Raw genomic sequence first — 72,089 nt, forward strand, 5'->3', positions numbered from 1 at the left:
TATCATGCGCTCGATCACAAATAGAATTTAATCAAAATAATATTGGAGGTTGCACGCTGCTTTTACAGTGTTGGGCATGGGAACGCCTAACATGCATTTCTCCACAACTTCAACCATTGACCGATGAAGAAGTTCAACTAGGAGTTGGTTTCCCACTCGGGAAAAGGTATGCTATTTTTGTATTAATTTTCAAGATAAGAAAACAAAGTTCTTAATATTCCTTTGCTTACGTTAGGTGGACTCGGAGGATGCATAGGACGCACATAGGAGAAACCACTGTTCCACAAATATGAGCAATGTTTGATGGCATTAAAGCTAAAGAGATTGTGACCAATATATAAACTAACATATCATTTTAACTGAATATTTCATATTACTGATGTTTCAAACATTTATTTACAGTTTCTTTGGACTCCATATCGAGTGGATTATGTTAGGCGCTTGATCACTATTGAGGTTTCCCCAACTGCACGGGTTGTAGTTCCTCTCATATGTTTTGCAACTGTTGAATTTCATCAGGTTGATAGGGTTATGCGTCAATTTGGATTTCGACAAAGTATTCCAAGTGACCCATTCAACCTTGATCAACTTCATAAAGAGGATATGAGAGGACGAACTGATCGATACTGGCCACAATATCATTCGCATGGATAGCTATGTGGAATGACTGTCATAATCATCTAATTCACGAAAATCAGTTTAACAGAAATGGCCATTTGCATGACAACTCAACATACATGCAATGGTACATCAACCATACTATTCGCTACATCACGCCTATACAGTCATCGTCCGATGACGACGTAAGTTCAATTACAAAATTATTTATTATTCTTCATTCACTCATCCAAAATTAACACATATTTTCAAAACAGTATGATATGCCACAAGAGACTACACAACCTCACTATCAACATCATGTCGGGTCTTCTTCTCTAGTTCAATCATTTGAACAACAATCTTTTCGTCCACCAGGTGTTCAACCGACTCAGTTGTTCGGATATAGGGATCAATCTTGTTGAACCAAGTGGTGTTCAAGCTTTGAAGAATCCAAACCCTTTTAAGGATGTTGAAGCCTTGGCTGTGCTGGTTTAGCTTAGTTCTGGGGTAGTTTGAATGTTGTAATCCACCCTTTGTTTAAATCTAAAGCATAGGCATTCTCAATCTTTGTGAAAGTAAAATGTTTTCAAACTAAGTTAAAACAATTGATTGTTTTGTCGAAACAACTGATTGGTTATACTTAGGTGTTTTGAGAAAAAAATTGAAAATTGTTTTTAAAATGGTTGAACTGTTAAGAACCAAAACAACCGATTGATTCGAGGAAACAACCGATTGTTTGTTTTGGGACCATAACAGAAAAACTGTTTTAGCTTTGACTGAGCTTTAAATGTTTTAACTGCTTACGCTCCAGTCATTAAATGTTTTGACCAATCTTTTAATGCAATTTAAGAGTTTGTTAAGATTTGATAACAAATTACATCTTTGAATAAATTCAGAAAAACAGATTTGACAATTAATCTTTGACAAGTTTTTGCTAAGAGTTTTTGAGTTTTTCAAAGAGCTGAGATTGCTAAGAGTTTGTGATTGATCAAAGTTTGTGGAATAGGATTCTGCTTGTATTGATTTCAGATTATCTTCTGTAACAAGTGTAATCCTTGTACTCTGTGAAACAAGTTTCGTTTCTGTGTTTGCTAAGATTGGTTGTGTGTTCTTGAGGGGATCAAGATCAACAATCTTGGTGTAGGTGTGTTGACCAAGGAGAGTGTGTTTCTTGAGGTGTTCAAGGTCATTCTCTTGGTTGTTGTGTAAGTGATCAAGGTGTGATTGCTTAGTGGATTTCCTCAGGGTTTCTGAGAAGACTGGATGTAGCTCTGGGTTTGGAGTGAACCAGTATAAACATCTGTGTACAATCTCTCTATCTCTAACTCTTTAAATTCAGTTTTATTTGTTGTTTGTTGGTATAAACAACCAATTGTTTCTGTGAAACAACCGATTGTTTTTCTGGTTGTGATGTTTTTGTTTGCTGTTTTTGGTCAACTGAATTTCTTATCAATAGTTTCCCGAGATAAATTCATTCTTGTTTTAAAAGTTTACGAAAATTCTCTTTAAACAATTCACCCCCCCCCCCCCCCTCTAGTTTAAAGCCATCCATTCTAACAAATCTCACATGTCATTCCAATCATCATTCCATCAACCACCTTTCAACTACTCAACATTTCCATCTCAACAACAATTTTTTGTTGGCCTGTCAAATCCCTTTGCAACCTCTACCATGACTCCCCCATCTGCCTACAATCCAATGTCATTTATGCAATATTATCGACCAACAATGCCTTCACAAGTTTCTGCAAATCATAGTGATGATAATGGAATTGAAGGCACTGACGATGACATTCCACCTCCGCCCCCTCCTACCCTTCCATCCAAACAACAGCCACAAGGACAACCATGAAGACAACGAAGAAGACCGCCATGTGGCACAACTCCTCATAGATGACAACTTTTCATATTTCTATTTTCTAATCATGTATAATATCATTTTATAAATATTGTTTAAACGCTACCCTTTTTATTTATAATTGTATCAACTATAAACGTTATTTCACGAACATAATTTCAATTTTTTAAAAACAACAAAAATATTTTTAATTTTAATAATATTTAAAAAGTACTAAATATTTTACATTTATTACACAATCTATTTTAAATCTAACTTAATTTTAGGTAACTTTATTTCTTGTGAAAGCAAAATTTAGTTTAATTTTTTAATATTAATTATCTATAAAAATACAAATTTTCTCAATATTCTTATTCTTATTCACTTCATGTAATTTTAAATAATTTTAAATAATTTTAAAATTATTATTATATAGATATTTTAATTTTAAAAATTATTAATTATTTCAAAAAATCAACTAAACTTGCCAACAAAATTGGAAATTTCAATTGAGATAAAATATACCTGAGTTGTCAATCTAATGTACAATTTTATTTAAACTAAAGTTGTCAATCCGGTTGGAAACTCTAATTAAAAGAAGAAAAGTAGGGGAATTAATGAATTTAATTGATATTGATTACACCATTGACAACTTTGACTAAGAATTGCCCATTCTTGTAATTTTTTCTACTTTTGCCCATTTAGGTAAATCTAAAAAAAAAGTGCACCATTTTGGTAAAAAAACCTAGTTCTCACTTACCTCTAAGATGTTTAACGTATAATGTTTAACCTATAAGGGAATTCAAGCAAAAATAAAACATTGATAGAGAATGAAAAACATATCTCACACATGTTATAAACACAAATAAAAGACAAGAGTAAAACTAAACACAAATAAATGTCACACATACTTATTATAAACTCATTCAATTGACTTAAATGCATTAACACACTTATCTGTAAATGTATGTGTTGCCATCACATAAAACATTCGCTTATGAAGTACACTAGGAGTACATGAACCAAATCATATTAAAAGAATACCCTCTTAATCTACTCTCTAATGGAATGAAATCTAATTATAGCTAGTTAGGGATAGTATAGTTGTCCATGGTTGCCCCTAATCACACTCATAAACTAGATATTTCCTACTGGAAAATCCCTTAGGCCAAGACAACATAGAAGACCATGGATGATGGCAAATTTCATGAAGGTCTTCTTGAATCATGTAAGAAAATGGTGCGGAAGCTATGGAGATGTGTGTGCAAGATCCTCCTAAGAGTGATGTTGATCTTGAAGGTGCATGATAGGTATGAACATAGGGAGGTTCGGCCAGCCCAAGGAAAGGTGAAGGATGTGAAGTTTAGAGCCTAGAGTTCTAGGGAGAAGCAAAGCTTGGCACAAAATGGCAGCATAACTTTACTCACAATAAACTTGAAAATACAAGGTGTAGGCTCCTCTTTTTATAGGCTAAAGAGGACCATAATGCAACCCTAATGCTAATCAAAATGAAATGCAAATTTACATCACATGGAGCACATGGCCGTGTGGAGAATCCTTCTAGAAAGTGACCAAATCTTTAGCAAATCTAGGTCAAGTCTCATGGAATCAAGTTTATGCTATTTACACCACAACTAATATTAAGCTACCCCTAATGGGCTTTCATGTAGCATAAACAAATCTGCATGGATTCGCTTGGCCATGGGCTTAGCAATTTGGTCCTAGACGCTCCTTTCATTGGCCTAGACGCTCTCCACCTTGAGCTAGACGCTCCTCCCCTTTGGCCTAGACGCTCCTCCCTTAGCCCTAGACGCTCTTGGTTTGGCTTTGGATGCTCATGTCTTGGCTTTTGTCTTTCTTGTGAAGTTGTGCTTGGCCCTCTTCCATCAATGGAGACCCTCCTATATAGACTCATATCCCCCCTCAAGAAAATTTGAATAAAACATTTATACCAAATATGCATATTACCTGTTGTATACCTTAATGTTTATCTTAAGTGGTCAAGCATAACTTGGATTTTCACACTAATAAGCCGCAACTTAGACTTATCAAATGAATAAACATAACTTAGATATTTACATCGCTTGGTCACTCATTAAACTTCTCACAACACATAAAAAATAAGAACTTACATTTATATAATTCATATGCACCTTCAAACAAATTATAATAACACATAATACAACATCTAATAACTCATGACACATGTTAGCTCATCAACACAAATAAAACAAATATTAGCATAACACAACAGATCATCACAAATCTCAATATATACATTTTCATACATATACAATAGTCAATAATACTCTTTCACTATTAGCTTTTATTATTGATAAGGACCTCAATCTAGTAGTTTCTCTACCAGATTTTGTGTGTGTGTGTGTGATGGTTGTTATAAGCGGGGAGAGCAAGAAAAGAAGATTCCAGATGTTTCTCATTGAAGGCTATCTTCTATGGATTTTTCTAACACCTTCTATTCTCTCAATTGGATTACAATTCACTCAATGGTGTTTTCCTCTCAATCACTGACTGCTAGGGTTATGCCTCAATCATCAGATTTAACCTAATTTATGGGAAACTTACTTATGGATGGTAAACCATAAGTATTACCTACACAATTACATTTTCCATGAAAAAAAATTCATCACAAATTTACCTATGCATAGATTACATACAAAATTTATTTCATTAATAATCCCTATGTAACCAATGAATTTGTTTTGTTTCCTATGGATTTGTTTTTAAATAAATGTAATTTTGTTTTGTAATGTTACATTCTCTCTACTCACGTGTTCAGTTCATTATTTTTTTCTATAGTAAAACATAAAATCATTATTTATTCTCATTTCTCATCAGTTTCTTTTTTTTTCATTTCTAAAGGAAAAAAGAAAGTAAAACACAAGCTCATCACTTCTACCAATTTCTCACTATTTTTTTACCCATTTTAGAGTGAAATTTAGTTTCCCGGTATAGTATTTTTTATACATGAAATTGTATTATTTCTCATGCAAAAAGAATAATTTTTATCTGCAAAGAAAAGAAAGATTGCTTGACTATAAGAATTTGAATAGTTATATTTTATCTTTATTTTTAAGTTATGGCTTTTTTTTGTTTTAGTGACAATGATAATATACATATATATATATATATATATATATATTAATAAATATATATATATATTAATTTTGAGTATATAATATGTACTTCCTGTAACACCCCATAATTTACATGTAACTATTACAATAAAAGTTCTACCGGTTTCTATACAAACTTGGATTTTTTCAAAACATTCCATATACATTATTGGGATTTATAGAAATAAAAATATTTACATATCCATAGCTCAAAATAAAACTCTGAAACCTCTAAGGCTCTCCTGCACCTGTATGGTCATCTGCTCGTGTACATAGTACAGTCATCGCAGTTCAAACACAGCAAGAAAAGCAAGGGTAAGCTAATGCAAAGAAAATCCATAACATAATTCTTGGAAATAGAACCAATTTAGACTAATAATTTATAAACATTTCTTTAAATGATTTCATGTAAAAATTTCATTACCAATTTCATCATTCATATAGATCATACATGGATCTATTTTCAATCACAATCATTGGATTTCATTTCAATCCCACTTCGCCTTTCGGAAGACTCATTAAGTATGTCCCTACCAGAGACTAACATCAGGGTAAGTTCAAACATCCAATACCGAGTGTCTACAGTGGGACCCGGTGTGTATAAACTCCTTCTCAGCTTCTCACCACCTAATATCTTAGTCTACATGACTTAGATCATTAGTGAAGCCAGAGGATCTCCGTTAAACATAAGCTTTTCATACTTAACGTACCGTCAAACAACAACTCATACATTATCCCAAATGTATGACATCAATTTCATACAATTTACATCATTCATATATAATACATATCATTCAATCCCATAACATTTAAAAATTCATATCATTCCAGAACTTTTCCAACGTCAAAAACAATATTTAACTCTCAAACTATCAAAATATAATATTTATAAAGCTTAAATAATATATAAACAAACACACAATATATAAACAAATAACACCCCTGCAAGAGAAATTCAATATTGGGATCACGTCCCTTCCGCATTCAGATCTTCTATCCTAGGGTGCTATTAAAAATTAAATTTAGCTTCTCTTACCTTAATTGTTTGCTTTCCAAGCAACTTCTAGAATTTTATTTCCCAAGTCTGGATAAGCTTCAAGATTTACAGACCTAATGCATGTTATCCAAACAGAGCAAAAATTCAGTATATAGTAGAATAAGTTGAGAGAATTAAACTTCTCAACTGACCCTACCAAGATTGATGACTAAATCCTAAGGAAAAACATAGAACAAAGGATCTCTAGAGTAAAAAAGAACTTACTTTGTTTGAAAATCTGATCGGGTAGAAATGTTCCTTAACTTCTCAGCTACACCATGGTATGATCAGATTCTAAAATAGATGAGGTATGGAGTGAGAAATTAAGAGAGAAGGTAGAAGGGAGAGATGGAGGGAGAAAGAAGAAAGAAAAGAATGGTGCGTGCAGGGGGTGGGGTTCTGTTTCTTAAAAAAATAAAAGGCATTGTTACATTATCTCCAACTACAAAAAAATTTGTCCTCGAAAATGAACTTACCAAGAAAGAGATTAGGGTATGATGCTCGTATCTCCTCTTCAATTTCCCAAGTGGAATCTTCAGAGATGAGATCCCACAATACTTTCACCATGGGAATACTTCTTCCACAAAGTTGTTTCACTTGTGAATCTAAAATTCTGATTGGCTTCACTTCAAATGACAGATTTTCTTTCACCTGGATGGATTCAGACTCTAGAATGTGGCTAGGATCAGGTACATACTTTCTTAGTTGGGATACATGGAAAATATTGTGAATGTTAGCTAAAGGAGGAGGCAAAGCAATTTCATAAGCCACAGGGCCTATTTTCCTGAGAATTTGATAAGGTCCTATGAACTTAGGTGTCAATTTCTTGGATTTGAGTGCTCTTCCTACACCAGTGAATGATGTAACTCTCAAAAAGACATGCTCATCCGCAGAGAATTCTAAAGGTCTTCTTCTTTGATCTGCATAAGATTTTTTCCTACTGAGAGATGTTTTCAATCTTTCCTGAATCATTTTTAATTTCTCATTGGTTTGTTGTATTAATTCTGGTCCAATTAATACACTCTCACCATCTTGAAACCAGCACAGAGGTGTCCTGCACTTTCTTCAAAAGGAGTCATTCCTATGCTTGCTTGGTAACTATTATTGTAGGTGAACTCTACCAATGGTAGAATTTCATCCCAACTGCCCAAATGATCTAACACACAAGTCCTAAGCAAATCCTCTAAGGACTGGATAGTTATCTCTGATTGTCCATCAGTTTGAGGATGGTATGCTGAACTAAGTCTGAGTTTAGTCAATCTTCTTGAAGTGTTTGCCAGAATCTGTAGGTGAATCTGGGATCTCTATCTGAAACTATGATGGAGGGTACACCATGTAATCTAACTATTTCATCTATGTAAATCTGGGCCAACTTCCGCATAGAGATTCTCAAGTCTATAGGTAGGAAGTGTGTCGTCTTTGTCAACCTGTCCACTATGACCCAAACAGAGTCATGCTTCCTCAAAGTACGTGATAAGTGGGTAACAAAATCCATTGAGATACTGCCCCACTTCCACACTGGAATGTCTAACTGAGTTAACATGCCTCCAGGTCGTTGATGTTCAATCTTTGATTTCTGACAAGTCAAGCAAGCAGCTACAAACTTAGCTACATCATTCTTCATGCCATGCCACCAATAAGACTTCTTCAGATCTTGATACATCTTGGTCATCCCTGGATGTAAACTGAGTTTGCTTTTATGACCTTCAGATAACACTGTTTGCTTTAGTTCATTATCCTCTGGTATGCATATTCTATTTTTGAATCTTAAAATACCATCCACTCCTAAAGAGAAGTCTTTAGCTTTGTCAGTATTTAATAAGCCCATGATGTTCTTCAATTTTGAATCTTCCAACTGCTTTTCTTTCACCTTCTCCAGAAATTCATTAGTTATAACAAGTGTATTACAACTAATGCAATTTGAAGACATGGAAACATCCAAATTCATACTTCTGAAATCTTCAATCAATGTTAACTCTTTAATCATAAGTGACGACATTTGTATCTTTTTACGACTCAACGCATCTGCAACAACATTTGCCTTCCCAGGATGGTATATTAGCTGGAAATCATAGTCCTTTAGAAATTCAATCCACCTCCTCTGCCTCATATTAAGCTCGTTCTGATCAAACAAATAATTCAAGCTTTTATGGTCACTGAACACATTAAAACTAACTCCATAAAGAAAATGTCTCCATATTTTCAAAGCAAAGACAACTGCTGCCAATTCTAGATCATGAGTTGGATAATTTCTTTCATGCACCTTTAACTGACGAGAAGCGTAGGCAATAACTTTCTTATTATGCATCAGCACACAACCCAATCCTTGATAGGAAGCATCACAGAAAACTTCAAAAGATTGATTGGTATCAGGGATTGTCAATACAGGAGCATTAGTCAACCTTCTTTCAACTCTTCAAAGTTTCTCTCACATTGTTCAGTCCATGCAAAAGGATGATCCTTTCTAGTCAATTGGGTCAAAGGAGACACTATTTTAGAAAAGCCTTCTATAAATCTCCTGTAATATCCTGCTAACCCGACAAAGCTTCTAATTTTTGTAACTGTTTTAATACGTTCCCACTGAAGTTCAACCTCCACTTTAGAAGGATCTACTAATATTCCCTGTGCAGAGATGACATGTCCTAAAAATTGTATTTCTGACATCCATAACTCACATTTTGAAAGTTTAGCATATAATTGTTTTTCTCTCAAAATGTTCAGGACAATTCTAAGATGTTCTGCATGTTCTTCCCTTGTACGAGAATAGATCAATATATCATCTATGAACACTACCACAAACTTATCAAGAAAAGGTCTGAATATCCGATTCATATAATCCATGAAGATAGTTGGAGCATTGGTCACACCAAATGGCATGACCAGAAATTCATAATGACCATACCTTGATCTAAAAGCAGTCTTCTGAACATCTTCCGCTTTCACTAAAATTTGGTGATAACCTGAGCGCAGATCTATTTTAGAAAAGACAACTGCCCCATGCAACTGATCCATCAGATCGTCAATTCTAGGAAGAGGATATTTATTCTTTATTGTTAACTTGTTTAATTGTTTGTAATCTATACATAGACGTGACGAACCATCTTTTTTCTTCACTAATAGCACTGGAGCTCCCCATGGAGAAACACTAGGTCGAATAAATTGTTTCTCTAATAAGTCTTCTAGTTGTTTCTTCAATTTCACTAACTCTGCTGGTGCCATTCGGTATGGAGAAATTGACACGGGGCCTGCTCTGGGAATCAAGTCTATTGCAAACTCTATCTCTCTTTTAGGTGGAAGTCCAAGAATCTCATCAGGAAATACATCCATAAACTCCTAAACTACAAACATATCTTTTTGTACTTTATCAGTAACTATAGAACAAGCCAAGAGCATAAAACATTTTGCACCTTCTTGTATCTCTCTTTCAAACTGATGAGCTGAGATAACCTGTATTCCTTCCAATCCAAGGAAAATTAACTTTTTCCGACCACAATCTATAAGGATATGATTAGCAGACAACCAATCCATTCCCAAAATAACCTCCAAATCTTTTAGAGGTATACAAATCATGTTAATCTAGTATCTCTGCCCATCTATAATTACTGGACACTCAACACACATGGAAGAAGTTACTATAATACCTTATGTTGGTGTAGATACCACCAACTCAATTTCTAATTCTCGAACAGGAAAATTAAGTTTCTTAGCACAATCAAAAGATATAAAAGAATGAGTTGCCCCAGAATCAAACAATACAAATAATTGTGTTCCAAGGATAGAACAAATACCTCTAACAAGGCTATTGGACTGCGAAGCTTTAGCTCCACTAATGGCAAAAACTCTACCTATAGTTGTGGGTTTGTGATTATTATTCTGCCGCACTCCAGTAGTATTTGGGACTGGAAGTCTGGCACGACAGTCCTTCGTAGCGTGACCATATCTATGGCATCTATCACATGTAACGTTTGGCACTAGAAGAGGACAAAATTTAACTATGTGTTCCCCACCACATCTAAAACATTTGACGTTTGGTAGCAACTGAGAAGTAGGCTTTCCACTCCTGAAGGATTGAGGTCTAGAATAAGGCTTCTTTTTATCTTCATATTTGGGTGTGCTTTTAGAAGGTCCTCCCACTTGAGGCTTAGCAAGTCTGCTACTACTTTTCAAACTCTCCACTACTTTTGATTTCTCCACTAGAGCAGGGAAATCTCTAATGGACATAGGAATCACCACTTCTTTAAGCTCTTGCTTCAACCCAAACTCAAATTTTCTACATCTCCAAGCCTCAGTCATGGTCTGGGTGTAGAATCTAGCTAGGTGTTTGAACCTAGTAGCATATTCAGTTACTGGAAGATTTCCTTGTTCTAGCTGCATGAATTCAATTTCTTTTGCGTACCTGACACTATCAGGAAAATACTCCTCCATAAATATTACTTTGAAGTTCTCCCAAGTGGCATCTTCTCCTTTATCTTCCATCATTTGCTTCATGCCTACCCACCAAAACTCAGCTTCTTCAATAAGCATATAGATAGCATAAGATAACTTTCTCTCTTCAGGGCATTGAGTAGCTTCAAAGATTCTTTCTATGTCTCTTACCCACTGGTCTGCTTCATCTGGATTTACCTTTCCATTAAATTTGGGTGGATTATGTCTCAGAAAATCCTCCAGACTATAGGTATGGGGTTGTTGATGAAGCTTAGATGCTTTTGCTGCTAATCTAGTTGTTTCTAATTAATGATGGGCGGTCTGATGTTGTTGTACCATAGTAGCACTTTGTTGTTGCAAGGCTGTTGCCATCATCTCTATTGTCCGAGCTAAGTTGGGCATATCTACTGGTGGAGGAGGAGTAGGTGGTTTACGTGCCATCTACTAAGCACATAAAGAATTGGGTTAGAAATTACTAAAAATTTCCAACTACATCTTCAAGACAAATTAACTTAAAAGAAATAATCACACAAAATAGATACAAAACCAATCAAGACTTATCCCTAAAATGTACTCTAGCTACTTAGAATTAAGATAGAAAATAATCTTGATCTAGTCATGAGTGTGCACCCTCACCACTCTATCAAGATTCTTTTCATTCTTAATATTTTCATTTTTATTCATAATATCTACTTTGACTCAAGCACAAACAAGATTTCAAGAAAACAACGTTGTTAAACATCCTATTAGGCATTTTTAGCTAAGCCTTAAAGCTAGACTTAAACAAAACTTTACACGCCGGAGAAACACAATAAACCCACTACCCTCAGATTATCCTAAGGATGAACTGCTCTGATACCATTAAATGTAACACCCCATAATTTACATGTAACTATTCCAATAAAAGTTCTACGAGTTTCTATACAAACTTGGAGTTTTTCAAAACATTCCTAATACATTATTAGGATTTATAGAAATAAAAATATTTACATATCCATAGCTCAAAATAAAACTCTGAAACCTCTAAGGCTCTCCTGCACCTGTATGGTCATCTGCTCGTGTACATAATATAGTCATCGCAGTTCAAACATAGCAAGAAAAACAAGGGTAAGCTAATGCAAAGAAAATCCATAACATAATTCATGGAAATAGAACCAATTTAGACTAATAATTTATAAACCTTTCTTTAAATGATTTCATGTAAAATTTCATTACCAATTCCATCATTCATATAGATCACACATGGATCTATTTTCAATCACAATCATTGGATTTCCTTTCAATCCCACTTCGCCTTACGGAAGACTGATTAAGTATGCCCCTACCAGAGACTAACACCTAATTCAAAGATTACCAGCGAATCCAATAGGAAGAATCAGGGTAAGTTCAAACATCCAATACTGAGTGTCTACAGTGAGACCCGGTTTGTATGAACTCCCTCTCAGCTTCTCACCACCTAATATCTTAGTCTACATGACTTAGATCATTAGTGAAGCCAGAGGATCTCCGTTAAACATAGGCTTTTCATACTTAACGTATCGTCAAACAACAACTCATACATTATCCCAAATGTATGACATCAATTTCATACAATTTACATCATTCGTATATAATACATATCATTCAATCTCATAGCATTTAAAAATTCATATCATTCCATAACTTTTCCAACGTCAAAAACAATATTTAACTCTCAAACTATCAAAATATAATATTTATAAAGCTTAAACAATATATAAACAAATAACACCCCTGCAAGAGAAATTCAATATTGGGATCACGTCCCTTCCGCATTCATATCTTCTATCCTAGGGTGCTATTAAAAATTAAATTTAGCTTCTCTTACCTTAATTGTTTGCTTTCCAAGCAACTTCTAGAATTTTATTTCCCAAGTTTGGATAAGCTTCAAGATTTACGGACCTAATGCATGTTATCCAAACAGAGCAAAAATTCAGTATATAGTAGAATATGTTGAGAAGATTAAACTTCTCAACTGACCCTACCAAGATTGATGACTAAATCCTAAGGAAAAACATATAACAAAGGATTTCTAGATTAAAAAAGAACTTACTCTGTTTGAAAATCTGATCGGGTAGAAATGTTCCTTAACTTCTCAGCTACACCATGGTATGATCAGATTCTAAAATAGATGAGGTATGGAGTGAGAAATTGAGAGAGAAGGTAGAAGGGAGAGATTGAGGGAGAAAGAAGAAAGGAAAGAATGGTGCGTGCAGGGGGTGGGGTTCTGTTTCTTAAAAAAATAAAAGGCGTTGTTACACTTCCTAAAATTATTGGTCAAGAATTATCAAGAGCTAACATATGAATTTTTCAAAATATAAACAATAAAAAATATGAATTTTCTAAAATATAATATGTTATTCTCCAATCACATTTAGCTTCACTAAAATACTCGTTGAATATCATATAATTTTTTTTATAAAGCTTTCATGTTCGACATCACTATTTAACTTGATATCTCAGCTATACTAACACCTTAAGTAACAACAATCATTTGTCATCACACTAAAAAAGTATTATTAAAAATAAAATAAAAGAAAAGAAAATACAAAAAAATATATATATATATATGGGGAGAGCAGACCAAAACTCATGTGTTAAAAAAAATGGTACATAGGTAGACTATACCTATTCATAAAGAATTCTAAAAACAGACTAGAAGGAAGCCTATTATACTAATAAAATTATTCTCTATGAATAAATCCTAAATTAGTCAACTTATCAGCACACACATTCCCTTCACGAAAAATATAAGTAAACCTAAACTTGATTTTGCCACAGTAATTAAGAGAAATATGTCATTGATTACGAAACATTCATGGTACATTAGTTATAGTAGTAAATGCAGCACAAACCAAGGTAGAATCACATTCAAGCCATACACTAGTAAGCCTGATCTTCCTCCATAATATAACTCCATAAACCAAAGCAACCAAAGCAGTCTGAACGTCAAGAAACGCAAAGAACACACCAATAAACTCCCCCATACTCTCATGGAAAATACTTCCACAAGTAGCAAGACCAGGATATCCTCGAGTAGCTCCATCAATGTTAATTTTAACCTAGCCTGGTGAAGGGAACTCTCATCTAACTGGAAGAGGATGAAGAACTTTACCAGTATGAGTATTAATAGCAAAAAACTTAATGGCATTGAAATCCTCATATCATTCTTCATTGAAACTTTAGATGAATTTCCCACAAGACTAGTTAAATCTTTAATTGTCGAAATAGCCCTAGAAACATCAATTTATCCTGAAATCTAACGTAATTCCTCATACGCCATATCATCCAAATAGAAAAGGTTATCACAACAAGCTTAAACAATTTAATCAAAGGACTACCATCACTCTTAATAAAAGAAAAAAGATCATCTTTATTAGAGAATTGAGGAGTAAGAAAAATCTGGCGAACCCAACTCCAAATACGCACAACAGTAAAACATTCAAAAAATAAATGTTGAATAGATTTCCATGCTTTCCACAAAGCGTACACATATAACATATATGCAAACCTTTATAGTGAATATGTTGATCATGAAAAACTTTCCAGAGTACTAGAGTTTTGGAAGGCGGAATAGATGAAGACTAAATGAATTTACCCCAACAACAAGAAACTCGTGGTTCCAAAAAAAATGTCTTAGCCGATTTAAGAATGAAACGACCAGACTCATCTAGAATCCATTAAATATCACCATTATCAAACAAATTTATATTACGATTACATAATTAACAAATTTATGCGAAAGGGAAAGATTACTAACTTGTGTAAAAAAATAAATAGAAACGAGAATGAAAAGTCACGAGATACTTCTTGACCTAAAAAAGATGGTGTCAAAATGAAGAAAATAAAATAACACCTTACACAAATAAAAAAGAAAAAAACATACGTAGAGAACAAAGATAAATGAGGCACAAATAAAAAAAATTCAGATAATGACCATCATCATAAACTTTTGCATTATGTAGATAACCGTCATTAGAAAAGAGATATATGATGCCAATATAAAATAGCCTAGTTAAAAAAAATTAACTTATTTTAAAAATTGCTACTGTATTAATTTTGACGACAATTATTTAGGATCACAGTTAAAGATATTAATATTATATGTTTTTCTAATGTAAATAATTGAAGTCCTTGAAGTTAATATAAAAATTATAAATAATTATATTAAATTTCAGATAAGATATGAATCAATTTTATAAAACTAATATAAATCTAGAAGTTATTTTTACACAAAAAAAAAAGATAATATCAAGCAATTTAGTATTGGAATAATGATTTCAATGGATAGAATTTTAATACATATCTGTTCAAAAATTGATATGTGCGATGGGAAATAATTTATAGGAAAAAAATGTTTTGCTATGAAAACTTATACTTTGAACTTTTTATGTTTATGAATTTTCTAGTTAAAGACTATTATAATTAATTATTATGCTTTATACTAATAGTTACGAGAGTTACTGTGATAAGTTTAAATAGTATCTTATAAACGATGTAAAAATATACGAAAAAATGTATCACACACTACTACTATTAACTTGATATGTCATTACATGTTATATAAAATATGGCTATATGATAAAAAGAATTGAGAGTAGGAAAAATTAAAAAAATATTTCAGAAATCTAAACTAAAATAAATGTAAATAAACATTTTTTTCAAAATTTAAAAGTAAAATATTTAATCTATTAACTACATAATTTTTTAAGAAAAAATTTATTAAATACTAAAAATAAATAAAAGTATAATATATTGAAACCGAATCTTATCTAAGTATTTAAAGTAAGCTGTTCCCGAAAAGCAAAGTCATGAACCGTGCTTCCCCAGAATGCACACAAACCACCGTTTCGTAAGTTTCAAGATTGAATATTAAACGCCACTTTTTTTTAAGATATAAGCAAAATTCTCATTAATAGAATCAGTATTAATTAACTTTGAATCTCTAAATTGGATTAAGAGAATATTTTCTCAAATTTCTCTATAAATATTCTCAAAAGAGAAAACCAAAAAAAAAATATTATAAAATATAACAGAGATAAACAAAAAAGTAAAGAAAGAAGACAAATATCTCTAATATTATTCTGTTGAGATCAAAACAAATAATATGAATATATACTAGCACTACACTCATTTTAGGTCTAGCTAAAGAGAGAAATAATCAATCAAATAAATACTATAATCATATCAGACAAAACAAACTAAGGTAGTGTTTGGATTGGGGGTGGCACTGTAGCGAAGACGGATGGGAGTGTGCCACCCCGTTTGCTTCAATGGGTGCAAGAGAATGAGGGTGCGGGTGAAGAGAAAGTTGTAGGTTTTTGGGTTCCTTCATGCATTGAAGAGAAAGGAGAGAAAGTAACGTAGAAAGCCACGTAGGACGGTGTCAATTACAATACTGCCCATTACTTTTTCACTCTGAAGCATTGTGGCTACCCATTGATTAAAGTTGAACCATTGCACTGCGACAAAAATGGCACCAGCAAGCATGAGATTCTTGACTTTAGGTTTAGGGAATCTCATTGACCAATTTTTGAATTCGTAATGAATGTTCCAAGTTGAGTGGGTGAGGTGGGTAGGGTGCCTCATGTTATATAACATAATTATGCCAATTGAACTAAGCACTTCAAAGAAATCAAACTCTCCTTTTATACTTTGCATTGCGCTGAAATAGGGGCTTGTAGAGGGTCGTGAGTAAGCACAGAGGTGGTTCACTGAGTTTCATTGTTCATCTGTGAGCTGAGGTAAGGGTTCCAATTCATTTCGTTCCAATCATAATCGATTATGGGTGAAAAATAACAATGCACATAATCGATTATGCTATTTAAAATAGTTCATAATCGATTATGCTTAATACATAATCGATTATCTGTAAAAAAATTGGCAACTTAATCGATTATGTGGGCTATGCTTTTGTGCTGATAATCGATTATCCTACAACATAATCGATTATATTGATTTTTAAACTGCAAGCATAATCGATTATGCATGTTAAAACTTTGGATAATCGATTATGTTGCTTTTTGAACTGTGGCCATAATCGATTATGCATCTTAAATGTGTGGGTAATCGATTATGTGTTGTTTTAAACGGACCTCATAATCGGTTATGTTCATGTTTTTATTAGATTTTTCATTTTGTGATTTTTGTTTTAATTTTTTAATACATTTTTTTCAAGCACAGTGTGATATTGTTGAGAGTTGATTTCTATTGTGATTTTGTTATGCTTTCTTGAGATATGTGTGATTTTTTTAAATTGTGTTAGATGTTTATTGTTTTTGGAATTTTAGTTTTTTAAATTATTGTAAAGTAGTTATTGATGTTAATTAGTTTGTAATTTTAAATGAAAATGATTAGGAAAAATAAAATAATTATGATACTAAATTAATTATTGTCTTAAGTTGATTATTTATTTTTGTATTGTTATGTAAAAAAATTGTAATGTTTTAAATATTTGTTGTGTCATATGAATTGAAATATAGGTGTGAATCTGTTTTGTTTTGTTTTTTATATATATAACATAATATTTATTAAATAATCATTAATAATATTAAAATTACCTACAAACAAAAATTTAACTAATACAATTTTTTCAATTAATAAAAATTAAAAATAAGAAATCATATTTCATTTCTATATTCTATTTTTTTAATTTATTTCAATTTTAAATTATTTTTTAATTTATAATTGAAACTTATAATTATTTTAATTATCAAAATTATGTACAAAATTAATAATATTTTTTTATTTTTTTACACTGGACAAAAGTATACTTTATTATTATATATAACATAATGTAATAGAAATTAAATAATATAATACTAATTATTTTAATTAACTTAAATGTTCTTTAAATTAATTAATATTTCATTTTCCCATTTATTTATATACAAGGGTAAATTTGTAATCTTACCATTTATACTATTCAAAATATATTAAAATACTCTTCAAACTATCATATCATTCACGCATTCCAGTAAACTTTCTTCACACATCCACTCTAACATCCCTCAATCCAAACACCCTCAACTTTTTCCACACTTCCACTCCCCCACACCCTCAACTTTCCACTCCCCACACCCTCAACTTTCCACTCCCCCACAACCTCTCATCCAAACAAAGCATAAAGGTTATTCACCTTTACAAAGATAAACAACTAATAATTAGAAAAAACACTATTCTGGTATCCATATCCTTAATAAAAAAATAAAAAAAAATTAATAAATTAAAATTAGCATGTGAATAAAATCATATATATTTTAAATTTTAACCATTCAAATAAAATCTAATTATCGGTATTTATAATTCTTATCTACCATAATAAATATAAAAAACATTCTTCTTTAAATGCTTCCTACGTATTTAGAAGTATTGTAATTTGGATTGAAGCTCATTAGATTAATTATTAATTAACTCATATTATGTGTAATCATATAATAGTCAAAGTGTATAACACATTTGTGGTTTGGATGTTAATGGTGTCATTAGTTTAGCTTATCCATAATCTATATTTAATTGAAATGAAAATAAAATGTGTTTTTTGAAAGCACTTTTGTTTGAAAGTACATGAATCTGAAAGCGTGGCTAAGAACACTGCCAGCAAAGACAACGCAAAGTTATGGCCCCAAACACCTTGGCGGTTCAGAAGTTGCTGAAACTTATCGAGTTTCATTTCTTTTAACAATTCTTTCTTTTATATAAAATTTGAGATCATACTAAAAGCCATGATTATTTGTTAACTATGTTTAGAGGTTCAAAAATAAACTTTTACTATTCTCCAACTTCTCCATTAACAAGGAAAAATAATTTTTTAATTGAAAAAATATGTAAATTGAATGAATATTAGTATAAATATAAAAAAATATATATATATATTTTCTCATTACTATATCGTAAATTTTTTTTTAATTCAAACTTTAGATCAAATATTTATAGTTTAATTATGAAAATAATTTTTTTATTAGTATTTATTTTTATGTAACTTTAAATCTCGTAAATATTTATAGTAAAAAATTAAGAAAATAAATTTTATTTGTATTTTTTTTGTTATGACCAAATTTTTAGTATGGACTAAATTATAATATTATAATATTTACGTGATGAGTTAGTAACATTTTAATTTATCTTAATAATTTTATTATTATAAATCTCAATAATTTTTTTATTATAAATATATGGAAATCTAAAATTTAGACTAAAAAATAAAAAAGTAAATAAAAAAAACATATTTAATTTTTTAAAAAAATTAATTTATAAATTGATTTTATTATGTGTATAATGATATGTGTCTTCAATGTTAAGATGGTTGTATTATATAATATGTTTTTTCTCATAAACTTATAAAATGTGATTTTTAAGTATGGGTTTTTATAATTATAAATTTTGTGGAGTATAATTTTTTGAAAAATAGAGAGCATGGAAGAAGAAGCATTTCTCATTTGAGAATCTCCTTTTCCAATTTTTTCTCATATTAATGATTATGGAAAGAGTTTAAGATGGGAAGGGTTAGCACTTTTAGGACTGCCGACACTAAGCAAACTTTTTCTTCTTGAAAACAGAGAGAAGACAAATTTTTAAAAAAAGTTTATTTTTAGAATATATAATTTATAATAAAAATGAGTTGTAGGTTGAGAATGATAATATTTAATAAAGTGAAAAAAGTCATTGGTCGGTTAAGAGAAAGTGCATGTGTACCATTTCATCATTGATTTAAGAATGAATGATGAGGTTCCTTCCAATATTCTTGTCATAAGTAATAAAACACTAATCATTCAATAAATAATTGTTAAGTTTATAGCATTGTTTTACTTAACTCCAATTATCAAACAATTCCTTTTGTTTATAACCAAGGTGATCCACTTATTGGTTTGAGTAGAATTATGAATTAAGTAAATTTGAATTAATCAATATTTTTTTTCATAATTTAAATAAAACAAACTAAGAGATATCCCATTTTTGTGTCTTCTATTTTATTTATATAACTACTAATATCATCAACTATATAGTTGGGAAAACTTTGATGATACATATTTACTTCTCTAGAAAATTTCAGTATAGAACTAAAAGAAGAAAAGTCAGAAAATTAAACAAATAGAATTACACTAAAAAAAGACAAAGAAAAAACATTGATATAAAATTAATGACAATGTTTTAATTAATGTCAGCTGAAATATTTTATTAATTAAAATTATCTAAAACATTCTTGGTCAAGGTTAGGGATAAAAAAATTCATGTCCACATATATTCCTAACAACAATCCAAAATAATATAAAATAAGTATTTTAATGGATACTTGTGGCTAACATATATGAATATTTTAATCGCCATTTATTAATGGAATATGTACAAGTATCATGATATTCTACTCGTGAATATCTATTATTCACAATAAGTAAACTTTACTTGGATTTTGTATGAGTTAATTTTTAATAAGTAAAAAACTCATGTTGCCATCTTAAGTCAAAGTTAGATGAAAATTTTCTTAGTCAATGTTGATTTTTTTTAACAAATTGAAAACAAAAAATAATAGTGTTGTGAAAAATAGTCCTTATAAACCCTAAACATTCACTACTAAAAAAAGAATTTATATATATAGATATATAGATATAAATATATTTAGAGCTAATTACGTCACATAACAATTTACATAGATGTGAATGTAGAAGATACAAATTTACATTGAACATAATACTTGTAGTAGAATGTGCATTTTTACGTCAAAATAACTTGTAACAAATATAAATGTGTCTTAGATAAGAGTGATTTTATTAAGCGAACATTACGCCAGACTATGCAACATAAATTTAAATTGGCCAATTTTACAACAATGATAAAATAACTACTACTAACTTTAATAAAAAAAAATATTAATGACATCCATTGAAAATTGAACTTTGTTCTTATAAGACCTAGAAACAAATAACTTATTCTTCTTTGGACCGGTCAACTTCTCGGTCTTCTAACTCGGGTTTAGGCTTTCGGCTACATTGTTCACTAATTTGGGCTAGGACTTGGATATAAGTTATGGACTCTCACTTGCTGGACTGGATCAACTGGAACTCTCAGTCTCTGGTCTCAATATCAGCTCTCGGGTATTTGTGTATACCTGCAAGGGGCTCCGATAATAAAGTCAGAATCGATTTTAACTATTTATCAGATAAATTTACTTTACTTACCTCTTTGGTTGATCACCTATTTATATCCATTATTGGACTTTATACTCAGTTGAACTTTTACTCTTCATACTTTTATTAAACATATTGCACGTACTTAGGCCTATCTAATGGACTTTGCTACATTATTTTATTATTTAATTATTTATCCATTTTTTATTAGTTTCAAGTCTTATTGTCGACCTTTCAAACTTTCGGTCATTCGGCCTACCTCCTGGTTATTAGTTACTAGTTTTATATGTTTTTTGATTTGGCCTTTGTCCGCCATTAGTATAAAAGTTTTAGCATCATTATCTCATTCTTATGAATTTGTTCACTTTTCGACAATTCGACTTGGTATGATCAACTTTATATAAAAATGATATATATGTTTTAAACTTATATTTTAAACACAATATTCTTTCTAGATGTTTTCAATTTATGATAAAATAAATCATGTAAAAATGGTTAAATGACCATAAACCTTTTAACCTTTCGATCATTCAAGGTAGACAACACAATCTTGATGATATTTGTTGAAAAAACTCTAACAAAAGTTGATCAAGAATTAACCTTATCTTCATTCACCAAAACATAATCCTAATAACATCAACTAACAAATAATCCCTATCAATTTTGGATGAAAAACTGTAACTTACCTAAGACAAAAATAAGTCAATTGAATTGAAAATAATCCCTATCAATAAACCCTATCATTCAAATCAAAAAAAGTGTTTGACATTGATAAAAAAATCACCTTGTTGACTAAAAAATCTTTATTAATATCAATTGACAACTAATATTGACTTACATCAACAAAAATAAAATTTGATGATGTTTACTGAAAAATAATCATTATCAATTCTCTTAAAAGAATTTTTTCTCAATATCAATAAAAAACAATATGGAATCGATGATCTTCCGACGACCTCAATGGAGAAGATAATGTTACAATTAAAGTCAAGTTAAAAAGAGAGTATAAAGAGAGTAATTACAAAATTTTAAGATGAGAGAATATGAAGAGTCTTAAATTCTTAAATTTTAGGTAAACATTGAAATTTTCTAATTTTTAATAATCAAATTACTCTGATAAATTTTTATAATTCTTTTAAAATTTTCTACTAAAAATAAGTTACTCATTATTATTAGTTAATGTATACAAACTATTTTCCATTTTTAAAATTGATAAATCTATCACGATTTTATTTTTAAAATATATTCTAGAATTAAAAGATAAATAAATACATACATATATAAAGTTATTATTAACCTTAATTTCTAAGTTTTATACATATCAAAACAAGTAATCAATAAAGAACTAAGAAATAAAAATATCACTTTATAACTCTCCCTTTTGTCACGTATCCAAATACATTTTAAAAATAAAACCAAAATCATAATAAAATCATCAAATTTTAAAATAGATAATATTTCAAATGTAATAATAGATTTAAATATCAAAATAAAATCATACATTAACCACTTATTTGTCTGTGTAAAGTAAAAAAAGAAAGAAATTCAAAAAGAACATATAAAACAAAAAGTAACGTTAGATTGTATTACATATTTTATAAAGAAAATATTATATAAAAATATTTAAATTTAATGTGTATAAAATATGAAATCCGTTCAAGACTTACATACATACGAGAATTAATGTAAGGCTCTTGTTGGAGAAGTTAAAATACTCTCTCTTCTTTTGAAAGTAAAAGTATGGAAATTTTAGGTAATAAGTGTAATTTGTGAGTTATTATGGAAATGGGTAGATCTTTTTATTTATTTTGACGAGGATGAACTTGCGTGAGGGTGAGACGACTTTGATTACACATTGAAGTCATGTACAATAAAGACCGCTTTAATTAATATTTAATAGAAGTCATAGGAGAAAAAACGACTATGTGCATGGGTGATTGAAGAAGTCATGATAACACCACAAAACTTCAACTCAAAAATATTTATATTGATGTCATGGAGAGTATTCAGTTTTTTAAAAATAGTTTTATTTGTCAGTTTGTTTAGCTAACAGAGCTTATATATATATATATATATATATATATATATATATATATATATATTGTATTCTCTTTCAAATAATAAAATACTTTTCTTTCTTCTTCTCCATGTTGAACCAAGTGGTGTTCAAGCTTTGAAGAATCCAAAACCCTTTGAAGGATGTTGAAGGCTAGGTTGTGCTTGTTGTTGCTGAGCTGTCTTAGATAGGATCTGGGGTAGATTGTGTTTGTAATCCACTCTTGATTTCATCCAAAGCATAGGCATCCTCAATCTTTTTAAAAGAAAAGTGTTTTTCAAACTAAGTGAAAAACAAGTTGTTGTTTTGTCGAAACAACCGATTGTTTTATACTTAGGTGTTTTTAGAAAAGGTTGAAAACTGTTTTTATGGTTGACTTGCTGTCAAAACCAAAACAACCGATTGATTCGTGGAAACAACCGATTGTTTGTTTTGGTACCATAATAGGAAAAATGGTTTGTGCTTTGACTGAGCTTTAAATGATTTTCTAACTGTTTACGCTCCAATTTTTAATGCTTTGACCAATCTTTAAATGCAATTAATAGTTTGTTAAGATTTGATAACAAACAACATCTTTGAATATATACAGAAAAACAAATTTGAGTTTTTCACTAATTTTGCTTAATTGAAAAAGTTGAGATTGCTTAGACAAAGAGATTGATCAAAGAGTGTGAGATAGGATTTTCTGCTTGTATTGATTTCAGATTTGCTTCTGTAACAAGTGTAATCCTTGTATCTGTTGAAAGAACATTTGTGTGTTTACTGAGAAGTGTTGTGTGTTCTTGAGGGGATCAAAATCAGCATTCTTAGTGTTGGTGTGTTGACCAAGAGAAGTGTGTGTTTTGAGGGATCAAGGTCACTTTCTTGGTTGTGTTGTAAGTGATCTAGGTTTGATTGCTTAGTGGAATTCCTCAGTGGTTTCTGAGAAGACTGGATGTAGCTCTGGGTTTAGAGTGAACTAGTATAAATTTCTGTGTGCATTTTTCTCGATCCCTTAACTCTTTAAATTCAGTTTTTATATTTGTAAACTGGTATAAACAACCAATTGTTTTGCAAAACAACCGATTGTTTTTCTGGTGCTGTGCTTTTAGCTTTGTGTTTTAAAAAACTGATTTCTTAATCATGATATTCTCAAAGTAATTTCATTCAAGGCTTAAAAGTTTTCAAAATCCCTCTTTAAACCATTCACCCCCCCCCCTCCCCTCTAGTTTAAAGCCATACTTTCTAACACTCCACACTCTCTCTCTTTCCACCATATCATCTAATGCATGAAGAATGTATAGGGATGCTGCCATTTGTCTTAGAGTCTAACACACACAAGAAGATAGTGTTTTGCATCGTGGTGTTGCTCATGAATACCAAAATCCAATATGGTATCAGAGTTGGTTAAGTCTCGCTCTGCTTTCTCTGTATCTTATGTTCTTGTTTTTAGTTTCTTGTCCTTTCTCTATGTTTTCTTTTCTTCTTGTAATATTCATTATTCGTAATGGAAACAAACAATAACAGTTGTCAAGATCCCACTCAAAGTCTAAACAGTTCTTACTATCTGTACCCTGGAGAAAATCTAGAAACGGTTTTAATCAACCTTTAGCTTGATGGTAGCAATTATCATGCATGGAGTATGACTATGTGTCGTGCACTTATTTCAAAGAACAAACACAAGTTCATTAATGACACTCTTCCTGCTCTAAAACCAAGTACTTCTCTTTAAGAAACGTGGAAAATGTGCAATATGACGGTAATATCATGGGTAACATAAACTCTCAGTGCACAAATTGCGTAAAGCATGATTTACATAGAAGATGTGAGGGAACTATAGAAAGATTTATGTGAATGTTTATCAAAGGGATATCTTTTCAGAATTTCAGATCTTCTACAAGAGATATATTTCACAAGGCAAGGTGAACGAGCAATAATTGAATTCTACATTGATTTGAAGACCTTATGGGAAGAACTTGAAACACTGAGACCAACTCCTGATTGTGAGTGTAAGATCAAGTGCAATTGTGCATTGACTAAGCACATCCAGAGGTATAAAGAACCTGAGTACACTTTGTGTTTGTTAAAAGGTCTCAACGACACTTATATTACTATTAAGACACAAATCTTGCTAATGGAACCTTTACCCAGTATAAATCGTATTTTTGCCCTCATCATTCAACAAGAACAACAACTAGCAGGTAATGTGATGATGAATAACAAAGCTTTGTTTAATTCTTCAGATAATCAAGGAAATTGGAGGACATTTCATAGTGAAAGTAGTCAAGGAAGAGGAAAAAACCGGTATCACAACAATGGTAAACAATGCACATATTATTGAACCCCACAATAGACGAATGCTACTCCAAGTACGAGTTTCCTCCATGGTATAAACAAAAAGGTGAAAGAAATGAAAGAATTATAAATAGTGTTGTCATGGATAGGAATATTAAAAGTGAAGAAGAGCAAGAAGATAATCTAGACACACATAATGGGAATTAGTTTACACAAGATCAAGTATATCAAATCATGACACTGATAGTCTAAACATTATGGTAATGTCATTAATCCCATATCTACATATTTGGACTATGGTAATCTAACTACTAAGCACCTTAACTATGTTTTAGCTATATCATATAATGAAGAACCACCTAATTATAATGAAGCCATAAGGAAACCTGATGGTGTGAAGCCATGAAGAAGGAAATTAAAGCCTTGGAAGAAAATGAAACTTGGATTTTAACTAATCTTCCTCAAGGTAAGCAACCCATTGGATGTAAACAGGCGTATAAAATAAAATACAATGTGAAGGGTGACATAGAAAGTCACAAGGCCAGGCTTGTCACGAAAGGGTATACTCAGTTAGAAGAAGTAGATTACCTAGACTCTTTTCCCATGTGACCAAACTTACAATCGTAAGAATGCTCCTAGCCATTGCACCCACATAGAATTGGCACTTGAAACAGCTAAATGTGAACAATGTGTTTCTGCATAGAGAAATGAATGAGAAAGTTTACATATTACCTCCACCGGGAATTAAGGTTAAAATCAGACAGGTTTGCAAGCTAGTTAAATCCTTATATGAATTAAAATAAGCAAGTAGACAATGATTTGCTCAACTTACTTATTAAAAAATAATTGGTTTTACTCAATTTGTTTATGATTATTCGTTATTCATAAGAAACACTGAAAATGCTTTTACTATATTATTGGTATATGTAAAAGACATTATCCTTGTAGGAAAATCTATATCAAACATTGAATGAGTCACACAACACTTAGACAAAGTCTTTAGAGTAAAAGACTTGGGAGATTTGAAGTTCTTTCTAGGTCTTGAGATAGCTAGATCTAATAAGGGAATTCATGTTTCACAGAGAAAGTATGCTCTAGACATCATTAATAATGTTGGTCTCCTTGCTGTTAAACCATCTTTCACGCCTATGATGAAGGATACTTCAAGAAGGGATTCTCATAAAGAATGTTACTGCTTACCAAAGACTCATTGGGAGGCTAATATATCTTACAAACACCAGACCAAACATAAGCTATTGAGTTTATTTTTTAAGTTAGTTCCTGTGGACACCTACTTCAGAACACCACAATGTTGCACTGAGTCTTAGGTTATATTAAAGGGACTCCTAGATAAGGGTTTTTTCTTCCCTGCTAATTATGATCAACTTCAACTTAAAGCCTTTTGTGATTCAGATTGGGCAAGTTGTCCACAAACTACCGATTTTTGTGTGTTCCTGGGCTCCTCATTAATTAGTTGCAAATCAAAGAAGCAATTTGCTATGTCATGATCATCATTTGAAGCAGAATATCGTGCTCTCGCTACTCTAATCTGTGAGATTCAATGACTGAAATATTTGAATGATAAATTAAAGATAAAGGTTCAGAGTCCAGTTGTTGTCTATTGTAATCATCAATCCACAAGATATATATGGCATATAGAAATAAATTATCATGTTGTACGTGAAAAGATTCTATTGGTGATAAAAAAATATAAAAAAGATTCAATCAAAGCTCTTCTAATTGTTACTGATCTCTTCCAATCATCAAACTGCTAACGTTCTCACAAAACCACTTGAACATAGTGAATTCGTTTCTGCTATTTCCAAGCTCGGGTTGATAAACATCTACCGCTAAGCTTGAGGGAGAATATTAAGTTTATTAAATATTAGTTTTATTTGTCACTCTCTTTAATTGTTAGAGCTTTTATATATATTGTATTCTCTTTCCTTTTTCATGTAATGATAAAAAAATACTTTTTTTTTCTTCTTCTCCAGTCTCTCTCTCTCCACCCAATGATCTAATGCATGAAGAGTGTATAGGGATGTTATCATTTGTCTTAGAGTCTAACGCACACGAGAAGATACTGTTTTGCATCGTAGTGTTGCTCATGGATATTGTAATCCAATAGAAAGTACCAACTACTTTAATTCATGCCCTGATTTTTAAAGTAGTTTCAAAACTTAAAACATTTATTGTGTTGAAAATTAATTGGTAATAACTGTTGTGTGGTGTTACCATGTCCATTCACTAAAATCATTTTCACTTCCTACTACTTCAATTAAATATTAACAAAAATCATCATTAAAATAAAATCATTTTAGCTTTACATTGTTTCAGTATAAAAATCGTATTTTATTGACACAACTTACCTATATTCAAAATAAGAAAAATTTCTATCCATTTTTATAATAACTCACTCAAAATTACTGTTATGTAAATTTTCCGTAAAAGTATACCCAATTTTCAATGTTTGATGGAAATAAGAAAGAAGGATCCTTTTTTCTGCGGGTTTGATTATCACTATTTCTTCTATTTTCTACTATACTAGCTAGGCTAAGTTTTGTGAGAGACACAATTTAGGTGGTAACATAGCTACTGAGTGTGACAAGCATCATCAATCATAGATTCAGAAAATGTGCATCAAAATCCAAAACCATCACTTCACTTTCACTGTCACTATGCTTATTATATGTTTTTGTCCCCCTATTGCGGCTGCCTTTTTTCACTCACTTCCATAATTTCTGGAACTCTTCTCATTTCATCTTTTCTACTGTTACCCAAGTGGCTTTTGGTAACACATAGAAGTAGGGAAAAAATTTATGCTGTTAAGACAGATTTGGTAGAAAATTTATGGATAAAGTAACAGAAATAAAGATGTGAGAGTAATCAATGGTATATAATTTGTAGGAATCTTATTTTATTGTTGTACAGAATTTGTTTTTATAAAGAAGTTAGGATACCCAGTTATTTCTTACATGCTACAGTTTCTGTCGTTTTGTTCCTGTTTAATTTCTTTTGTTCTTTCTTCTCATCCTTTTTCCTTTAGAATTATAATTAGTGCATGCTTCTTCTTTTTGTGTTGAGAATTCAAAACACAACTGAATATTAAAAAGAAGTGTGCACTTGATCAACTCAATATCTAAAGTATACACAAAGGGTATATCACCATTATCTTCTCCCTAAGCATTTTTAAGCCTTTTCGTAAACTTTGTCATGAGAATACTATATTGATCCTACATGAGTGTCATAAGTTATTTCCAGAAAGGAAGTAAAATTAATTACTGGGGTTTCTAGCATTAGGAAGAAGAAGAAGAAGAAAATACACTATGATATTTTAGGTGATATTCTTCTATCCTTTTCAAAGTTTCATTTTTGTAATATACAATATGAAAATGCAAATTATTAAAACAAAAAACAATGCCTCCATAGAGGATATAATACAAATCATGTGCAGGAATAAGAAAGATTTGATGAGATTTGTCCCATTAATAATTTTTCTAACAGTGCATCAGAAAGTGCATTTTGATTCAGAGTTTTTCAACGTACATGTACTGACATATTTTTTGGAAAAATACATGTTACAAGCAAAAAAGTGCAGGTGACATTGAATTAGCATAACCACTCCCTTAAAACATGGGTTATCATGCAATTTCACCTACTCCATGTTGACTTTAACTTATTCATGCTCACAACTTGTGGAGAGAAGAGAAGAAAAGAAAGGAAAGTTCTAGAAATACTAAGGGTGCTTACTATTTACCAAAGGATCCCTTGTCTTGAAAGAACCTTCAATCTAGATAGACTAAAAGGACAAACATTTCCAATTATTATTATTGCTGTTGCAATATCAACTCATTTTGCCCAATTATCTTGCTTTTGAACCCATGGGAGGATATTGGATAACTCAAACAGTGGGGTTGCTCCTGAATGATCCAAGAGCCTTAGCAGCACCTGCTCTCAAGATGAATTGGTGGTAGAAGGCTGCAATGGCTGCTCCAATGAATGGTCCAACCCAAAAGATCCACTGAACAAACATGAGGAACAACAATATATCAGACAAAAGTGGCATCTATTTTATCATTTCTTACTTAACATGGAAAATTATTCATTTTAATATTTGATCATAGTATAAAACTAGCAAGTTGTTGAATATAGAAAACAGTTACTCACTTGGTCATCCCAGGCCTTCTCTTTGTTGTATATGACAGCAGCTCCAAGACTTCTAGCAGGGTTAATACCAGTGCCAGTCACTGGGATGGTTGCCAAGTGAACCATGAACACAGCAAACCCAATTGGCAGTGGAGCCAGAACCTTCAAACACAGAACAAAACCACAATAAGAAACTCATGATGTGGTTCAATTAAAACGGAAAATGTAGACAAAAAGTTATTCCAAACATACACATCCAAATTAACTACGAAGGTTTAAAACTGTGGTCACGTTTGTAGTTTCATCAGGATTCTTGATATTGCATGGAATTACTAATAAACTTGGATAATGTTATAATTAGAGCAGATGTGAGGACCATGGTTTCTTTACTTTATTAATTTGGATAATTTGAAAAGGTGTTTGGGGAAACCTAAAGCTGATAATGACAAATGGGAATGATGATGGAAAGTCTCACTAGATTTCCCAGCTTTGGCAAAGTGACGTTTAGCATGAATGATACTGTCATGCCATGCATACTTTAATTTTAGGCCCTAAAGTTCCACATTAACAAAGATACATTATGCTTCCAAGACAAAAAAACATGCATGACACTCCAGAAGAATCCACTTTTCTAAAAAGAAGAAAGCAATCAGATAAGATTGGTGTGATAAGGCTATGAAAATCAAATACCATCATAGAATTATGTGGTAATGGCCTAATAGGCCAATGTTACTCAAGCATATGGTAACCTTTAATTTCAGTAAAAGCCATCACTATTTGGTAATTTTGCCCTCAGAAAATATACACACAGGAAAAGGCTACCCACTTTCTTGTTTTGAGGACTAGACAATCAAACAAAGTGGCAGAAAGAAAGAAAAGTTCAGCAAGAAAAGTGGAATTATAAATTGTGAATGAAGCCTCCAGACAAAGTAGTGAAAATGATTTAGATTCTCATATCAAATAGAAATGTTCCTATAATTTTATTAAAAAGTAAAATTTCTACAACTACTACTACTATTATTAATACAAATAATAAGCATACATGCTAACTGTGTCAAAACTTATTATGAAAATGGAAACTTCATGATGGCACAGGCTGTAAACTTTATCATTTCAAAACGGGAAAATTAGTGAATGGCAGCATGTACAAATTTTGGAAATGGAGTAGAATTCTTTTTAAAATAATTGTGAAGTTCACTGCATTAAGAATATCCTATTGGTATGAATCTTGGTAGCCGTTTCAAGAACTACAACAAATTATCCATGAAAACACTACAAGTTTATCAAAGCTTCTTTAACTACTTTAGATGCTTGAAGTTGAGATTATGTTAATAACTAAGTCAGTTCCATTCAACTTTTTTCTTTATCATGCCAGTCAAATAATTTGAAGGAACTTTAAGATTCTATTCCTGAAAGAACTAAGAGGGAATCCATGCTTGCCTAAAAGCAGAGTATGTTAACAATATGACAGGATTACAATTCAATCATAATTGAACACATACCGGGACATGAGAATCTCTAGCATTCCTCTTGGGGTCGGTAGCAGAGAAGACAGTGTACACCAAAACGAAGGTTCCAATGATCTCAGCACCCAATCCAACACCTGTGCTGTACCCATCACTCAGCTCATTGGCCCCACCACCATACTTGTTGTAGTAAGCCTTTTGGAAGGCCTTAACCAACCCAACTCCACATATGGCCCCCAAGCACTGAGCCACCATGTACATTATAGCCCTTATCAAAGACACCTTCCGAGCCAAGAAGAGTCCAAAAGTCACTGCTGGGTTTATGTGACCTCCTACATTCGATACAAAAATCAAGGTTTTCAGAATATTATGTAACAAAAATTTGCTACCAAATCATGCTTAGTTATTTACTTTCACCCAAGACAACATGCACAAAGCACAAGCATCTTAGTTTGAAGGCTAAGAAACTTGAGAGAAGGGGAATTACTAAACAAGAAAAGACCATTTGATAAGCACTCAACCAAAACATGCTTGCTATTTGGCTTGATGGGGGTATGCTCAGAGCAAGTTTTTTAAAAACAAAACAGTACCCAACTGCGATTTTGGCCACAATGTCAAGAATTTTTTGGTCTCTGCAACTACAATTGTGATTGCATCAGTCATACCTGTTCGCAACTTCCTATAATATCAAGAATTGCAACTAAGGTGTGACCATGTAACCACAGTTTAAAACCTTGAATTAGAACTCAAAGATAGCAACTTTCCCTCTTGGGATGCTAAGAAACCAAAAGATGAAAAGGAAAACAAAAACCATTCAAAAAAATTGTAAGGTACGATGCATAAGAAACAAACAACAAAAGAGACTAAAGTCCATGCAAGCGAATGAAAAAGGTAGGTGCGAGATTGAAAAGTGAAGGACACCTGAGATTCCAGCAGTGCAGTAAACAAGGATGAAGATCATGCCACCGAAGGCCCAAGCAATGCCAAGAATGCCAACCCCACCACAGAGATCACCCCCAGCTTTGACATCACTCTGGCTCTTGTAACCAATGACGGTGAGCACTGTGATGTAAAGGAAGAGCAGTGTGGCAATGAACTCAGCAATCAAGGCCCTGTAGAAGGACCACTGTGTGAGTTCCTGAGCATCAATCAAGGGTGCTGGAGGAGGGTCATGGTAGTCCTTTGCAGAGAAGGAACCACCCTCAGCATCATGCTTAGCCATTGCAATTTGGAACCACCCTTTTGACACTGATGAAGAAAAGAACCTGAAAGAGAGGCTCAGAGAAAAAGAAACAAGATTGTGTTTGATTAGTCTGAGATGAGAAGGGGTATATATTGAGGTGATGGAGTGAGGTTAGAGCATTTGATTAGTGCAATTCTACACTGAAAAACAAAGCCAAATAATAATAATAGCAATAAACATTTTGGTTTCGGTTTCGCTCCACCGACCTTGACCCCACTTTCACTGCACCACCACCACCTCCCTACATTCATTTGTTATCTTTTGTGTTTCTTTCTCACTGTTTTGTCCTTTTGTTCTCTCTACAACGAATATATTTCAGTTTTCTTCTTCATTATCTAATTTTAGCAACTTACCCATATTTTTTACATTAAGTTTTAGCTAGGTCTTTCAGAAAAGTAAGGTTCTTTCTCTCTCTCAGTCCAAGATAATTTAAAAGTCTAGGTAAAGAGTTTGTTTTTAGAAACATTTTTCTAGAATGAGAATTCATTTTTGAAACCGATTGTATCAATGTTTCGATTTTAGATATGTTAAGTTAGTAACATTAGGTTCAATTAATACAGGAGAGATATTATTTTTTTACTCGGTTTTATCACGATTTTGTCTACGTCAGAATTAAGAAAAAAATATAGAATTAAGAAAAAAAAATATATTTAGAGTATTTTTTTTCTCAACTCATGAAAAATGTAATAGAACAAGTTAATCAAGTTATTGTATTTAAAATCATTCTAAAACACTTAATAGTCTCACATTATTTAGAAGTTGAGATGAGTTAAATCTAAATAATTTTTATTTCTTAATCATTCTAAATTTTTTTAAGGACAAAATGGTAATGAAATTTCAAATTTAAAATCAGAAAATATTTCTGGTTTCTGGTGAATGACCCTAGCAAGTTTGAAGAGATTGGTGCTTAACGTGGATTTTTTGTGAGTTCAAGAGAATTTGGATGTTTAAGGTGACATCTTTGGAGGTTTTAAGGAAACTCTTCCTTAAAGTGAATCTATTCACATGGTTCATAAAGTGACCCAGTTTTAAATAGTTTGAATTAAATTATTTACGTTTTTTCCCTTTGCATATTTTGGATGTCTTGAAAATAAAATTGGTTGATTTAACTAATTTTAACTTGTTAAAAATAAATATTTTGCTGTTAATGCAATCAACTTTTAGGCTACTCTCAGAATGTGTATGAGTATAAAAGGTTCGCGTAGTTAACTATTATCACAATAAAAAACTAAAAGATAATAAAAACTCAATTTAGTCATATACTATGTATTACTAATTTAATCTTAAAAAAAATATTTTAGCTGTTAAATATGTAACAAAAACGATATTTTTTGAAGCGAACTGGGTATTAAAGTGTTCAAGACATCATTTTCACTCATGAGTTGAACTCTATTTAAATAAATATTAATAAAATAATATAAATAATTTATAAAATAAAATTAGAAAAATATAATATCGTAACTTGATAATATTAAAAACTACAATTAACATATTTTATGTCTTTAACATTTAAAATACACATAAAAATTAAGTATATCATATGTTTAGATTTAAGGTGCAACAATACTATTAATATTTCGTAAAAGAATAACAAGTTTCTTAGGAAAAAAAATGACGAATACTTTATATTTTTTTTAAAAAACAATACTAACTATCCTTCAGTTAACCAGTAGGTTTAATCCAATTTTGACAACAAAGATAAAAGAAAGTCTTGTAATCACTTACTATTATTAAATTTTGCAATACTAAGAACTTATTCAAATTGTTTACATATTCAAGAACTAATTTAATAATGTCTCACACCTTTAATTAACAAATCCTTCAATCACCCAAAAAATTATACTATAATTAAATGACATACTTTTATTGGGATAGTAAAATTGGAGTTTTTTAAGAACAATAATTGATGACTATTTATTGGAAAAATTATGAAAAAATAAATATTTTTTGATTTTATTTGAATGGAGGTAATAGTTTACGTTATCATAAATGTATATTTAAAAACGTGGGTGAGTGGACGCTAGGTGGCCAAAAACTTGTGGCTCCGAATTCCTGGGCGGTTCCGCCGTTTAACGTTGACTGTCAGACCACACCTAACACATTTATTTTTCTCTTTCATCAACTCTTCTTCTAAACTATTCTATTCTTTTCAATGTATTATTATTGGACACTAATAAAGATGTTTGGATTCCGTAGAAAATTTTACAGAATGGATTAAGAAAGTTGTTTGAATTGGGGGAGAAAATTTCACTAAGTGATTTGAGAGAAAAAAAAAAAGAAGAGGTTGTTTGGATTAATGTTTTGTTTGAATTAAGAAGTGAAAATGAGAGAGTGGATTTGAAAAGATTTGAAAAGAAAGTGTATAGAAAGTTAGAATGTTTAGATTAAGGTAAATAGAAAGAAAAGTTTGTAAAAGTTTGAGTTATGTGAAAGGTGTGATTAAAATTATATATTTTTAATTAATAAAAATGTAACTTGGCATATTTATCCTTATATTTAAAAATTGATAAAAAAATTAATTTGATTGATTATTTGTGAATTATAATTTTTTCTAATTAAAATTATTTTTTTGGTAATTGAAACCTGTGAAGCTTAGACACTCCTCTTAAATGGCGTATCGGTGTCTGATACGGTGTCTGATACTCATATCGGACACCGACGAGTATCGGACACCGACACTCGTATGACACCTGTAGGACACGTATTCGTGAAGTGTCCAATTCAAAAAATATTTGTTAGATTTTTGGCAATTGTAGTACGGTTCTAACACAATTTTAAAAAAGAAAACTACATTAATTTTCTAAAAATTCAAACTTTATTGTATAAATTGTTATTATGATTATAAAACTAAGAAACAAATAATTGTGAATCAGTCATGAAAAACATCTTTCTGCCCAAAAAAATAATTTGAAACATATTTGTGCACATAAGTTTTTATTGTCAATTTATATAATTCATAATTATATAATATAAAGATTTGTGTCCCCGTGTCCTACATTTTAGAGATTTTACGTATCTTCGTATCCGTGTCCGTGTTGTATCAGTGTCCGTGTCAGTGTTTGTGCTACATAGATTGAAAAATTATTTTCGATACCGTTTGAGCTAACTTCGGAAAAATATAAATTATATAAATTTTTTGGATCATATTTATGATTGTCATAAACTTTATTTAGAACAAAGTTGTAATTGTGAATTATTTATTTTTCAATTATAGTTGTATGCAATTAAAAGATTATTTTCAGTATTAGAACAAATTATTTCTGATAATGTGTTGGAGTTATAATTCGATAAAGGAAAAAAAATTATGAAATAAATATTAATGCAGTATTTTAGTTTATTAAAGAAAAATTCATTGATAAAGTTTGTGCATAATAATAATAATAAGAAGAATATTTTGGAAAATCATATGAATGATACATTCAAATATTTATCATTCAAAAGAGTCATTGAAGTCCTTAATTTGTTTATGGATTCGTGTCATAAATAAGATTACAGATTCGAAAAGAAAAACACATGCATAATAAAATACAACCAAATTTTTACATTGTTTAGGAATTTGTAGTCATTATCTTCACCAACTTTCTCATTCGTCACTCGAGAGGTAGGTCAAAGAGTTGTTTTACCGCATTAGGATGACCACACAAGAAGTCGTAATAATTATCCAATAAATCTTCATCATGTATGTTCATCTTCACTAACATTTCCCAGATATCAGATTCAGAGTACTAGAAAATCGATGTACGGCGGAGTGTGCACGTGTGTTCACAAAATATGGAGTTTCGTTCTTCTTCTGCAACAACATGGCGTCTGTTATATTGCAGATTTCCTTTTGTAGCATTAGCCACTCGCTGTGATGACAAAGCAACAACCTTAGATGAAATGACTTGTCGCTCAGCAATATGACATAAGCTATTTGACTGATCATTACCCCTCCCAAGGATATTAGTTAAAACTTCAAACCTTTTGTGAAGCCTTTCCAACTGCAGATCAATGACGTCCACCATGTGGGCTTTTCTTATTTAGCCCCTAGAAGAAGAAGTACCACCTAATGACTGGGATGGCTGAGGTGGCACCAATAGAGGTGTCACATTAGGGCTAGGGTTGTATGAATCAACATTAGGATCAACTGAGTGAGGAGTTTCACATTGGGTCGCAATTTCGGCTCCTCTGGGATGTCCTCCATATTGTGATTAGTAAGATCTACATCAAAATGATGAGACTGAGTTCAACTTGATGATTGCAATGTTGTTCTTCCACTGTGGACGATAGCACGATCAAGTCCCGATAAGTCTTCCATCAACTTGTAGTGCCTGATGGGATTAACATGCCACTTTGCGGCCAAGGGCTTTGCCTGTTTATTAGTGAAAAGAAATACACTCATATTCATAATTACTAGTTAATGTATGTGATAAGTGAACATCAGGTTGAATACGTTTCCTTTATCAACTTATTCATCCTCAACCTCAAAAATTTTCATGCATCATGGATCTCACGCCATCTGTCCTTAAGGTTTTTTTGCCTGTTCTTTACATTATGTTTTGTAATCCCTACCAATCCACTCTGATGTAGGGATTTAACGATGTTTGTGTAACCCTGCGTCGTCCAACTACCATCAATGTGGTTACCCATAAATGCCTCATCGATCATGGCATTCAACAGCCGAAAATCCATGTTGGTAGTCTATTTTTTGTGTTCATGGACACCTACAGATGACTCTGAAGCAATACCCTTCCCTTGATCCATGATAAAACCTAATAAAAAAGGTTAAATTTTTGCAATAACATAAATAGTTTCATACGTAAATATTAATAAGGTGGGATGTCAACATTAAACCATGAAATAGTTCTTACAACAATATGAATATAAGTTCACGGATGTTACATAAGATTAATTATTACAATAACTTGTCCACATTTCATTTGCTATAGTATCCCTAATTTGTGACTCGAGCCTGTAGTCATCCTCACGAGTTTGCGAGTGTGACACATCTATATCTCCTTGCATCAACTCACAATCAACTTCTTCCAACAAAGAGTCATCATTATCCACCCCGTGAAGAAAGTTATGAAGAATACAACATGCTAAAACAATATCAATCATAGTGTCCACAGAGTAATGAGGTTCTATTCCGCTAGCGATAATTGAAAATTTCTTTTTGAGGACACCAAATGTTCTTTCGATAACATTTCTTAGTGAAGAATGACGATGATTAAACAATTCACGAACATTTTTGAAATACATAGACCAATGGTCATCGTTATCCATGGTCACAAATCCTTGACAATTATATAAGTTTAACTAGTAGGTCTAAAGAACCACATTTTAAAGAAATAATAGTAATCAATTTTTTTTACAATTTTTGAAAAAAAAAATTATTATATATAAACTCTGTAAAGTGGTATACTTATAGTTGTATTACAAATTCAAAATAGTATTTATAAAGTGTTTTTACTTAAATTTTAGAAAAAAATAAATATTATATGTAGACTATCTATAAAGTAGTATTTTAAAATATTTAAATATTTTGTATAGTTATAATTATTTTATAAATTCAAAATAATGTTTATAAAATTCTTTTACTTAGAAAAGTAAAATATTATATGTAGACTATCTATAAAGTAGTATTTTAAATATTTAAATATTCTGTATACTTATAATTATTTTATAAATTCAGAATAATATTTATAAAATTCTTTTACTTGATTTTAGAAAAAATAAAATATTATAGGTAGACTATCTATAAAGTAATATTTTAAAATATTTAAATATTCTATATACTTATAATTATTTTATAAATTTAAAAATAATATTTATAAAGTTCTTTTAGTTGATTTTAGAAAAAAATAAATATTATATGTAAACTTTCTATAAAGTAGTATTTTAAAATATTTAAATATTTTGTATACTTATATTTATTTTAAATCCTGTTCAAAATAATATTTATAAATTTTTCTTACTTGATTTTAGAAAAAGTTAAATATTTAAATATTTTGTATACTTATAATTATTTTATAAATTTAAAATAATATTTATAATGTTTTTTTTACTATATTAAGTTCAGCAACATACATCTATTAACATAAATAAATAAATAAAAATAAGTAAACATTATAAATTCATTCTTCAGATTTCATTCTCCACATTGCAAATCCATTATCTATGAAATTTACCTGCAGAAAACGTAGAGAACAACGATGTCGGAACCGCCAACGACCATCGCGAACCACAATCGTCCACCGATCACCACCAACAAAACCACCATCGACCACCAACAACGAAATCGTCCACCGTTCAACGACCACCACCAACGCCACCAATGGAACATCACCACGAACGGAACCCCACCCACACCTTGCACCTTCCACAACCGCGCACCTCCAACGCTTGCGAACCTCCGACAACCGCGCACCTCCAATGCTTACGAACCTCCGACAACCACACACCTTCAACGCTTGCGAACCTTCGACAATCGCACACCTCCTACCACCACTCACCTCCTCTCCTCTCCCATATTTATCATCCCTCTCATATTTATTCATCACCCACCACACTTGAAGTAATCCACCAAACATTGCACGTATCTGTGTTTTTGTAGATGGAATCTCATGTGGAGGGAATATCTGCAACTGCATGGCACGACTGTTATGACACATAAGATAATACGTGAAGGATAATATGGTAAAAACCAATACTTTCTCACCAAATCTTCACAACCAAGCAGAGAGCCCTTTTCCACTTTCTTCGCCTTTTCTCTCTCTCTAATACCCACAATCACCTAGATGCAAACATGATGTTTCCTTCCTTTTCAATCCGGGTGAACAATAATCATCCAAATCCAAACAGAGGCTAAAGTAGGTTGGAGTGAATTTGTGAGAATTTTTTTAGAAGTTTGTGAATGATATGATGGTTGTAAGAGAATTTTTAATTTGTTTAAAATGTGTAAACTGTAGGTTTACAAATTTACCCATATCTTTAAAAAATCTTTTAATAATAAAATATGAGATATTTTTTATAAATTTAAATTAATTTTCGTTAATATATTAGAACTAATTTATAAAATACAAAATAATGTAAATTTGATAAAAAAAAGTATTTAAATGTTTATATTATAAATATTTAATAAAAAAATATTTTTATATTAAATAACTTTATTATTTTATCTTTATTTTTTTTATAATTAATATAATTATTATATAAATTTATTTCTTTATTATTAAAAATATATTTATTGTTATTGTTTATATTTATAATTTATTATATATAATATGATTAATTATGTTATTTTATAAATTTTTTTTATAATTTGATTATATTTTTTATATTTAAATTTAAATTTTATTTTAAATAAAAATAAAAATATTTTGAATTTAAAATAAAATGTCTTTATTTTTCGCATTTTGGTACCATTTATTGTCCTTTTGTTTCCTTTTTTTTTTAATTAGCAATACCATTTATTGTTTTGATTTTCGTATTTTACTCGTACAGTGAAAGTTTGCATTTTCTAGTCCAAATACAAATGGGGTATAAGTTTTGGCTACCTTATCGTATGTTTGGATTAGGGAGGAGAAAGGTAAAGATTTAAGAGAGTGAATTTGGATTGATTTAAGAGGAAAGTGTGAAAAAAATTAGGTTATTTAGATTAAGGTATATAAAGTGAATTTGTGGAGAAAGTTTATTAAAGTTAGTGAATGATGTGATGTGATGTGTGTGGGAGAATTTTTAATTTTTTAAAAATATTAGAATGTAAATTTATAAATTTATCCTAAACTTTAAAAAGGAAATATTTTTTTTATAAATTTTAGTGATTAAAATTTTGTATACTTATTTGTATATATTATAAATATTTTTATTATTATTGTTTATAATTTTTTTCTTATTATTATTTTAAAATTTATTTTAATTATTATTTATAATTTTATTAAATTTTTTATATTACTACTATTTTATATTTTACGTATATTATTATTTTATAATTTTTATATTTATATTATTATATAAATATATTTATATTATTATCATATAAATATATTAGTTTATTATTATATATAATGCATAATATTCTTCATAATTCTTTATTTTTCTTTGTATTGGTGCAGGATGTCATCTCCTTCTTCTCGTAAATAAGCTCATTTCATTCTTCACAATTAAGTAGAAATAAACGTAAAATTCTCCTGCAAATTAACGTCTTCTTATCCGAATTCACTCGGATCCAAACTGAGCCTTATTAAAAGTTTTATTTATTTTTATTAAATTCTAATTCTGTTATGATTTTTTTTTCTTTCGATTTACAGTTAATATAGGATTAGTGAAACTAAGTTGGATAAATAAAATTAGAAATATAATTTCTTAAAGTAAATTAAACTTCAAAATAGTGGCATGAAGTGAACTAAATGCCATTGAAGTGTAATAAATTCTGGTTAAACTTTATATTAATAACATAATTATTTAGTAGTGTGGATTTTATAATTATAAATTTTATAAAATATATTGTAAAAGATAATTAATCTCATATATACTAGTACGAAAAATATGTCAAAACATAAAAAAAAAAGTTGAATTATGTTTTTAAATTTTTTAAATATTTTCTTAAATGTTAATAGATAAAGTGAATGTTTGACAAATAAGTTGTCAAACACATTTTTTCATTAATTTCATCTGATTAAAAATATGATGAGATGCAACTTAAAAGTTTGATAGTTTGTTTGTAAATATTTTTAAAATTTATTTTTGCAAGTCTCTCTTTTTGTTCTTGCCGGTTGACTCCTTTATCTTCGCGCATCTACGACGATCACACGCCCAATTATCCCTGCTTTCGTTCGTGCCTTCTTTCGATCAAACACCTGAAATCACAAAGACAAAGGGCGCCTTAGATGCCGTTTGCACTCCGATGCTCAAGTCAGTGTAGGGCTAGGAAACATCAAAGGTAAGCTGTAAAAAGCTCTCTGTGTAATCTGTGTGTGTATTCGCGTAAATGCGTACCTTATTAGGTTTGATACTACCCCTTATATACTCTAGGGTTTCCGCTAACCATAATTAAGGTTACTGAGGGTGTGCCTTAGCGCCGCTATCACCCACTCTTAGGGCAATCTAACGCGTAAGACTCCCTTACTAGAGTGCAACCTCTGACGGGATGACCACTTGGTTACCAACTTGTGCACCTAATCTCTGGGGTCATCCGTCCTGGGAGTCCCCTAGCCCATCACATGCCATGCATGCAGTTTCACCCCTGGAACGTGACCCTCACAGGTCGTATCTCTTCCAGTGGCTCTTTACTTGTGTTACGCCTGAACGCGTCATCCACACAACACGCATGGACCCTTCACGATCTAGGCTTCTCCCTAACTGGTAACTGGTGTGTTGTCTGGGACCCATCTCTTATGGCCCAGCTTTGCTGCTTGACTTGCCGAGGTCCGAGGACACGTCAACATATACTGACGACTGAGGCCTGACCACTCCTCGACGCCCTGGGCGTGCCGTCTGCAAGGCGCTGATCCATGCTGCTCTTGAGACCCAGCTTTTGTGGCCCTACGTCCACTAGCAGTCAATGACGCTCGAGGACTGGTCGGTACATAAAGCCCCCAGTTTCGAGCTGTTAACTTGTTCAGCGAAGAGACTAAGTCCTCGCCCTTGGCAACCTACGTGGCTCTGTGTGACAGGACGTGAACAATGCACCGAAGTGACATTTCTCTGTGCCCGTTTTAATCTGTGCACACGTGTCTTGATCAACGGCCAAGACTTAACGCCGCTTGCGCTTCTTAGTTTACGTTAAGTTTTCGAAAACGCGCGCTTCCAATCACTGTTCCATTATTCTCATAAACACTTGCGATCGTTCCATCTTCTTCTTCAAGCACTCTCATCTTTCACTCGCGAAAAACCAGAACTTTCGCTTCTCCTCGACCAAAGGTACGATCTTTACCCATTGATCGTCTTTATTTTCTGATTTCACCCTTCGATAACTGCTTGTGTCTGTTTAAATTCTTCGCATTTTACGTTTCCTCTTCTTTTCCTCTGTTCCTCTGTTTTTCTGGGTTTTTCTTCGAGTATGGGGTTTTTCTGGTTTTTGTTGGGTTACGCCCTCACCCTTTTTTAAATCCTCGTTTTCTTCTTTTCTTTTCTTGCCTTTTTAGCTTTCTTTAAGATGGCTCAAATGAAAACCACCTCCAACCCTCCACCCAGCGTAAATTACAAGGCCTTGTACCCTGGGCCTCTGCTGAGCTCCTCGCCAAAACCTCCACCCTTAACTCTAGTGAGGATGTGAGGAAACACAGGGAGGGTGAGCCTGACTGTAAAGGGCGTGTCTTTGGGCAAGAAAGCGACGCTTACGTCTCGGTTCGCACCTGTGCTAAGGGCGAATCCGTGTGCACCGACGATTAGGGCAACGAAGGAGAGCTCTTTTTCTTCCTCTATCAGATCGTCTTCAAGCGGATTAAGCTGCATCTTCCCCTCACTGGCTTCGAGAGGGCGTTGCTTACAAAGGTCAACATGGCTCCCGCCCAACTGCATCCCAACAGCTGGGCCTTCGCGAGGGCATTCGCCATTCTATGAAACCACTTTGGGCATCCTCCCTCGGTTGACATCTTCCTCCATTTCTTTGAGGCCAAGAGCCCTGGAAAGAATCTCTGAGTGAGTTTCAGCGGGGTAGCAGGGAGAGTCCTCCTCACACTCTTCCAGCAATCCTACAAGGCTTCAAAGGGAAGTTCTTTAGGGTTTGCTGCACCGACCATGATCCCACCCTGCTGGATGGGTTCTCTCTGTACTGGGTGGGGCAGCTGAAGCTTAAAAAGGCCAAGTCCCTTGAGAATTTGGCCCCCCATGATCGTGAGGTGTGCTAAGTTCTTGCAAGCTTGAACACTGCTCAATTGATCAAGCATGAGTACAACGCCGAGGCCCTCAAGGGTTACATTGGTACTGGTCTTCTCTTTGTCTTACTTTGCTCGTATCTTCCTGTTATGCTTGTATATTCTGCCTCTTCATGCTTTGGGTGTTTGCTTGTATTCTGATGGTTATTGCTTTGCTGATCTCTTGTGCTCTGATTTCGCGTAGGCATGGTACTCAACGCAGAGAAAAGGGCGAGGTTAGCGGAGGCCCTTGCCCGTCGCCAAGGGGCTCCCGATGTCGCGGGTACCTCTGCTCCTTCCGCTCTCGTTGACCCTGCGCTCGTCGTGCCTTCTCCAGCCCCTTCCTCTCCCATTGCCGCAGTCCCCCTTACCACCGTCCACGCATCGCCTACCCCAGCCCCCTTTGAAAAGGACAAAAGGGTGGTGGAGATAGAATATGACGAGGAAACTGCTGAAGGACCCGTCTTCAAGAGGCGGAGGGCAGTGGTAGCAGCGACCTCCCACTCCTCTACCATGGGTCGCCCTGCATCGTTCAGGGATCACCCACCCAACGCTTCTTCTCCTCATGGCCTCCTCGCGCTCAAAGGTGGTGGTGGAGAAAGAGGCTGAGGCAACTTAGGCCAAGTTAGCTAAACTTGAAGAGAGGGCCACCAATCAGGGAGTGCAGCTTGGCCGTGTGGAGGTTGAGCTCGCTCAACAAACGAGACCTTCAAGAAAGTTGAGGCTGAGCTCGTTGAAGATCCTGCCGACACGTATGCCGCAGGGTTCGAGGACGCTCTTGCTCAAGTTGCCTATGGCATCCTGATATGGACGCCCCGCCCTTCGCGACGTCAAACCATATCATGGATGGGCAGATCGTGCCAAGGGCTCCACCATCCTAGCTTGTACTTGGTCTTCTGACAAACAATCTTCCTTTATATAAGTGTTTTATTTTCTTTCAACTATCTGAGCTATTTACCCGCTTTAAATCTTTAATTGCTTTAACTTTCTCGATCTTGATTTGTTTGAGCGATGCGCATAACTTGCTTTAACTCGTGCTCTCCGGCTTCGACTATTAACTGTTGTACCTCGCACTGACGCTTTAAACGACGCTTTTGGCAAACACATGAACCTTAGGTAGCACGCTTATTCATCCTGACCCCACCATAGGCTCTTCCTTAGGCAGCGAGGGTGTGTATGCTAACCTGTAACTGGACTCTCCCTCGCACACAAAGGTGAGGGAACACTTGAGGGTCGCCCTTGAGCCTGCCCCATAAGGCATGGCAGGGAGACACCTTCTAACTAGCTTTGCCTCTAACTTCTTACTGAGGAGATGCCGTTCTGAGGCCACTGGCGGGTCATGCTGCCTTCACCTTGGCACTCTTGTTCAAGAGGGAGGTGATCTATGAACCATCTTGCCTAGTCTCGAGACTTCTAGCCCGAGGAGAAACTCATACTAACCTCATTCTTGTTGTGTAAAGTTCTGGGAGGATTTAACTAGTGAACCTTTCTTCTTTCCCCTGGCGTTCTTACTCAAAGGGGAGGGGGGAATTCTCTATGAACCATCCCGCTTACCCTTGAGACTTCTAACTCCTGGGGAAGGTTATAAGCTGGCCTCGCCCTTGCTTAAAGTCAGGGGAGGGCTTAACTGTGAACTACGCTATCCAACCTTGGCGTTCTCACTCGAGGGGGAGGCGTTCTCTACAAGCTTACCTTTCCTGCGCCTGAGACCTCTAACGCAAGGGGATGGCTCATATCTGACCTCACTTTCGCTCAAAGGTGGAGGGAGATTTCTCTGGTGAACCATACTTGTTCATTCTTAGTGTTCTCACTGGAGGGGGAGGTGTTCTCTACGAACCTACCTTTCCGACTCTCGAGACTTCTAACCTAAGCAAACGGTTCATAACTGACCTTACCTTAGCTCAAAGGTAAAGGAGGATTTCACTGGTGAACTGTTTCATTCAACCTTGGCGTTCTCACTCGAGAAGGGGGGTGTTCTCTGCGAACATACCCTTCCCACTCTCGAGACCTCTAACGCAAGGGAAAAGTTCGTATCTGACCTCGTCTTCGCTCGAAGGCGAAGGAGGATTTCTCTGGTGAACCATTTCGTTCAACCTTGGCGTTCTCACTCGAGGGGGAAGGCGTTCTCTTCGAACCTGTCTTTCCCTCGCTCAAGACCTCTAACGCAAGTAAACATGTTCATAACTGCATTGTACAAACACTCAAGAAGATACTTCAATCGAAATTTATTGGGTGACCTTGTTAAAAACCCTTATATGGGAAAAAGAGTGTCCCCTAAGAACTATGTACAATGCTACAGTGCAACTGAAATAAAACTTGAGGTTGGTCGCATTCCATGTACGAGGAATCGCGCCTCCCTCCAGCGTCTCAAGCCTGTATGCCCCATTCCCAAGGGCCTCTGTCACTCTGAAAGGACCAGTCCACTTGGGGGACAACTTGTTTTCTAGTTGATATGGATGGGCCCTCCGCATCACCAGGTCAGCGACCTGGAACTAGCGAGGCTTCAACTCCGAGTTGTGTTTATACTCCACCATTCTCTTTAGTGCTTCAGCTTTAATTCTTGCTTCCTCCCTGACTTCATCCAACAGATCCAGATTCACCTTTCTCTCTTCGTTGGACTCTTTTGCCACGAAGTTCTGGAAGTGTGACGAGCTCTCCCGGATCTCCACTGGAATCATCGCGTCCGACCCATACACCAAGCTAAAGGGTGTCTCTATGGTGGTGGACTGGGGAGTGGTGTGGTAAGCCCACACAATTCTAGGAACCTCCTCTGCCCAGGTTCCCTTGGCCTTCTCGAGCCTTCTCTTCAGACATCTGAGCAGGACTCTGTTGGCAGACTCGACCTGCCTATTCGTCTGGGGGTGCTCGACTGATGCGAACACCTGCTTTATCCCAACTTCTGAGCATAGCTTGCCCAGCTGTTGACTTGCAAACTGTGTGTCATTGTCAGACACCAAGCGCTTCAGCGCCCCGAAGCGGCACACTATATTCTTCCACATGAAGTGTGTGATCGTGTGGGTCGTGATCTGCGCCACTAGCTCAGCCTCGGTCCACTTCGTGAAGTACTCTATGGCGACCACGAGGTACTTAATCTGCCTTATCGCCAAAGGAAAGGATCCCAGGATATCGATCCCCCATGTATGAAATGGCCAAGGGCTGTAAATCGACCTGAGCTTTTTCGGCGGTGCCTTGTGCCAGTCAGCATGTTGCTGACACTGCCTGCACTGTTGTGCATACCTCATGCAGTCTTCTCTTACTGTTGGCCAATAATATCCCGCACAAATGGTATTCGATGCTAGAGATCGACTGACGATATGATTCCCACATATCCCTTTGTGGAGCTCCGCCATTATACGTGTGCATTGGTCTCCGCTTACACATACCAAGATTGGGTGAGTGAACCCGTGTCTGAACAACTCTCCGTCAATGAAAGTGTACTTGGCAGAATTTTTCTTGATTTTCCTGACCTCTGCGAGTTCCAATGGGAGTACCCCATCAGCCAGGTATCGCCCTTAGGGCGTCATCCAGGTTTCTCCTCCTTCGACCAGATAAACCTGCATTGATTCCTATATATGCTTACCTTGGGGGTTTGCAGTGTCTTCTAGGTCAATGACCGATGACTCATCGCCCCTCCTCTTGTCGTGCTGACCTGGTGCACCCCCACCCAGTTATCTGTGGTGAAAGTTCGAGGTGTCTTCAGGGTTTCCTGTATGACCGTCCTCTGCCTGCCCCCCTTGCCTGAACTGGCGAGCTTAGCTAGCAAGTCAGCTCGGGCATTTTGCTCTCTTGGGACATGCACCAGCTCAAACATCGCGAATGACTCCTTCAGAATCTGGACATACCCTAGGTATGCGACCATTTGAGGGTCCTTGGCCTGTTACCCTTCAATCATCTGACCTGTGACTAATAGGGAGTCACTCTTTGCCAATATGCTCTACGCTCCCATCTCCTTCGCTAACAACATGCCAGCGATGAGGGCCTCGTACTCCACCTGATTGTTGTTGGCCTTGAAGGTGAACCGTAGGGCCTGCTCAATCAAAAGCCCGTTCGGTCCCTTCATGATGACACCTGCCCCGCTGCCTTGTTGATTAGTGGACCCATCTACAGAGAGCACCCACCGGAAGTTGGCTTCCTCTTGGTGTGCATCTGCCGAGGACAGCTCTACCACAAAATCTGCGTAAACTTGGCCTTTGATAGGACCTCAGGGCTCGTACTGAACATCGAACTCTGATAGTTCCACTGCCCATCGTACCATCCTTCCCACCACGTCCGGTTTTTGTAGGACCTTGTGGATAAGCAAGTCTGTCATCACCACCACTGTGAAACTTTGGAAATAATGGCGAAGTCTCCTAGTTGAAAACACCACTGTCAGGGCTGCCTTCTCTAGGGCCTGATATCTTACCTCAGGCCTTTGCAATACTTTGCCTACGAAGTATATAGGCTTATACACTTGGTCCTGCTCCTGCACGAGGACCGAACTGATCGCCCGCTCCGTCACGACAAAGTACAGGCGGAGTGGAGTACCCAACTGTGGCTTGCACAACACTCGGGGACTGGCCACGTACTCCTTCAACTTGAGGAACACCTCTTCGCACTCTCTGGTCCAGATGAACCTGCTATTCCTCCTTAGACAATGGAAGTAAGGGTGACCCTTGTCTCTTCCAGCTGATGCAAATATAGACATAGCGGTCTATCATCCACCCTGTCAACTGCTACACCTCCTTCACTGAGATTGGGCTTCTCATCGCGAGGATCGCAGCGCACTTCTCGGGGTTCTCCTCTATCCTATGCTCGGTGAGAAGGAAACCCAAGAACTTACCCGCTTTCACCCCGAACACACACTTCTTGGGGTTCAGCTTCAGTATGTACTTAGCTATTATCGTAAATAGCTCTTCTAAATCAGCCACGTGCTGATCTTTCACCTACGAGGTCACCACCATGTCGTCCACATAGGCCTGCACGTTTCACCCTATCATGGGTGCGAGCACCCTGTCCATCAGCCTCTGGTAGGTGGCGCCTGCATTCTTCAGCCCAAAGGGCATCACTGTGTAACAGTAGCAAGACAATTTTGTCATGAACGCTGTCTTGCACTCGTCCCTGGGGTGCATCTTAATCTGGTTATACCCAAAAAAAGCATCCAGGAAGCTGAGCATCTTGCAGCCCGAGGCACTGTCCACCAAGGAGTCAATGCTTGGTAGAGGATAGAAGTTCTTCGGGTAAGCTTTGTTGTGGTTCGTGAAGTCAACCCAAATCCTCCACTTCCCATTGGCCTTCTTCACCAGGACCACGTTTGCCAACCACACAGGGTACTGGATCTCCCTTATGTGGCCGACGCTCAGCAGCTTCTTCGTCTCTTCTTTTATGACCTGTCGCCTCTCTTCATTGAACTTCCTTCTTCTCTGGCAGACAGGCCTGACCTTGAAGTCCATGGTGAGACGGTGGCACAAAAAGTCTGGGTCTATGCCTGGTATGTCCGAGGCGGACCACGCGAAGGCATCCAGATGCCGCGCTGCTGCTTGACCTAGTGATTTGCCAAGCTTGAACGTCTTGCCTCCAATCTCCCTCTCCAAAACTTCCCCTACTAGTTCGAGTCGCCTCTCCCGGGCGATCTCTGCACGGGCGACCCCTTCTTCGATTGGTGCCTTGGTAGTGACCATGAACACTCCTATGTTGGTCTTGAGGCTATTTTAGTAACATCTCTTAGCCTCTTTCTAGTCTAACTTGATGGTTATCACCCTTCCTCCCAAGTCAGGTAGCTTCATCTTCATGTGTCTTGATGGCAAATTCATGAAGTTCTTCTTTGAATCATGTGAAGAAAGGTGCGGAAGCTATGGATGTGTATGAGCAAGATCCTCCTAAGAGCTATGTTGATCTTGAAGGTGCATGATATGTATGGAAGTAGGGAGGTTCGACCAGCCCTATGGTAAGTGAGGAAGATGAAGATTAGAGCCTAGAAACTAGGTAGAAGCAAAGCTTGGTACAAAGTTGGCAGCATAACTTTACTATCAATAATCTTGAAAATACAAGGTGTAGCTTGATGGTTATCACCCTTCCTCCCAAGTCAGGTAGCTTCATCTTCATGTGTCTTGATGGCAAATTCATGAAGTTCTTCTTTGAATCATGTGAAGAAAGGTGCGGAAGCTATGGATGTGTATGAGCAAGATCCTCCTAAGAGCTATGTTGATCTTGAAGGTGCATGATATGTATGGAAGTAGGAAGGTTCGGCCAGCCCTATGGTAAGTGAGGAAGATGAAGATTAGAGCCTGGAAACTAGGTAGAAGCAAAGCTTGGTACAAAGTTGGCAGCATAACTTTACTATCAATAATCTTGAAAATACAAGGTGTAGGCTCCTCTTTTTATAGGCTAAAGAGGACCATAATGCAACCCTAATGCTAATCAAAATGAAATGCAAATTTACATCACATGGAGCACATGGCCATGTGGAGAATCCTTTTAGAAAGTGACCAAATCTTTAGCAAATCTAGGTCAAGTCTCCTGGAATCAAGTTTATGCTATTTACACCACAACTAATACTAAGCTACCCCTAATGGGCCTTCATGTAGCATAAACAAATCTGTATGGATTCACTTGGCCATGGGCTTAGCAATTTGGTCCTAGACGCTCCTTTCATTGGCCTAGACGCTCTCCACCTTGAGCTAGACGCTCCTCCCCTTTGGCCTAGACGCTCCTCCCTTAGCCCTAAACGCTCTTGGTTTGGCTTTGGATGCTCATGTCTTGGCTTTTGTCGTTCTTGTGAAGTTGTGCTTGGCCCTCTTCCATCATCCCCTCCCTCTTGAAATGGATTTGTCCTCAAATCCAAAGCTTTTTCTTCAACTAGGGGGGTGAGTGTGGCTGGATGGTGTCCATCATCTCCTCCTTCTTGAGAAGATCTATCCTCAGATCTACAGACTTGATCTCGGATAGCAGCCTCTTGCTTCGCCAAAGCTTGTCCTCCTGGATCAAACGTCCACCTATAGAAATCATCAAATAAAGCATAGGTGTTAGTTTGAAAATCAATTTTACTATGTTGCCATTTTTGTTTTTCTTTTGGTTTTGGGAACTTTGGACAATGTTTCTCTTTTGATTGTTGTATGTGTTCTCTAATCATCTTATGCATTTTGAAATGTGCATTTGTGGTTACTTTCTCTTTAGGCATAAATCCTATAGGAGATGGTAACAACTTAAAAGGAGAAAGATGATTTAGCCCACATATAACCTCAAAAGTAGAAATACAAGTAGTTTTGTGAACTACTTTATGGTATGTATGCTCATCTCTAGACTTGTGTTTGTCCTTTATGATTATTCTAGGCATAGTAGAAAGAGCTAGATTTTCAATTGTATTTTGACCATGCGTTTGAGGATGATAAGAATTTAAAGTGTGCAACTTAGTTGCAAGTTTTCCAAAGGAAGTCCTCAAATCATGGTTTGCGAAATTTGGAACTCTATTCAACACTATGCTTGAGGATAAACCATGAAGATGTATCACTTCTCTAGAGAAGATTTTATCCATAACCATGAAGATTGAATCAAAACCTTTTGTTGTCCTAGGGATTTTTAATATGAAATTTGTATCTTCCCAAGGATCATTTGCAAAAGGTGAAGGAGGATAGAGTTCATGAGACATTGCCTTGGGTGTAGTTTGAAAACAAGAATTGTACCTAAGGTACTGTCTTTGAACTTCTTTTCTCATGGGGGACAAAAGTTTTCCTTTTAAAAGCTCTAGAGTTTTATCAACTCTAATTTGGCCCATGAGTTCTCCTTCATGAAGACTTGTTCTCTTATGTGTAAAGATAGTCTCGTTGTTACAACCATTGTTTATAAGAATTTGTACACTTTGCAATGGTTGTCTCAATAAGACATGACAAGTTTCTTTAGGCACTACTTTACATAAAAAATTGTTTTTGTAGATGCTTATAGAAAACTTGACATTCACTTGGTGATATCTTAGCACATATGAAAAATAGTCTATTTCATTTTTATCTATGCAAGCTTCTTTTAAAGACTCTTCCTTTTTGCTTAGGCTTGCAAGTGTTCCTTTACAAAAGGTAAGGCTTTGAGGTTGTTCAACAAAAGACACATATTTTCAAAGGTATTTTTAAATCTTTTGTCTTGTTGAATGACCTTGTGGGAAGGAACACTCTTCTCCCACGCCTTTTGTTCTTCAAGGGTCTTCTCATGCTTTTCTTTTTCTTCTTTTTCTTTAGCTTCCCTTTCGACTTTCCCTCTCTTCTTTTGTATTTTTCTTTCCTTTCTTTCTTTATGGGAAGCAAACAATTTTTCTACCCCCATTTCCCAATCTAGGCAAGCTTCTATATTTTCTTTTCTATGGAAATGGGGTTGGTCTACCCTAACCTTTCTTGGGTTTTCTTGTTCTTTTCTATCTCTTCTATGTCTTCTAGGGGGTGCTTGATAATAATCATTTACTCTAATGCTTCCCTCCCCAAAAGAATCATGATCTTTAGAGATATATGCATGAGAAGGTAATTTTTTTAGAATGTGAGACTCCCCATTCTTTGCTTTAGTCAAAACATTAAGTTTAGTCTCACTCTCCAATTGTCTATATGCAATTGATTGCACAGTTTGTGAAACTTCTTTCAAAAGAGTTTTTAAAGATTTTAATTCACTTCCAATAGACTTTGTAGAATGAGAAGAAGAAGACATGGCTAAAGCTTTGTGTATACAAGTATTTTACCTTGAGAAAACTTAGGAAAGTCAAAGAAGGTAGTTTTCCAGGTAAGGGAGGTGAGTCACAAAGGACTACTTAAATATCAAGCCTTTGCCTTAGCCAAAAACTATCCCCCAATGTCTTCACACAAAGCTTTCTCTTAGTAAACCACTTAGAACACAATTAAGTTGAGAAATCAGATTTTAATGCAAGAAAATAATGCAAGCTAACTAATTAACCAAGCAAGGATTAACAAAGAAACACAATTGCAAAAGCGAAACTAATTAAGCAATAGAAAAGCAATAAAAAACAATTAACAATTGCTAATTAGAAAACTCTACACTAGTCGGCCCTAGGTGAGGCTTCTTGGACACTTGGAGCCCTTGAAGACACACTCACCGTATAATAACGTAATTAAGAGGTAATTAACACAAATTAAGTTGCAAGGAAAATAAGAAAACTCCCTTTGTTGATCCTCTTTTTGCTAAATGCACTTCCTTGTTGTCTTTGCTTGTTGGCCCTCCAAGTGTTTGTAGTGTTTTTCTAGAAAGCTTGATTCTGCCTTGGCTTTGTTTCCCCTTAGAATGAAGGTCTTAATTCTCCAATTCCAGCACCTATCAAAAGACTAGACCTTACCCAAGTCAAGTTTCCATTCAATTAAGCACCAAAGGAGAATAAATTCCAGCACCAAATTAGAGGTCAAAGAACAAAAGCAAGAAACAATTTAATTGAATAAAACAGTACCACCAAAAGGAGTTAGATTATGACAACTAGAAAGAGGTCCAAGAAATATTAAGCAAGCAAATAAAAGGTACTCAATTAAAGGTAGGCACACAAAAGAATTCCTAAGAATGACACTAGAATTAGATTACAAAATAAAAAACAGCACCACTGAAAAATTGTTGTGGGCCAGAAACGTGTTTTTCCCCAATTTATGCTGAGCTGTGTTTTTAAGATATCATTCTGAAATTTGATATGAAAGATATTCAAGATCTTAGCTAAAATCTGGCTTTGGAATCACTCAAAACGCATGCACCATTTGTTTTTAAATAATTTTGCAATTTTGGTGTTCAGTTACGCCAGCTGTAGCGCCTCAGATTTGCACACTGAGTTTAAAAGATTTATCATTTTTTTTCTGTTGATTCTTTTGAACTAATTCTTTTTTGGTCCTTTCTAGAACACTTCAAACTTGCACATTCCAGATAATCAAAATTTTCCTATGAGTGAAAATATTTTTCTGGAACAAAACAGCCAACACAGAAAATGTGAAACAGGGGATTCTGGAAACTGGAAACAAAAAACAGCAAGATACCAAAATTTAAACACAATGGAATTGTAAAATAGAATTTGTGTAGGATCTAAACACAAATAGGAACTCAAACTAAAATTAAAAAGGCACCAAAAGATCAAAGAACAGCAGATTCAAAGCAATTAAAGATACCCAAAATCAAGAAACAATCAAGCCAAATAAAGGACTACTAAGAATTGTTGACATTGTGGATGGACATGACTTGACAAAACATATATGGATTCAGAAATTAAAGACTCAAAAGCCTAAAAGAAAACAGCAACTCAAAGGTGTATGGAATCCTATCACAATTTGCACAAGAATTGTTCAAGATCAATTGAACAAAAGTGCACCGGTTGGATCTTCCAAATAGCACACTAAAACAAATTAAAATGTAAAAAACAGCAAGACAATTATGGAAATAAGATGAACAACATGAAATAAAGAAGAACTAAAAATGAAAAGACCAAAAGCAACTCATCTTGAAGAACCTAAGCTCATGATACCAAATGATGGCAAATTCATAAAGTTCTTCTTTGAATCATGTGAAGAAAGGTGCGGAAGCTATGAATGTGTATGAGCAAGATCCTCCTAAGAGCTATGGTGATCTTGAAGGTGCATGATATGTATGGAAGTAGGGAGGTTCGGCCAGCCCTATGGTAAGTGAGGAAGATGAAGATTAGAGCCTAGAAACTAGGTAGAAGAAAAGCTTGGCACAAAGTTGGCAGCATAACTTTACTATCAATAATCTTGAAAATACTAGGTGTAGGATCCTCTTTTTATAGGCTAAAGAGGACCATAATGCAACCCTAATGCTAATCAAAATGAAATGCAAATTTACATCACATGGAGCACATGGCCATGTGGAGAATCCTCCTAGAAAGTGACCAAATCTTTAGCAAATCTAGGTCAAGTCTCATGGAATCAAGTTTATGCTATTTACACCACAACTAATACTAAGCTACCCCTAATGGGCCTTCATGTAGCATAAACAAATCTGCATGGATTCGCTTGGCCATGGGCTTAGCAATTTGGTCCTAGACGCTCCTTTCATTGGCCTAGACGCTCTCCACCTTGAGCTAGACGCTCCTCCCCTTTGGCCTAGACCTCCTCCCTTAGCCCTAGACGCTCTTGGTTTGGCTTTGGATGCTCATGTCTTGGCTTTTGTCGTTCTTGCGAAGTTGTGCTTGGCCCTCTTCCATCATGTCTCGTTGACGCCACCGCCCTCAGCCTGTTCAGAGTAGGTCTACCCAATAGTATGTTATATGCGGAAGGGGCATTGACGACGAGGTACCTGATGTTCTCCGTGCGAGACGCGACACCATCTGTGAAGGTGGTCTCCAGCTCTAAGTGCCCACGCACCTCCACCTGGTCTCCCGCGAAGCCGTACAAACAACCAGTATAAGGCCTCAGTTTGTCAGGGGACAACTGCAACTTGTTGAAGGTCGTCCAAAACATCATGTCTGCCGAGCTTCCCTGATCCACCAGCACACGGTGTACTTTTCTCCCTGCGGTCACTACGGAGATCACCACTGGGTCATTGTTGTGTGGGACAACATCTTGGAGGTCAGCCTTGGTGAAGACAAGATCGACGTCAAGAGCCTCGTCTGCCTCTTGCACCTCTACCGACATTACCGTTCGTGCATACTTCTTCCGCTGAGTAGTGGTGCACCCCCCGCAATGGTGTGAATTTCGCAATGCACGGGTATCTCGTGCCTCTGATCCTCTCCTCACGCTGTCGAGTTATGGGCTCCCGACGACTTCACCAAGTAGTCCTTTAGGAAGCCATTCTTAACCAACTGGTCTAACTGATGCCCCAACGTCAAGCAGTTGCGTATGGGGTGGCCAAATGCTTGGCGGAACTCGCACCATGCGTTCTTATTAGGTTTAACTTCTTGTCTCCGCTATGTTGGGGACGACAATCAGGTCCTTCAACTCTACCACGAAGTTGTGCCTAGGTGGCACATTCTCCCTTGCGCGCCCCCTAGTCTGGGGCTTTTTGGGCTCGTAAGGCTGCTGCTTCGCGGGAGTCCTCTTTTCTGTCGTTGCCTCATGCACCTTCAGGGGTGGAGGTCGACCTAGTGCTCGTGGGCGCGTAGGGACAACGCACGTGCTCTTCTCATTGACTTCTCCCTCCGCAGCAATGTGAGCCACCGCTCGACGCCTTATCTCGCCGAAAGTTTTGGGGTGGTTCCTGATGAGTGATTCGCTGAAGGGTCCAGGCACGATTCCCTTCCTAAACGCATGCACCATTATGGTTTCATCCTTGGTGTTCAGCCTCACCACCTACGCCCCAACACGGTTGAGGAATTCCTTCAGGGACTCTCCCTGATACTGTCTTATGTCAAAGAGGTCGTAAGAAATGGGTGGGGGAGCCCGGTTCGCAATGTACTGCTCTCTGAACAGCTTAGACAGTTGCATGAACGACGTCACGTGTCCATCAGGGAGGCTGATGAACGAATCCATCGTCGTTCCCACTAGTGTGCTCATGAACAACTTGCATTGCACCGGGTCAGGGCCCCCATCCAACATCATCTGCGTATGTAATGTCGTGAGATGAGCCTCTAGGTCTTCCACCCCCGTGAAGGTGGCTTTGAGCCCCACGAACGTGGCGGGTATCACGACATCCATGATCGCCTACGAGAAGGGCATTGGAAAATCCCTGGGTGGTGTTGTAGGTTCTTGATTTTCCACCTCACGTTCCCCTGCTTGATTCCGCAACCCCCTGCGCAATTCCTTGTTGGTTCTTTACAATTCTTCATTCCTTGCTAGCGACGCAGCCAGATCAATCTGGATGCGTTCTTGATATGCTCTTGCTGCAACCACCGTTTCTTGGAGAGCTTGCATCGTTTCCATGATCTATTGCAGGGTGAGATTTTTGCCTCCATTCGGTGCAACATATACTTGCCTCGTGTTTCTCATCTTGATGGATCCTTTTTGTTCTTGCGAATGGGACAATGTCTAAAATCGTGCCCCACGGTGGGCGCGAAATGTTCCTGCTGGTTGACTCCTTTATCTCCGCGTGACTACGATGATCACACGCCCAATTATCCCTGTTTTCGTTCGTGCCTTCTTTCGATCAAACACCTGAAATCACAAAGACAAAGGGCACCCTAAATACAAGAAGAATCCTATTCCAACACTTTGATCAATCACAAACTCTTAGCAATCTCAGCACTTTGAAAAACTCTCTTTGAAAAACTTTGCAATCTATGTTGTCAAACCTGGTGTCAATCCTTTGGAAATTACTAACACAGAGATCATGGAGGTTCCTTTGATTTTCAGCAAAGCTATCAAGCCTATTCATCATGAGTCTTTCAAAAGACGACATGGTTTGCATTCCATCTTCCTGATCTCTAGCACTAGCATCTTGATAATCTTCAGGTTGATCTTCATTTTGAACATCCATATCTACAGGTTCATCTTGTTCAAGATTAGCAGCACCACTAGATGAGGCACCATGATCACCATCCTTGCTTATCCATTTTTCACCTACTTTTGTAAAACCCATCTTGCTGAGTGATCCATTGTTCAACTCTTGAGTTGACTTGACCAGCTCGGAAGTTTCATCTTCAAGATTAACTTCAAAATAGAGTAGAAATTTAGATATCAAAACAACATATGGATAATTATAATCACCTAACCTCATGTCTTTTTGCATGTGTTCTTTGATTATATGAATCCAATTGATCTTGATTTTCTTGGTGATGCAGAAGATATAAACCAGATCTTCTTCAGTTAGCACAGAATGATTACTCCCCCTTGGATTACTTTCCAACACTGGTAGTTCAAACCACAAAACAAAGGTGGTCTATTAATTGAAGCACCTTCCCCAAAAGGTAGTCTATCAGCCATTTAAAAAGATTTTTAGGATGAACTTGAATAACTTTCAAGAACCAAGCTCTTGATGCCAATTGTTAGAAAAGATGGCTTTAAACTAGAGGGGGTTGAATTGTTTAAAGAGGGTTTTCGCAAACTTTTCAAAACTAGAATGAATTTATCTCAGGAACCAATTGATTTAGCAATTCAGTTAGCCAAAACAGCAAGCAAAAGCTATAGTACCAGAAAAACAATCGGTTGTTTCGTAAAAACAATCGGTTGTTTATACCAGCAAACAACAAATAAACTGAATTTAAAGAGTTAGAGATAGAGAGATTGTACACAGTTGTTTATATTGGTTCACTCCAAACCAGAGCTACATCCAGTCTTCTCAGAAACCCTGAGGATATCCACTAAGCAATCACCACTTGATCACTTACACAACAACCAAGAGAATGACCTTGAACACCTCAAGAAACACACTCTCCTTGGCCAACACTAAGATTGCTGATCTTGAACACCTCAAGAACACACAACCAATCTCAGCAAACACAGAAAACGAATTGTTCAACAGAGTACAAGGATTACACTTGTTACAGAAGATAATCTGAAATCAATACAAGCAGAATCCTATTCCAATACTTTGATCAATCACAAACTCTTAGCAATCTCAACACTTTGAAAAACTCTCTTTGAAAAACTTTGTCAAAGATTCTTAATTGTCAAATCTGTTTTTCTGAATTTATTCAAAGATGTAGTTTGTTATCAAATCTTAACAAACTCTTAAATTGCATTAAAAGATTGGTCAAAGCATTTAATGACTGGAGCGTAAGCAGTAAAACATTTAAAGCTCAGTCAAAGAGAAAACAGTTTTTCTGTTATGGTTCCAAAACAAACAATCGGTTGTTTCCTCGAATCAATCGGTTGTTTTGGTACTTAACAGTTCAACCATTCAAAACAGTTTTCAATCTTTTTCTCAAAACACCTAAGTATAAACAATCGGTTGTTTCGACAAAACAATCGGTTGTTTTTACTTAGTTTGAAAACATTTTACTTTCACAAAAATTGAGAATGCTAATGCTTTAGATTTAATCACAGGGTGGATTAGAACATATAAACTCCCCCAGAACAAAGCTTAAACTAGCACAACAACATCAAGCACAACAAAGGCTTCAACATCCTTCAAAGGATTTGGATTCTTCAATGCTTGAACACCACTTGGTTCAACAATCCAAACAGAGGCTAAGGTAGGTTAGAGTGAATTTGTGAGAAATTTTTTTAGAAGTTTGTGAATGATATGATGGTTGTAAGAGAATTTTAAATTTGTTTAAAATGTGTAAAGTGTAGGTTTACAAATTTACCCATATCTTTAAAAATTCTTTTAATAATAAAATATGAGATATTTTTTATAAATTTAAATTAATTTTCGTTAATATATTATAACTAATTTAAAAAAATACAAAATAATGTAAATTTGATAAAAAAAAGTATTTAAATATTTATATTATAAATATTTAATAAAAAAAATTTATATTAAATAACATTATTATTTTATCTTTATTTTTTTATAATTAATATAATTATTATATAAATTTATTTCTTTATTATTAAAAAATATATTTAATGTTATTGTTTATATTTATAATTTATTATATATATAATATGATTAATTATGTTATTTTATAATTATAATTTTTTATAATTTTGATTATATTTTTTATATTTAAATTGTATTTTATTTTAAATAAAAATAAAAATATTTTGAATTTAAAATAGAAAGGATAACAAAGTAAATTATAAATAATTAATTATATAAATAATTATATGTACAACTTTCTTTGCTAATCCTCTCTAAATTGCGAAGAAAGTTTTGAACCTATAAATGTCCTTATTTTTCGCATTTTGGTATAAGTTTTGGCTCAAGTCAATGTAGGGCTAGGAAAAATCAAAGGTAAGCTGTAAAAAGCTCTCTGTGTAATCTGTGTGTGTATTCGCGTAAATGTTGCGTACCTGATTAGGTTTGATACTACCCCTTATATACTCTAAGGTTGCGGCTGTTTTCGATAACCGCAATTAGGGTTACTGAGGGTGTGCCTTAACGCCGCTATCACCCATTGTTAGGGCAATCTAACGTGTAAGGCTCCCTTACTGGAGTGCAACCTCTGACGGGATGACCACCTGGGTACCAACTTGTGCACCTAATCTCTGGGGCCATCCGTCCTGGGAGTCCCCTAGCCGCTCACATGTCATGCATGCAATTTCACCCCTGGAACGTGACCCTCATAGGTCGTATCTCTTCCAGTGGTTGTTTACTTGTGTTACGTCTGAACGCGTCATCCACACCACACGCATGGACCCTTCTCGATCTAGGCTTCTCCCTAACTGGTAACTGGTGTGTTGTCCATTTATTAACAAAGACTTCTTTCAATTCTCAATCAACTAATTAAGTTTCACTAAACAAATTATTATTGCAAAGTATATATGACTATTATTTGGACCTTAGTTACTCGTGATTAAAACTGAGTATTATTTGAACCACAATATTAGTTAAACATAGGTATTACTTAGACAATAGCCACTTCTGAATAAACATAGAGTATTATTTGGAACGTAGCCCTTTCTAGATAAAATTGATTATTATTTGGAATGCAGGAACTCTTGACTAAACACATAGGGTTTATAAAGAATGTGATCTAAAACATCACATGTTTGCTAACTAGAAAAAGGGGCGGCTTCTTAAGACATATACAAAGTTTAAACATTCTTCTATATTGCTAGTGAACACAAATAGTGTTCCTTCTCACAACTACAAGCCTTAGAAGCTTAAGATCTTGTGCACGTTCTTGTAGCAATACTACCATAATTGTTGTTAACATTCCTTTTTCAAAGAAATATTCCATATATAGAGCTTGAGAAGAAAAAATCATTGAACATCTCTTCTAGTCATTTGAGGATATTCAGAAAAGTCATTTAAGTATTAAATGCAAGATATGCATCTTTATATGTAGTTGTTCTCACCGATTGACTTAGTCGCCGTTGACTTCAAAGGCAGATGATGGCTCCTCTTATCTCCTGGTGGTTTCCGCTCTCTCCTTGAATAGCTGAGATTGGCTCCATTGAAACAGAGGGGGCCCTACCTATTGATTGCACTCCAACGATCAAGTCAGTACTGGGCTAAGAAACAGTAAAGTATGTAAAGCAGTTTCAGTCTTAGAAACGGCGTACCTGTTCTAGGGTTCTTACCACCCTTTATATAGGTTGTATCTAGGTCAACTCCCTGTCCCATGAGGATCTTTCCTTTAGTGGAATTAGGGTTACTGGGGAGGCATCCTGTGACACGTTGCATAAGCTTAGCGCAGCCGCGACACAAGATGATGGAGATCATTGGAATCATATCACATGACTTGCCTCTTCTAGAGTGCAAAATCTCTAACAGTATGGCCGCTAGGGTACCAACTCATGTACCAGCGTTGTGGGGCCATATGTTCTATGGGTGCCCTAAGTATTCACGTGTCATGCATGCAGTCTACCCTTGGAAACCCTAACCGTAACAGGCCTTAGCGCCTCCAAGGATTATTTACTTGTGCTAGACCTGAACGTGCTATACACACTACATGCATGAATTCTCTCGTGACTTAGGACCCTCTCTTGTATGGATAATAACTCATTATTATTTATGGGGCCCACCTACGTGGCCCCTTAATATGACTGGTCCGTCGGGGTCCGATGTCACGTCTGATGCCGATCTCTTCAGCCGATGTCTGAGGTTTGGCCCGTACACAAGCCCCTCCAGGCTTAAGCTGTAATTTTGTTTCACCGAAAAGGCTAAGTGATCGCCCACGGCGACCTACCTGGCGCTAGGGTGACAGGACGTGAATAGTGCATCGAGATGACGTTTCACCATACTTTTTAAATCAGTGTACACGTGGCAGGATCAACGACTAAGGCTCGTTGCCGCTTGCGCTTCTTCGTATATGTTAAACCCCTCAAACCCCTACGCTCCTCACTGTTTCATTACTTCTTTTAACATTTCTCAAGCATTTCCTGCTCTCAAACGCTCCCTTTTCTTCATCAATCACTTCAACCCTTCGAAACCTAATCGCTCAAAGGTATGTTTTTTACTTTGTGATGGCACCTGCTTTACTATTCCAATGCTCATAATCCGTCGTAACTGTTCTGGGACTGTTTATGTTTCCTGCACTTTATAAATGTTCTTCATTTTGGCATCTCTCTGTTTTTCTTTCTATTGAATTTCTGAGGCGCACCAACCCTTTCTTTAAACTCTGCCTTGTTCTTCCTTTTTCCATCTCCTTCTCTAGCTTTTCTTCTCGAGATGATTCGAACAAAAACCACTCCAAACCCACCTCCTCCTATTAGCTACAAATCTCTATACCGCTGGGCTCCTAACAGCCTCCTAGCCGAAACCTCCAAAATTACCTCATTCAAGGATATAGAGGCATATAAAGAGGACGAGTCCAGCGAGAAAATTTTTCATTTTCGAGAAGGAGCACGATAGGTTCGTGAAGGTCCTGCTCTTCAGGGAGGGTGAACTGGTGTGCATCGACGAGTTCGCGGACCTAGAGGACCCAATCTTCTTCATGTACTCAACGGTCTTCAAAAGGCTCAAGCTTCGTCTACCACTTACTGGGTTCGAGCATGCACTTCTCACCGAGGTCAACGTGGCCCCTGCCCCGCTGCATCCCAATAGCTGGGCATTCGTCACGACGTTTGCCATTCTCTGCAGCCACTTTGGCCATACGCCATCGATGAACGTTTTCTTGTACTTCTTCAAGGCCAAGAGTCCAGGGAAGAAGCTGTGAATGAGCTTTAATGGGATCGCTGGAAAAGTCTTACTGTCCCTCTTCCAGCAATCCTATAAGGGCTTCAAAGGGAAGTTCTTCAAGATTCACTGTAGTAAATTTGACCCCATCCTGCTCGACGGGTTCCCCCTTTACTGGGTGCAAGAACCAGGGCTTAAGAAGCCTAATGAAGGACTTGACCCCGCAAGAACGAGAAGTATGCGAGTTCTTCTTGAAACTGGGAATGGTGTTTAACACCACTGAGCTGATCAAGCTTGAGTACAACCCCGGGTCCCTTGAGAGCTATATCGCTATCCCCCTTCCCCTTGCCTTTGCTTATATGATATGAGCTGGATTGACACTTAACAAGAAACAACACTTTAAGGAGGCTTAAGGTCATCTCAATGGAGAATAATGCCATCCAAGAGAGAAGCGAAACTCATTGAACAATGAGTGCCATGTCCTTATCACAAACACTTGGCGGAATTGAAAGGAAAGCAATAACAAATAAAGAACACAAATAGAAACACAATTACTACATGTAATATATCAAACTGGACAGAATTGAATCTAGAACAAGTTGCACCGATTGAAAACACCAAAATGAATAAGATGAACTGATGGAGGAGGGCCCAAGCTCACCACACGATGAAAGCCAAGCCTCCAAGACTAGACGGTCTAGCCTATAATGAGGAGCGTCTAGTCTCAAAAAGGAGCGTCTAGCCCATGAAGAGGAGCGTCTAGGCCATGATGAGGAGCGGCTACATAAGGAGCGTCTAGGCCATGATGAGGATTCCTTCTAGACCGTCTAGCTTCACATACACATGGGTCAAAGCTACGGTTTTGGGAAGATAAGACCTTTGTAATTGTTACATAAAGGCCCATTAGGGGTGCTTAGTAATTAGAGTAGTGTAGAAAGCATATTTGTGTGAAACATTCTAGAAAGACCATGGAGGGGGTGAGCATAAAAACTAGACACACCCCTCCCCATGTGCACCCATGTGCCATGTGCACCCATGTGCCATGTGCACCCATGTGCCATGTGCACCCATGTGCTTCACATTTACATTTCATTTGGCTAGCATTAGGGTTGCATTATGGTCCTCCTTAGCCTATAAAAGGAGGAGCCTACACCTTGTATTTTCAAGTTTAATTGAGTAAGGTTATGCTGCCATTTTTGTGCACAAGCTTTACTTCTCCTAGAAATCTAGGCTCTAAACTTCAATCCTTTCACCTTCTCCCTTGAGCTGGCCGAACCACTCAAACACCACACTCCTCATGCACCTTCAAAGCCAACACAACTCCTAGGAGGGCTTTGTTTCACTCACCCATTGCTTCCGCATCACTTTTTACTACTTTGATTCAAGAAGAACACATGAAAATGCCATCATTTGGTATCAGAGCTTTTGGTTCTTCAAGATGAGTAGCTTGGTCTTTTAAATTTTCAGTTCTTCTTTATTTCATATTGTCATTTAAATTCCATACTTGTCTTGCTGTTTTTTACTTTTTAAATTGTTCTTGGTGTGCTTATGGAAGATCCAACCAAAGCACAATTGTTCAATTAATCTTGAACAAATTCTGTGCAGCTTGTGATAGGATTCCTTACACCATTGAGTGGCTGTTTTTCTTTTAGGAATTTGAGTCCTTATTGCTTTCTTAATTTTGCTTCATTTTATGCTTTGAGTCTTTATTTTCCGAATCTATAAATGTTGTGTCAAGTCATGTGAATCCATATTTGTCAACAATTCTTAGTAGTCCTATTATTGGCTTGATTGTTTCTTGCTTTTGGGTCTCTTTAAATTGTTTGAATCTACTGTTCTTTGATCCTTTGGTGCCTTTTTATTTTTAGTTTGAGTTCATAATTGTGTCTTAGTTCTTACACAATTTCCGTTTTTACAATTCCATTGTGTTAAAGTTTGGTTATCTTGCTGTTTTTTCCAGTTTTCCAGGATTCCCCTGTTTACACCTTCTCTGTTTTGGCTGTTTTAACCCAGAAAAATATTTCCACCCATAGGAAAATTCTGATTTTCTGGAAAATGCAAGTTTAAAGTGTTATAGAAAAGACAAAAAAAGAATGAGGTCAAACGAAGCAACAGAAAAAAAATGATAAATCTTACAAAATCAGAGTGCAAATCTTGAGCGCTCCAGCTGGCCTAACCGAACACCAATTTTGCAAAATTTATTAAAAAAAATGGTGCATCCGTTTTGAGTGAATCCAAAGCCAGATTTTAGATAAGATCCTGAATATCTTGCATAACAAATTTCAGAGCCAAATTCCAAAAATACAGATCAGCATAAATCGGGGAACAAACACGTTTTCTGGCCCACAACATTTTCCAGTGGTGCTGTTTTTTTTTATTTGGTCATCTATTCTAGTGCTTTTCTTTAGGAATTCTTTTTGTGTGCCAACCTTTAATTGAGTACCTTTAATTGTTTGCTTTAGTTTCTTGAATCTCTTTCTAAGTTGTCATATTATAAATCCTTTTGGTGGTACTGTTTTATTCAATTACAATTGTTTCTTGCTTTTATTCTTTGACCTCTAATTTGGGTGCTGGAATTTAATTCTTCTTTGGTGCTTATGTGAATGGGAACTTGATTTGGTTAAGGTTTAGCCCTTTGCTAGGTGCTGGAAATTGGAGAATTAAAGGCCATCATTCTAAGGAGAAGACAAGGTCAAATCTGAAACAAACATTTTTGAGAAAACACTACAAACACTTGGAAGATCAACAAGCAAAGACAACAAGGAAGTGCACTAACCAAAAAGAGATCAACCAAGGGAGTTCTCTTATTTCCTTTGCAACTTGGTTTATTGTTAATTACCTCTTAATTACGCTTTAGACGGTGAGTGTGTCTTCAAGGGCTCAAAGTGTCCAAGAAGCCTCACCTAGGGCCGAATAGTATAACATTCTTGTTTAGTAATTGTTACTTGTTTGTAATTGTTTTTCTATTGCTTTAGTAGTGACGTTTGCATGGTTAGTTTTGATTAAATTTGAACCGTCTAGCTTTGTTGATTAGTTAGCATGCATTGTTTTCTTGCATTAAAATCTGATTTCTCAACTTAATTGTGTTTCAAGTGGTTTACTAAGAGAAAGCTTTGTGTGAAGACATTGAGGGATAGTTTTTGGCTAAGGCAAAGGCTTGGTATTTAAGTAGTCCACTGTGACTCACCTCCCTTACCTGGAAGACTACCTTCTTTGACTTCCCTAAATTTTTCTCAAGGTAAAATACTTCTACACACAAAGCTTTAGTCATGTCTTCTCACTCCTCTAAATCTCTTAAAAGTGAGGTGAAATCCTTGAAATCTCTTTTGAAACAACTTACTAAGGATATTCAATCAATTTCATCTAAACAATTGGAGAATGAGATCAAAACTAATGAATTGACTAAAGCAAAGAATGAGAAGTCACAATTTTCAAAAAAATTACATTCTCATGCATCTAGCTCTAAACATCATGATTATCTTGGGGAAGAAAATCTTAGGAAAAATGAATATCATCAACAATTCCCTAGGAGAGCTAGGAAAGAGAGACAAGAAAACCTAACCAAGCATATCTCTCACACTCAAGCTAGAGAAATTCCATGTTTAGAATACCTTGGCAATGATCAATTAGCATCTCAATGTTTCAATGAAAGATCTATGATCTTAAGGGACAAAGATGAGAATAGTAGCCAAGAAAAAGAAGCTAGTGAGAGTGAAGAAAATGTAAAAATAGAAAAGCAAGAGAAAACCCTTGGGAAACAAAAGGCGTGGGAGAAGAGTGTTCCTTCCCACAAGGTCATTCAACAAGAAGGAAAAGTTGAAAATACATTTGAAAATATACCTCTTGTTGAACAACCTAGCCTTACCTTTTGTAAAGGAACACTTGCAAGTCTAGAAAAAAAAGAAGAATCCTTAAAAAAGGCTTGCATAGATAAAAATATAGTAGATTATTTTACATACATGCCAAGATATCACCAAGTGAAGGTCAAGTCATCTATAGGCATCTACAAAGACAATTTTTTATGTGAAGTAGTGCCTAAAGAAACTTGTCATGTCTTATGGAGACAACCTTTGCAACGAATTGAAATTTCCATGAACAAAGGTTGTATCAACGAGACTACCTTCACACATAAAAGAGAAATTCTTCATGAAGGAGAACTCATGGGTCAAATTAGAGTTGATAAAACTCTAGAGCTTTTAAAAGGAAAATTATTGTCACCCATGAGAAAAGATGTTCAAAGACATTACCCTAGATACATTCCGTGTTTTAAAAATACATCTAAGGCGATGTCTCATGAACTCTATACTCCTTCACCTTTTACAAATGATCCTTGGGAAGACATAAACCTAAATTTCATATTAGAGCTTCCTAGGACAACAAAAGGTCTTGATTCTTTCTTCATGGAAGTGGATAAACTCTTCTTAGGAAATGTGACAAGCCTCCATGATTTATTTTCAAAAATAAGGGATAGAGCTCCAAAATTTGAAAACATAGCTCTCCCTTCTATGCTTCACGAAATCATGAAGGACACCCACAATTCTTGGGATAAGAATCCTTTTCCTTTTATGCATGCATACAATGGAGTAGTCCACAAGATTACTCATATCTCTCCATTTGAAGTTGTATGTGAACATGGTCCTCTTGTCTTTTTAAAGTCGTCACCATTTCCTAAAGGGATTGTGCCTAAGGAAAAAGTAACTACTTTTGGAAATTTTAGAAAACATAAGAGGATTAGAAGGCACCTACAACCATCAAAAGGGAAGCATTGTGAGAAGTTGACCAAAACAAGAGAAAAACAAAGATGGCAACTTCACACAATTAATTGTTCTCCAAATACTCACTCTAACTCCTTTGCTTTGTTTCAAGATTCTCATAGGTTGATATTTGATCCGGGAGGACACACCTTGACGAAGCAAGAGGCTGCTATCCGAGATCAAGTTAGCAAATCTGAGGATAGATCTTTTCCCGAAGGAGGAGATGATGGACACCATCCAGCCACAACAAGCCCCCTCAAAAGCAAAAGCTTTGGATTTGAGGACAAATCCTTTTCAAGAGGGAGGGGATGATGGAGGAGGGCCCAAGCTCACCACATGATGAAAGCCAAGCCTCCAAGACTAGACGGTCTAGCCTATAATGAGGAGCGTCTAGTCTCAAAAAGGAGCGTCTAGCCCATGAAGAGGAGCGTCTAGGCCATGATGAGGAGCGGCTACATAAGGAGCGTCTAGGCCATGATGAGGATTCCTTCTAGACCGTCTAGCTTCACATACACATGGGTCAAAGCTACGGTTTTGGGAAGATAAGACCTTTGTAATTGTTACATAAAGGCCCATTAGGGGTGCTTAGTAATTAGAGTAGTGTAGAAAGCATATTTGTGTGAAACATTCTAGAAAGACCATGGAGGGGGTGAGCATAAAAACTAGACACACCCCTCCCCATGTGCACCCATGTGCCATGTGCACCCATGTGCCATGTGCACCCATGTGCTTCACATTTACATTTCATTTGGCTAGCATTAGGGTTGCATTATGGTCCTCCTTAGCCTATAAAAGGAGGAGCCTACACCTTGTATTTTCAAGTTTAATTGAGTAAGGTTATGCTGCCATTTTTGTGCACAAGCTTTACTTCTCCTAGAAATCTAGGCTCTAAACTTCAATCCTTTCACCTTCTCCCTTGAGCTGGCCGAACCACTCAAACACCACACTCCTCATGCACCTTCAAAGCCAACACAACTCCTAGGAGGGCTTTGTTTCACTCACCCATTGCTTCCGCATCACTTTTTACTACTTTGATTCAAGAAGAACACATGAAAATGCCATCATGAACCGAACAAAATCTTAAGAAAGCACATAAAACACGAAATAATCGGTGAAAATGATGAAGAACACTTGAAGAACTCTAGATTACGAATGGAAACAGTAAGGAGATGAAAGAAATGGAACTTAGATGGTTGAAGAACCGACTGGAATGGATTAGGAGAATGATCACGCCACTTGGTGATGGAGTCCCAAGATGAGTGAAGGAAACCGCCACTTGAAGCTCTCCAAAAGCTCACAAGATGAGACTATGCTAAGGAGATCAAAACCTCACAAAAGACTCTCTCAAAATGAGTAGAGTTTCTCTATATCAATTATCCAAATCTGAATTTACTAGAGCCCAACCTCTCTATTTATAATAGAAGAGAGGTGAAATGAAACACAAATGAAACTCAAACTTCCCTCCAAATTCAAATGCAAATTGGTGCCACCTAGTCATGAAGTAAGTGTGACTCATTTTGATGAGAATCAAATAAAGGAGGCTTTTATTAATGAAGGGAAAGGTCATTCACCTACACATTTGAAGTTCTTCTTTGTAGTCTTTTCAAAATTAAAAGAAGACATAATAAAGAGAGGATCAAGCCTAAAGCCAAAGAAGTCTACAAGCCTTCAAAGAATGGGCTTCAAATAAATATCTCTCTTTATAGTTGAAGAACCGACTGGAATGGATTAGGAGAATGATCACGCCACTTGGTGATGGAGTCCCAAGATGAGTGAAGGAAACCGCCACTTGAAGCTCTCCAAAAGCTCACAAGATGAGACTATGCTAAGGAGATCAAAATCTCACAAGAGACTCTCTCAAAATGAGTAGAGTTTCTCTATATCAATTATCCAAATCTGAATTTACAAGAGCCCAACCTCTCTATTTATAATAGAAGAGAGCTTAAATGAAACACAAATGAAACTCAAAGTCCCCTCCAAATTCAAATGCAAATTGGTGCCACCTAGTCATGAAGTAAGTGTGACTCATTTTGATGAGAATCAAATAAAGGAGGCTTTTATTAATGAAGGGAGAGGTCATTCACCTACACATTTGAAGTTCATCCTTCTAGTCTTTTCAAAATTAAAAGAAGACATAAAATAAAGAGAGGATCAAGCCTAAAGCCAAAGAAGTCTACAAGCCTTCAAAGAATGGGCTTCAAACAAATATCTCTCTTTATAGTTGAAGAACCGATTGGAATGGATTAGGAGAATGATCACGCCACTTGGTGATGGAGTCCCAAGATGAGTGAAGGAAACCGCCACTTGAAGCTCTCCAAAAGCTCACAAGATGAGACTATGCTAAGGAGATCAAAACCTCACAAAAGACTCTCTCAAAATGAGTAGAGTTTCTCTATATCAATTATCCAAATCTGAATTTACAAGAGCCCAACCTCTCTATTTATAATAGAAGAGAGCTGAAATGAAACACAAATAAAACTCAAAGTTCCCTCCAAATTCAAATGCAAATTGGTGCCACCTAGTCATGAAGTAAGTGTGACTCATTTTGATGAGAATCAAATAAAGGAGGCTTTTATTAATGAAGGGAGAGGTCATTCACCTACACATTTGAAGTTCTTCCTTCTAGTCTTTTCAAAATTAAAAGAAGACATAAAATAAAGAGAGGATCAAGCCTAAAGCCAAAGAAGTCTACAAGCCTTCAAAGAATGGGCTTCAAATAAATATCTCTCTTTATAGTTGAAGAACCGACTGGAATGGATTAGGAGAATGATCACGCCACTTGGTGATGGAGTCCCAAGATGAGTGAAGGAAACCGCCACTTGAAGCTCTCCAAAAGCTCACAAGATGAGACTATGCTAAGGAGATCAAAATCTCACAAAAGTCTCTCTCAAAATGAGTAGAGTTTCTCTATATCAATTATCCAAATCTGAATTTATAAGAGCCCAACCTCTCTATTTATAATAGAAGAAAGCTTAAATGAAACACAAATGAAACTCAAACTTCCCTCCAAATTCAAATGCAAATTGGTGCCACCTAATCATGAAGTAAGTGTGACTCATTTTGATGAGAATCAAATAAAGGAGGCTTTTATTAATGAAGGGAGAGGTCATTCACCTACACATTTGAAGTTCTTCCTTCTAGTTTTTTCAAAATTAAAAGAAGACATAAAATAAAGAGAGGATCAAACCTAAAGCCAAAGAAGTCTACAAGCCTCCAAAGAATGGGATTCAAATAAATATCTTTCTGTATAGTTTCTTTTATAAAATGTAGAATGTTTAAATATATAGTGTTTAGGAAGGTGTTTAGAGGGAAACCTTAGATACCTCTTTTGTAAAAGCATCTTTAGGCATTAGTTTAGAATTTTCTAGAAGGTGACTTTTCATGCTTAACTTTAGGTGCTAGAAGTGAGTAGCATGCAAGGGACTTTTGGTTAGCTTGTTTTGTAAGCTTCATGCTCTTATAAAAGGAGGGCTTAGGTCCTTCATAATGGAGATTTGGAATTTGTAGTAAAGAAATTCTCCCAATTTGGTGATTGAGTGAGTGAGATTTGATTTCTCCTCTTCCTAGTCTCATTTTGAGAGTCTTGGTTCCCTCAAGTGGCGGCAATTCACACTTATCTTGGAGTAATCAAACTTCAAGTGGCGTGTTCATAAATCAAGTTCTTCATCCACATAAGTTTCCTCTCTTCTGCATTTAGTTCTTCCATTTCCATGTCCATATGAACTCTAAAACAAGTGTAGTTTCTTTTATTCGGTTCATCTTCCTTTTCTTTCATTTTTGTTCGGTTCTTTTCAATTTCTTACTGTTTTAATTTAGTTCAGTAGCTCCTTTTCATGTTTTGTTCGGTTCAATTGCTTTCTTTAGAGTTTCAATCGGTTCATTTACTTTCTTGTTCAATTTAAACGGTTCAATTGGCAAGAAATGGGTCTTCCATGTGAATTTGGTGTTTGGTGCAAGTTTTGGTGAGTTCTTGAAACATAGAACATTGATCCATTTCTATTAAAAGTGCCTATTCATTCTCCAACTCAAGTTGATTCCATAAAATGTCAAAGAATAATCTATATCTTGCTATTGGAATCATATCACCTTTCCTATTTCAGCACCTCCTAAAATGCGTCTACACCCCCCTAACTATTCACACTCTTTATTTAATATTCATACCTCCTACAACTATACAAAAGTATTTCAAATGACGCTCTTTTATTTAATGTTTGGCTTTGCCCCTCATGGTTTGGACTTGGGCTTTCTTGGGCTTGGGCTTTGGGCTTGGGCCTCATATTTTGCAAAGACTAATAAGAAGAACTTTAAATGCTTTGGCCCTTGTCCATTTCTTCTATTAATAACATCTTTTTTATTCTCATCATTATGTGTCTCTTTTAATTGTGTGTTCTGCTGGTTCAGTCTCTTATGTGTTATATTCTTCTTATGTAGGCATGGTTCCGAATGCCAAGAAGTGGAGGCAACTAGCTGAAGTGGCCCTTCAACGTAAGGCTGCTCCTGGCCCTTCTGTTGTCGATGCCTTTACTCTTGTTGCTTCTGCCCCAGCCCCTGTTGACCAAAGGCAGAAGGGGGTGGCTGAGGCCGCTACCTCTGAAGACGAAGACACCTGCTCAGGCCTGATCTTCAAGAGGAAGAGGAAAGTCGATGATGCGGTTCCTGCGAATTCAGCCTCGGATGATCGCGCCCCATCCTATAGGGAAGATCCTCCCAACGCCTCTTCCCCCGTGACCTAGTGGTGCAAGAGGGTAGGGGGAAAGTGCCTTAGGGGGTGATCATGGTGCACTTCCTGCCAACTTGCCTTCCTCCAACGGGCCCTGCATTCCTTCCAGGATCAGGAGAGACTGGAGAAAATGGAGAAGGATCCCTTGCAAGAGCACCCATCAAAGTGCCTTGGGGACTTTCTCGTTGTATCTAGCCTCGCCCTGACTATGATGCAGAAGCTGAAGGAGGTAGCTAGCCAAGACGCCCTTCGGATCAAGCAGCTCAAACACCGCGAAATTGCCTTGTATCTGGAGGTGTCAGATCTTCGCCAAACTGATAAGGAGACCAAGAAGCTTCTGTTCGAGAAGTCCTAGCAAGCTCTGGGAGCTCAAACCAAGGTCTTGACTCTCCGAATTGAAATTATTGGCTTGAAGGAGAAGGCAGAAGAGTTGCAGGAGAAGATGGCTAGGCTCAAGGAAAAATCATTCCACTAGGAGGAGCGACTTGCCAAACTGGAGGAAGAGCTAGCCCGCAAGGACGAGCTCTTCAAATAGACTAAGGAGGAGTTCACCAATGACGCCTACGTCGCGGGGTTCGAGGATGCCATGGCCTAGGTTTCCTGCGTGCACCCTGGGGTTGATCTTTCTCAAACCGGCTTGGCCAAGAAGGTTGCTGGTGGGCAGTTGGTCAATGCTAAAGAGTGACTCCCCCTGTTGTAAATTTGGCTGCCTGATGCACAATTTGATAACTTGTACATATACATTTTTATTTATGAAATCCACTTTGCTCTTTCCTTAATTTGATTCTTGTGTTTGTTGTTGACTATCTTGCTTAGTCTAACAACGCTTTAGGACCTTTCCAACTTAGGTAGCATGCTTCCTT

The 72,089-nt window shown here is 35.6% G+C and overlaps 2 protein-coding genes across 2 annotated transcripts; both read right to left on the bottom strand.

Annotated features, from left to right (window-relative positions):
* Positions 1–10,252: 10,252 nt before the first annotated feature.
* LOC150027936 (uncharacterized) lies at positions 10,253–11,134 on the bottom strand. The gene is made up of 2 exons (XM_090300962.1): positions 11,007–11,134; positions 10,253–10,880 (listed from the first exon to the last, which is right to left on the bottom strand). Exons 1-2 carry the CDS (start codon positions 11,132–11,134, stop codon positions 10,253–10,255), a joined length of 756 nt encoding a protein of 251 aa, XP_090157088.1.
* Positions 11,135–28,999: 17,865 nt separating this feature from the next.
* LOC137837432 (aquaporin PIP2-2) lies at positions 29,000–32,425 on the bottom strand. Its single transcript, XM_068646419.2, has 4 exons — positions 32,041–32,425; positions 31,156–31,451; positions 29,675–29,815; positions 29,000–29,528 (listed from the first exon to the last, which is right to left on the bottom strand). The coding sequence occupies exons 1-4, from the start codon at positions 32,339–32,341 to the stop codon at positions 29,409–29,411; spliced, it is 858 nt and encodes a 285-aa protein (XP_068502520.1). The 5' UTR covers positions 32,342–32,425; the 3' UTR covers positions 29,000–29,408.
* Between the last annotated feature and the right edge of the window lie 39,664 nt (positions 32,426–72,089).

Source organism: Phaseolus vulgaris, chromosome 4, assembly GCF_051622355.1.
Source record: "Phaseolus vulgaris cultivar YP4 chromosome 4, ASM5162235v1, whole genome shotgun sequence".
Taxonomy (NCBI): domain Eukaryota; kingdom Viridiplantae; phylum Streptophyta; class Magnoliopsida; order Fabales; family Fabaceae; genus Phaseolus; species Phaseolus vulgaris.

What these genes read in the sequence shown, in the direction of transcription:
- LOC150027936 (XM_090300962.1), bottom strand. Translation starts at nt 11,134, where the DNA reads ATGCTTATTGAAGAAGCTGAGTTTTGGTGGGTAGGCATGAAGCAAATG. An exon ending in TATTTTCCTGATAGTGTCAG is followed by an intron (nt 10,881 to 11,006) that starts GTACGCAAAAGA and finishes TTGGAGATGTAG; the next exon opens with AAAATTTGAGTTTGGGTTGA.
- LOC137837432 (XM_068646419.2), bottom strand. Translation starts at nt 32,341, where the DNA reads ATGGCTAAGCATGATGCTGAGGGTGGTTCCTTCTCTGCAAAGGACTAC. An exon ending in CTAGAGATTCTCATGTCCCG is followed by an intron (nt 29,816 to 31,155) that starts GTATGTGTTCAA and finishes CTGTGTTTGAAG; the next exon opens with GTTCTGGCTCCACTGCCAAT. An exon ending in AGAAGGCCTGGGATGACCAA is followed by an intron (nt 29,529 to 29,674) that starts GTGAGTAACTGT and finishes ATGTTTGTTCAG; the next exon opens with TGGATCTTTTGGGTTGGACC.